This window comes from Ammospiza nelsoni, chromosome 4 (assembly GCF_027579445.1).
Source record: "Ammospiza nelsoni isolate bAmmNel1 chromosome 4, bAmmNel1.pri, whole genome shotgun sequence".
NCBI lineage: Eukaryota > Metazoa > Chordata > Aves > Passeriformes > Passerellidae > Ammospiza > Ammospiza nelsoni.
The window spans coordinates 74,576,515-74,648,603 of record NC_080636.1 but is presented as its reverse complement, the minus strand read 5'-3'; the positions used below and the strand labels follow the sequence as shown (position 1 = coordinate 74,648,603).

Genomic DNA, 72,089 nt, shown 5'->3' with positions numbered 1-72,089 from the left:
CTTTTTCTACATTTGGCAAATAATAAACTTAAAATACTTTCTTGCAGTTTCATCCAATAAATCAAGCATTAACAGAGGTAGATAAAGTTCTTCTGACAACATCAAATTATTTTATTGCCTTATATGGGATGCATAATTTAATAAACTCTCCGAGTATCTGTATCGCCACAAAAACTACTCATAAAGTAGAGGAATGGAAAGACCACTTCAGTTTTCTTGGTAGATTATATGAAATCTTATTTTCAACATAGTTCCAAGAACTTGGAAGATGTTACTTAATAAGAAAATAAGCTGGTTTCTGCATCTGTGAGGAAGACTGGCCAGAGTTACTGTCTTAGTACAAGCCTAGCCAGGTACATTGTAGACATTTTAGGCAACCCACTAACAAGAAAACAAACAGCTTTTTAGCTGTTTTGTTTTTCTTAGGCTTTTTAGTAATGCCTAAGAAAAAAGATACTTTATCACCCAAGCAAATAGAAAACAGCCTTGATTTTTATAGAATTAACCAACACTTGCACATCTCTGCTTTTTTTCTTTCCTGGATTTCTTTGTTCGGCTCTTTTTAAGGATGTTTCTATGTTTCTAATCCATAGGGGCCCCAGGTGACATAATTTTTCAGTAATTAAAGACAATTATTTTCTTAAGATTGCCACCATATCTTTTTTTTACCCTTTTCAGATATGCTATTACCTTATTGTCTGCATTTGTTGTTGGTCACATTATACACAATCCCATCAATAACTAATCTCTGGCTAGTGGCAAGTCTGACCCGAACTCTTTTTCATTTAAAGCAGCCAGCATCTCTTTAGGAGAACAGCACTAATTTTAGGGTGATGTAACTCAGAAGGGTAACTATCTGGAATATAATACTGGCTTTATCTTCAAGCAACAGCAGTTATGCCAAATAAATAAATATGTTATTTCTTTCTGCCTCCTAATTGGCATAATGTTTCCCATTTGTATCTCTTTTTATTGAGCTATTCTTGCTTATTACCCTAGCAAGTCTGTAATAAGCCATAGATGTTAGATTAGTTCCTACATAATAGATGTGAAGAGAGGGCTTTTAGAAAGCAACATGCACAGATGGTTCAAACTCTGTGGCTATCAGTCATGCTTGCATATTGTGAACAAGAATCCCAGGGACTCACAAATTTCAAAGACAAAGGAAATCATCATCAGCTTTATAAGAAAGGCCATGCATTTTCATTACCTCCGAGGAGGATATCCTAGCTTGGTTTTAAGACTTGAAATGATGGAAGACACACCAGCATAATCTGTTGGATTCAAGAGCCCTTCATTTACATGGCATTCTCTCCAGTCATGTCACTTGTATTAATTCAGCTATTTCCCTAAAGCCAAAAGTAAGGGATAAAAAGGATATATTTCGAAAGTTTGGAACTGCACTCCTAATCAATGAGTTTTCAAAAGATTTTCTGTAATCTCCTCAAAATCTACCCTAATCAGGATAAATATATTTCCCTTTAAGACAAGAAGGTTTTGTAAAGTAGATAAAACAGTGAATAGGAAAGACATCAGTGGAAATAGCTTCTGTATTGGCAAATCACTCTTTGCTGCCTGGTGTCAAAAATAAGGAAATCAAATTTTTGCCTTTTATGATTATCATAATATCATAAGCAACATAGACATATGTGTTGAAAGCGAAGGGAGCCAAGCCATCTTTGTTGATCAGCATCGACTCCGATTTATTGATTAAATCAGCCACTTTATATAACAGCGTTAATTAACTTCATGCATATTGCAAAATTCGAGCTCACAATAGGTTACAGAGAAAACTCTAACCCCTCCTTTTGTTTACAATACCTGTGGTTTGTTTATTGAAAACAGGACCAGCATTCTCACTGTGATATGAAAAGTTCTCAAAACCTTCCTATCTGTTCCCAGAGCAGCTATCTGTTCCCAGAGAGCCCAAGGACAGAATGTTTTGCCTGTTATGGGAAGACTGTCTGAGAACCTTATTGTTTATAAAGTGGTGCTTGAGAGAGCCTAATTATTTATAGAATCAAGCCTGGGAACTGCTGCTTTACCTCTAACCTTTTACTTTTCCCTCAGCTGTGTACCTTCATGGCCTCTTTAAACCATGCTAGAACCAGACTCTCCACACATATGATGTCAGGAGCTTTCTTTTTTTAAGGCCATTGGATCTGTCTTGTTTTGAATCCTGGCAATTCAGGTCTTGAGCTACTTTGTAAAAGTGGCTTTCAGGAAACTAATTTGGAGTTCCTTATCTGTACTACCAAAGCCAGGAAGGTGGGATGGGTAAAAAGTTAACGCAATCCCCTCACTGTTTCTAAAAGTAAAACTGGTTTTCAGCGTAGGTAATGTATTTAGGGAGGTGAAGTCCTACTGATTTTTTTTTTTTATATTGGACTCTTGAATGACAAAGTTAGTTTTTAAAACAGAACTAAAATTCCTAAGATCATTACATTGTTTTGATAAATCCCATATAAAAACTTTAATGATGCAAAACTGTAAGGGCAAGAGGAAATCTTTGCCACATTCTTGAAAGTTTCCTTAATGAAATGTTGCAATGCTGTGACACATACACACATTGCATCTGAGGTCTAAAAGAGTGGAAAATATATTTACAAACTGATTAATAGTGTGCACTGTCCTTTCTTTCACTGTTTAAAATAAAATATTGGTGATGTTCAGGACAACTGAAGTCAGAAGGATGACACTGGAGCTAAGTTCAATAGCAGAGGAAGAAAGGAGAGTAGGACAAAGAATGTAAAAAAAAGTCTAGTGACAATAGACAAGTAGAAATTTTCCCCAGAGCCAGACACAAATTGTTGAGACTCCCTCTGTTAGAAATGGTTCTAATACTCATTCATGGTTCTAACCACACTTTCTGATTGTCAAATGGCCTTCTTAGTCAAGGGGCAAAAATATTTTACTTCTCTAAGATTTGTATCAAATTGTATATTAAGGATGATAAAAGCCTGGCTAAAACAGCCATATGTCACTATGTAACTACTGGCACTTTGAAGAACCTAATAGAAAATTTGGCTTACTCTGTTCCCCAGGCTGTAGCAGAATTCTAATAGCTTTGCTAACATCTTTGCCTCCAAACTAGGCATTCAATAGCGGTCACAGCTTGCTTCCAGTAGCAGCTTCACAGACCACAGAAAATACAATATGCTATGATAAATGAGCTACACAAATGTTTTGCTCATGCCAAAAACTGAAAATCACAACAAAGCCTTGCTCTTGCACCTTAACATTACACAGGATTTTGTGCAGGCCAAATACATAAATGGATCTGAAAAAGGTATTAAACACAATGATTTGGAACAGAACCATAAAAGACTTTTGAACACAAAGGTCTGTGGATCTGCGAGGTCCATATGAGGATTTTCTAGACCAATGATTGCCTGAATGGGAAAGGATAACAAGGGATCACTAAATAATTCCCCATTTTTTATGGTCTTGCTTTGGCCATTGACAGAAACATTACTCTGGACTAAAGAAAATTGGTCTTAACTAATACAACAATACAGATGTTTAAGCTAGCTTGTCTCTGATTTAGCAAGGACTGCTCAGCTAAGATATATTACTGTGTAGAAAGTGAGTGACAGCAAGAATTAAAATATAGGGCCAAGCTACAGAGCAATCTGCAATTCATGCATAGGCACTGAGTCAGCTTACTGCTAAGTTTAAGCTTTTCCTAAGGTCACATCTTTTTTCCAGTCTTGTGCTCAGCTCAAGGCAGTGGCCACATTATCCTGCAGAGTCTGTATACAATATCTCATTTCCCCTTGTAACTGCAATTGAATACAGATGTACTGATCATCTGCATTGGAACAACATGTTGGTTATGTACCAAAGAGAAAAAAATCCTGATGGTGTCACCACATGGGCAGAGACTTGTAAAGCGGTTTTACTTGAATTTCCTCCTCCTTACTGAGTAACTCCAAATGAGTCCCTTTAGTCTCTGCATCCCCATGGTAATAATGATAGCTACCTTTGTAAAGGACTTTGATATACAATGATGCTATTGACATTTCCAGGTACTTACATCATCAAATTAATAGCAAAACATGACAAAGAATGCAAATTCATGTGCCATTATCTTTTTCACAGCTGCAAAGAGAATATTATCCATTTCATCTTTTGTGATTCCAAGAGGTAAAAATTCTTTTCTGAATTTCCTAGTATTTGGTGGGGGAAGAGAGTAAAGATCAGAGTATACATCCTGCCTTTAGGAATCTAAACCAGGAGCCCCTGTGTCACTTCCATGCTAGAAGGGTTATCTCTCCAGTCACTCTGAGGGCAGTGGAGAAGGATGTGCATCTGGATCAGGAGGCTGCATTGCTCTGTGTCCCCTAGCTGCACTCAAGGCCCCATCTCTGCCCAGCAAGGAGACAGAGGCCTGGCAGGAGAACCTGCTGAGCCAGGCTCTCACAGTGCCCCAGCCTCCTGTGCTGCACAGTCTGAGCACAGAAACTGTGACAGGTGAGGCTGTGCTAAATAAAGCAGCTGCACACTACATGCTCTCCAACCTGCCACAGTGCCTCTCACACGCTTAAGCAGACCGACTGTGAAGTGGCATCTGCCTTAAAAGCCTTACTGTGGCAGAGCATCAGAGTTGTCACTGAATCACAATGCCTGCCATTTGTACATCCCTGCATAAGCACTTCCTAAAAACATCTCCCACACTGGAGCTACTGCAAGAACTGGTCCTATGTTTTCATTTCAATTCTATTTGAAGCATAGGGCAGGAAATGGGGAAAACCCATCAATATAGTACCCCTTATAACAGTAATTATGAGAAGTTATTAATATTTATAAAGCTTTTTAAACAGGCTTATTTACTAGATGTGGCTCTGGGAATTCATCTACAAAAATGTCAATTTATGAAGGCAACAACGTACATATCTTCATCTGAATTATTCACATTGGTTGATACAATTAATCTTTTCTCTAGCTGAGGTTTAAAATTGGATCAGATGAATTGTATTACTAAGGTTCTTTTTTCCTTCTGTTGCCAATGACTCACTTCAGTACAGAGGACTTTATTTTAGTTATCAAAAGCTTGGTGAGAAGAAGCTCATCTTTTAAAGTTCTTTTCATGACCTTACATTGTTTCATGTCATGCTGGATCTCCTGCTAGAGATGTGTGTTAGTGGCAGCCTAGTGGAAGATTTTAGAAATGCATACATGTTTTTTCTTCATTAATGACAGCAGATAATAGCAGGTTTGGTATTAATTCAAGTCGCTCATTTGTAACTTTATTTTCCCCTTCATGCCTTAAGCACCAATATTTCTGTTAGTGGAAGCTGAGGGCCTGATACATCTGCTGTTTTTGCTCCTGGATAAGCACTGCTCCAAAATAGTGACGAGGAAATAACTCCACAGTGTGCAGGCAGCTGTGGTTCCCAGCAGTCTGAAATATCCTTCTCATTGTACAACTGTACAATGAGAAAGATATACATACAATACAACTGTATTCTAGTCACATTGTTAAGCTCGTACACTCAACCCATCATCTTTGCTCCAAAGGGTACCTTTCTACAGCAGGCCTAAAGAGTTCACTTTTCTACTTAGCTGAGATTTATTAAAAATAAAATTGGGCCTTTGTCACAGACATTTTTCCATAGAAATCCTTTCTTTGGGATTTGTTCATCTTCTGGGAAGCTGAGGCCCCAGAAGAAGAATGTAAACAATTGTTATCGGCTGGTGTGGAATGCAACAGGTGCAGCAGTGATTGGTCTTCTGTGAGTGTTTGGATTTGCTGACTACTCACAGGAGAGTTTGTCCTTGCTTTCTGCTGGACACAGAACTTTGTTATTCATTCTTTTCTATTCTATTATTAGCTTAGCAAGCCTCTGCAACTTCTCTCTTTATTCCTTTTAGTATAGTAATAATGTATTATGTATCAATAAATCTAACCTTCTGATCATGAACCAAGATTCTCGTCCACTTCTCTCGCCCTGAAGACCTCATCAGGTCGCTGCAATAGGCCTTTTCATTTATCCCACCATTTTGATTATCAGCACAGTCCTATGAATGCAGATCTCAGAGAATATCTTGGCCCTTTCATACAGAAGAGTACCAATGTGCTCTCCCATATATTCCAGCTTCACTTTCTTGCACAAGATTAAACAGCAGCAGGGTTACAGTGCTGTCAAAAGCAGAAAATATGGAAACAGTACTTTGCTAGCAAAGAAAAATTTTAAAGGAGAAAAGCTTTTTATGTTAAGTCCTATCAACACTAAGAATATGGTCCACATAGCAGTGTTAGAAGAGCATGAATATGTAGAACCTTGGTGTGTTCAGACAAAAAGAATAAACGGGCTAGAAAGCAATGAGTGGTCTCAAACTAAAGTGTCATTCACCACTCCATTGAAGAAGGGGAAAGATGAAATATTTTAGCAAGTCTCCAGGTGATAATATTTAGGTAGAGCTTAGCCTGTAGAACTGCTGGCCTGCCTCTCAAACTGTAGACAAGATTACTAACTGAGAAAGCAACATTCAAATTATTCAGTAGTCATACTGATGTTTCTTGCTTGGGTACCATTATTCCAACCTTTTCATACATTAAGAGTCTTCCTGAAGCATGTAGGTAGGTGATGCATTGGTATTATACATAAAATTTTAATTTTCCATTGCCAAAACCAGCATAGGTACATAAAAGTCAAAGTAACAATAAACATGGCATAGTGCTACTGAATATGAACTGCCCTGGGTGAACAGATGCATCTGATCATGTTTTTCAGGAGAAGGTGTTTGGATTTTCATTGTATTTTAGGGCCTTATTTCTCCACTCAGTCTTATCAGCAAAATAAGATTTTATTTTCTCCACCAGGTAGTATCAAACCAGGTCTGGATTTCTTTGGTTTGAGGTGGTAATAAGTCAATTGCTGAAACAGCTATGACTTCAGGAAGTCAACTGCTGAAACAGCTATGATGTGTATTTTTTGCCTTTATCATTCACTGAAGTTATGCTCTGATCTACCTCATCCCAGGAGCTTTTCAAGTGAATTTAGAAGCAGCTGCCACCTTTTTTTAATTCTTGTCTTTGTCTGCTTTCTGATGCTGAGCTCTGGTAAGTATCATCTGTTAATATCTAACAGTATGGGTTTATAACCAGCATGCATTTCAGGAGCCAGGTTCAATATTTACAAAATCAGTGGTCCTTTATCAGCACATATCTCTGTTTCCAGCCCAAGGATCACACCACTTTGCTATCTAGTTTATACAGACAGGTGAAGCAGCCAGGAAAAATGATTGAGATAAGAGTGAAGGTAATCATGGAAAGAGAAAACATAATTAAATGCTTTATGGGAAAGGTTCCAAAACATGGAGCAGAACACCAGCATCCACTGCAGTATACCTAAAGCAAAAACACATAGGAAGTTTTTTGCCAATTGATTTGTGAGTGATGGATCAGGTTTATTGAAAACAAAGGAGCAGTCATCCTGTTAACAAGAGAGGAATTATCCTATTGAGAAAGAAAAAGAACAGAACAGTGAGAGCACAGAGCATCCAGGCAATGGGAAGCTTTAGGAATCCCATCAGTGAGAAATAGCCAATGTCATGAAGCCTGAAGTGAGGCCATATGGGATCTATTTCATTAGACTGTTGAAGTGAAAAGATATGCACTCTGTGGGTTGTGAAACCAATAAATACAAATTTAACTTCCAGTTTTAATTCTCCAGAATATTTTCAGAAAATTTAGCAAATGCCTTCATGAACTTAAGGACTGGGCTCATAATAACATAATGAAACTTATTCCAGTTAGAAAGAAACACACAGAATGTCCAGAAAAAGAAGCCAGATTTCTCTACCCTACAAGTGTTGCAGAAATTAAAATTATCCTTTCTTGAAGTTCTTATGGAGAGCTTTTGCCTTGCAGTTCTTGATAAAGGAAGATGGAGAGACCAATTCAGCACATGGTGGGTTTATAAGGCATAATCTAGTTTAAATTGTACCACATCATAAGACTAGAATTTAAAATGCCATGAAAATTCATCTTTTTCCTCCTGTAGAAAATTCTAGACACAAACCCAGTGAAGACAACCTCTGAACACTGAGACAGTAGCTGACACTGCTGAATGCACAACTTTCTCCAGCAAGGTCATGGACATGCTGGAAAATTTTGCTTCTATAAATTTTATTGACTTTCAGTTTCTGATAACGCTAAGTGAAAGCACACTGAACTCTGGCATTGTGCCACAAGAGACTATTTAATTCTGACAGCCAAACCCCACAGTTTGCTGAGTCACAGAAAACTCACAGTAATAAGTCTGTGTAAATGAAAGGCACCTTTTGTGAAAGACAACTTTGTAATGTAACTTTGACCAGACTTCAGTTTATTTTCTGTCCCTCCTACAGGGGAATATAACTTTTAGAGAAAAATGCAGGTTCTGTATTGTTTGAAAACCCTCCAGTTCCCCTGGCTCATAACCATTCCTTAGTTTCCCTAGTGTGTCTATGGGGAAAGGAATAAAACAGCTCCAGGAGTAATACAATTTAATTCCACTTGTTCTTGTTTCATGGTCACAGGTCACACACTGTCAGTATGCTTTGGTGGAATGAAGAAAACGTAGAATATAGTGACTTTATAAATACATTTTTCTTTTTGCTTGCACAACTTTGATTTCCTTATGACAGAGGGTGACCCAAATTGTGTTTCTCAGTAGGAATAGGTAAGTACTTGCTTCTGGTTTTCAGTATTCCTGTCACATGCAATTTTTCTTTCAAAATTAGAAATGTATTTTCATCTGCCCCAGTTAAAACACGCAAACAGTAAAACATATTGAAAGAATCCTTTGCTTTAAATATATTTTGGTAGTTAGAGGTGAATGACCCAGGCTGTCATTCACCACTAGTCAAATCTGAGCTTACAAAGTCCACTTATACTAAATCAAGAATTAACTGTATTCAATTATATATATCATACAAGCATTTAATATTTTGGCTTGGAAGGGACCTTCAAAATCATCTAGTTCCAACGCCCCCTGCCTTGGCAGGGACATTTTCCACTAAACCAAGTTGTTCAGAGCCCCATCCAACCTGGCTAATTTTATTTCTAAATCTAGTCTCTTTCAGTTTGAAGCCTTTCCCCTATGTCCTGTCACTCCATACCCTTGTAAAATGTCCCTCTCCAGCTCTCGCAGGCCCCCTTCAGGTACTGGAAGGCTGCTTAAAGGTCCTCTTGGAGGCTTCTCTCCTCCAGGCTGAACAACGTCAACACTGAGCCTTTCTTCACAGGAGAGGTGCTCCAGCCCTCTGATCAGCTCCTCCCCTTAAAACTCAGTTTCTCTGGAGCTCTGTTCCCACAAAAATTAGCTCAGCACAGTGAAGTTCTTCAACTGACCATTCACAAAGATACAAAGTCAAACTTGCTGTCTCCTAACACTATCCCAGAAAAGCCATCCAGGCTATTTTTGTGCCATCTGGCCAATTTTTAAAAGAATATTAAAAGCCTAAGATGCTCTCTTTTCTCTCCATGAACATTAATAGTAAAGAAGTTGTGTTTAAATTTATTTTTTTTCCAAAATCATCTCTGCTGGACAAGCACAACTTAAAACATACTATCAACTTCCAGAACATGCTCAAGCATTCTGTGCTATACAAATGAGCAAAGAGCCTCAAGTCTTCAATAGTCTTGTTGAAAAATTATATAAAAGCTGGAATCTCATGTGCTGTATAAAGCAAGTGTCCAGGTTTACAGCAAATTTGGGGAAGAATCCCCCAAAGGAGCTCTGGTGGGAAAAGCAGATCCAATCGGCCCCTCCCCCCAACTGGTCCAGGAGGAAAAAAAAATACCTCCTTGGAGAAAGGTGGAAAAAAACTGCTTATTAAACAATAAAACCAAAACAATATCAAACAATGAGACCCCTTGCCACTCTAAAAGAGATGACAAACTGAGAAAACCCCGGATTGAAGCTCAGCTCACTCAGTCTCTGATCTGTCCCTCCGGTGCTGGAATTGTCACAGGCCAGGCCCGGCCCATTGGGCCACAGCTGCAGCTGCCAGTGCTCCCCTGGGTGTTCAGTCCAGAGCACTTTCAGCAGGTCCAAAGAAAAATGAAAAAAACAAACAGTCCAGGGAAGTTCTTTGCCTCAGCTAGCTAACACTAACTAAAAAGCAAAAGGAGAGCTCTGTCCCGCTGTCTGTTCATCCAGAGACAACACAGTCAGGAGCAGAAATGTGGAGGAGTGAGTGCAGTGTCTAAAAACAAACTGCGTGCCTCTTCTCTCCCCCCTTCACTCTCTGGAACACTCTTAAAGGTGCAAAACTTATTATTCAGCATAAACAGAATGAGACGATTGGGGATAAAAGCATCATATAGTCAACCCAGGACAGCAAGCCTCTAATTACACAGTTGAGATCAGTGGAGAAGCAGTATTTCATTGCACAGCTCTGAGAACATCTGCCTTCTGTCCCTGGCACAGTGCTCCTGAGCATTGTGCTCTTTGTGGGGCTTCAAAGAACAGTGGCTGATTCCCACAGTGCTTCTCCTTTACAAATCCTTGGGGAACTAAGCATGGCTCTTTCTCAATTTGCCTATGAGTGACCACAGAATGGCCTCTTACTGATTGTACTTTGAAAAAGCAAATCTTAGACTTCTGAGTTCTTTGGGGCTTGTCCTTGCCAAGCTGGCTTTATATTATTTAGCAAAGGCAAACATTAAACTGACATCCCCTTTCAGTCTTACGCTCCATGTGCATGAAAACTCCTTCTTAACTTCTTCCTTAACTTTCACTTGTAATGATTAATGACAAAGCAAATTAGGGCAGAGCTACTTCACATTATGTGCAGAGTGCACATGATGAAATAGGAGACAATAATTTAACCCACAAAGATCCACTCATCACAAGTGCAGTGACTTATCAACTTCCCAAAACTGTGATGAAATCTAGCTAACAGATTCTAACAAGGCAAAATCACAGCATAATATAAACTGCTGCACATTATACATATTGGTTTTGATGCTTTTTCTTAAAGTCTAAGCACACCATCAGAGCAAAAGTAGGGAAAAGTATCTATCTTCGGGTAAGAAAGTGAACAATCCCATGCCACAGCCCACAAGTTCAGACAGATGCAACATGTTAGTGACCTATCAAAAACATTTAATTCTAACATCCTCTTCAAAAAATTGTATATTTATGTGAAAGTGTAAATATTTTTATTCTGTAGTTTGGAACATTGAGACACAAACATAATGAGCTGTCCAAAGCTCCTGCAGAAGCCTTCAACAAAGATGAAAACCTAGACCTTCTGACTTCCTTCACTGATTCAGCCATGAGACCCAAGTCTACCATGACTTACACTTACAGAGCACATGTTATGTACAACAGAATTTTACATTGCCCTTTATTTAACTTATTTTATTTAGATAACACTGTGAGAAACAGCTATTGCCCAGATGTGTGCAGCTCCATCACCAGATGCAACCAGGCTGTAAAGTTTCTCCAGTGACCAGGTAATAGTTAGCTACACTTGTTCTACTTCTCCTTAAAGCCAGGCATTCAATTAACTCATCAGCTAATCAGCTACCACTAGTCAGCCACCAACTTTGTTCTTTTTTTAAAGCTTTCATGAAAAAAAAAAAAAAAATCAAAGGACATGTGAAAAACATAGTCAGAAGAAGTCCCATCTAGGATAGCACTTAAAATTGATTTCCAATGAAATCATGGCTGGGCATGACAAGGAGGGTGGTAAGGGATTATATCTCTGTGACTGACTCATGTGTTTTGCTGTTCTTTGAAATCAAGAGCATTGATTTTTTTTTTTTTTTATAGTTTTACTTGGGTTTGCTTCCAGCATCCTGCAATTCCCTCAGGTCCAGAAAGATACAATGCTTGACACACAGGGAAGTTGCTGAAAGGTCAGTGTGCTCAGTACACACTGCAGCATCTGTGCTGCTGCTATATTTGCCAAGATTCAAGCAAATTCAAGGAAGAAAATTATATTTGAAGAGCATTTTACCTGAAGTTTTTCATCCTCTTGAAAAATACCCATAATTTATAACCTTTATTTATATATTTGTGCACAGACAGTCCACACAAGTTAAAACAAGCTGGCATCTGAGTTTTTCCACACTTAGTTTAGCAAACTCACTCTCAAGTACAAGCCTAGCTTTTCCCTCTGAATTAGTGAGGCCAGTCAGATCCACATGTACAAACATCACAGGAACACAAACTGGCACTGACACCCAGCACAGTCTGGCCAGCTCTGTGCCACCAGCATTTACTGGCACTAGCAATGTGTACAGAGCTTGTACCCTAACACTGATCTTTTCCCCAGCCTTGCAGTTAAGCCCCAGAGCCAAAGGTGGCTCAGAAAGCAAATGTGGAATAATTTCTAAAGTCAATCTGAAACAAGTCATAGCCAATCTAACCTTCCCCCTCTCATGATGAGATACCCTTATCTGCCACTGACCTGACAGAAGAGCATCTCTGTCTCCCTTGCAGACACTCTCCTTTGCCCTGGAGCTCTGTGAATTCAAGCCCCAGTTCAAGCCCCAGCCTTTGCACCACACTTCATTTGCCCAGAGAGGGTTTTGCCCCATTTTTCTTCCAGGCCAGATAGAAATTAGAAGTAGGTTTGTGGTGGACTTTGGATTACTTTGAAAGTTTGCATAAATCATGGTTTTACTCAATGTAGCTTCTCACCTTCCTCCCAGCCAAAGCTGTTCATAACCTAAAAACTGCTTTAGGATCAGCTTTTAGCCTGAACTCTGAAAAGCTTCCCCAGTAACCTGCAATAAACTCAAGCTTTGCCTTTTTTCTTTTATGTTTAGAGGTCAAACCCTACTTGAGCCACCATGTTACCCAGTGATGCAATGTCCCATTTCAGAGGTTATTTCTCAATGACACTGGCTCACACCAACTCTCAGCTTAGTTTAACAGGCCCTGTTAATTGTTATATGACTTTATAAATTTACACAAACAACCTCTCATTCCTTGCATAACTATTTACTTCCAGAAGGCTGCATAGCCTTAATTTGGAAGCAAATATACAGCCATGAGACCCAGTCTTTCATATCTGCCTACCTTGCTGAAAACTGAGTCTTTTATTAAGGCAGCAGTGCCAAGAGAACTTCAAACACCTTAAGATACTCAGAGCTTGACAAGAATCAGAGATTTTATTGGAATTTCTATGAATATTAACTTATTTTTCTTGCAGTAGGGATACAATGATATTTGAGACATGAGACAATGTCTGCTGTGCATATGTACTGTCTCGTATTACTCTGGATGCCACATTTCCACTTACATTAGAGCCTCAGAAGGCATTATTGACTAACTTAAAAGTAATGATCAGAGAGGTTTTATGTGGCAAGACTATTATGATCTGATGACAAATGGACCTATTTTGTTTTATTTTATTCCTACATTTAACAAGACAATTATATCTAAGAGCAATTGGTAACAGCTAAAAATGTAATCTGTTAGCTGCAGCAGTGAGCCACAATCAAATGAGGGAATGAGGTGAGGCAGCCTCTGCCTGTCTTTGGAAAGACAGTTTGCATATGAACGCTTAGACACACATGGAGCCAAACTGAAAAGGTTCCAATTAGCATGATCATCTCTGGATTTAAATTTATAGGTCACACTCACAGTAACACCTCACCAGGTACCAGAAATCAGCCTGACAGAGAAGCCCCTCTTCACCTAGAGCACAAGGTCCCTCCACAAGAAGAGAAGGACACTACGGAAGGACTACACACTGATGCACTCCAGGACAATTTTCAAACCTTTCTGAACATGACAGTTTGGGAGATTTCAGCAGGGAGCCCACACTGAAAGGGACAGTCTGCTATGCATCTTCAGTAAACTCCTCACATGAAAATGTGGGCTGGTCAGAGGCAAAGAGCAGAGAGCCTCAATCACCCAGGTGGTCACAGATTGTAAGTGATACCTGCAGTTTTACCAGAAGCTCTCAGAGAAGTCTGCAGGCAGGAGCCAGGCATGTAAAATCAGTCTGCAGTGCTCACAAGGCTGGCGACTCATCTGCAGCAGGGACGTCACGGGGATCTGAAGGCAAATCACCCTGGGCTCTGCCAAGGGCTGTCCTGCTGTCTCTTAGCTTAGTGAGGAAGTAAAACACTGCAAACAGCAGGAGCCTCACAGAGAGCAGCAACTGAAAGGACCAAACCTCAGGGTCACTCAGGTGATGGGAAGTGACTGTGCTCTGCTACCTTCACCTCTCTGCAGGTAAGTCCTGGCTTTCAGATAAAGCATAAAGCATGAGCTAATTAGACCTTTCTTTTCTTTCCAAATCCAGATTATGGCTTTTGGCAGAGAAAAACATCAGTAACTCAGAACCCTAGCAGCTCATGCAGTGAAGAAGTTTTGTGCCTGTCCTGCTGCCTTCAGGCCAACATCTGCTTCACTTAAGAGTTGTTCTGTGTGATAAGCAGTATCTCAAGTGCACAGCTAGGGCAACAGCCTGCTGCCTTGCAGACTATGAGCATGCATATAAGTAGTAAAGACTAAACTGTGTTTATTTTCTTTAGGGAAATATTTTTTCACCTGATAAACTGTAGAGGTGGTGACTAACTGTGGAGTAAAAAGGTTATGCAAGGTATTAGCTGCTAAAAATGCTGTACTTTTCTTTTCAAGAACTGCAATAAATATTAAAGCAATTTAGAAAGATTCCTATCTGCATCAAACAACTCTGCAGTTCAGATTTATGTTAACAGCATAATTTTATTCAGAGGTGATTATACAAGACATGCATGTCCCAGGAAGGTTTCTTGCCATACTGTCTGTTTTATTTAAATAATAATTACCAGTCAAAATTGACTTGGGAAGCTGGGCTTTCCACTAAACACTTTAGCTTCTTTGACAATAAGCAGAAAATGGACAAGAATGAGGGAACAGTAAGTATTCAAACAGCTGCATATGCTGATAATGAAAAAATTGATCTGTCAATGAGCCTACAGTCCACCATTTCTGTAAAAGCAGACAATAGCAAATGAAGTTAGCAGGCCCCTGCTGAAAATTGCCAGCTGCAAATAGGCTGTCTGGAAGGATGGGGGATTCAAGAGGGCTTCCACAGTGAAATACAAAGCAAAGTGGTACCATGATTCGCTGCAAAGATAATGACTTAGCAGCAGGCACAGATCGTGTCATGCAATGATGGAAAGAGCCACTGGACCAAGCTGCTGGACTCCGAGTATTTGTCCAGAGGGTCTACACACACTGCCCTGCACACACACACATACTGCAGAGAAAAGGGCCCAATTAGCATGACTAAAACCACTTCAAATGAAATAGCATTGCTGCATTTCTCTGCATTTTCTGCCAGTATACATCTGGTACTAGTAGAGGACAAATATGCTTTTTCAATTATTTTTAGATATTTACTTTAAAACAAACATTGATTAAGTTATACTGAACTGTGTACATCACTGATTTGTAATATCATGGACTGACAAAAGGAAACCCAGCCCAGAGTCCAGAAAAAGAGAATTGCTTGGTCATCTCATAAAACATTAGGGTAAAAAAATTGTGTACTAATACACCCATGGTATTGCAGATGAGATCTTGCCCATCTTGAAGCTACTTTCAGTATGACAGTGTTGGAGACCTGCAGGATCAATAAAATATTGATTTTATATCTTTTCTTTTGCCAGGCTTGGCAGAGAAAAACTGCCCTTCGATTGGAATGGTTTCAAGGATTACAAATAAGGAAACATTCAAAACACCCCAGCTGATCATGAAAGAAGCCACAGAGACAGGGTGAGTAAAACCTGTCCACTCAGGGAAAAAAGTTATTTTTAATGCAGTTTTACCTATATTGTGAATTTCTGATGTTCTGAATATGCTATGAGTCAAGGGATGTTTTCTTTCAGAAGACAACAAAATTTCAAGGGCTGTGAAGGGGAAATCACATGGTTACTATGATGGCTTGGATCTGATCCATTATTTGCATGTAATTTCCCTTGAGGTATATAACATAATAAAATTCCAATAAATGTGATGGACATGGAAGATATCCACAAAGAGAAATGCCTGTCTCCCCAGAATGTATAAACTGCCAGGAAGGGTGAATCTTTGTATCAATCTCTTTCACCTTCAAGATTAGCAAGACTAGGGTGTGAACTTTTAGCAGTTTTAAAGTTTCTACAATAAAATATGTGAAACTCTAGAAGAAGCATGAATATACATTAACAGGACACCATGAACCAGCAAAATCTGAGTAACAACACACATATCCAAAAATGCTGTCTCCAGCACAGTACTTCCACCAGCTTCTTTCAGCCCCAGTGAAACCTGGCCTGTACCTAAGTATGAGAATTGTATTTACCCAAACCATAGAGAATTTCAAGTAGTGTAATCTTGTTGGATTTTGTAACCCACTGTTGTCATCTTATTTGAAAAGTTCCATACCTTCTTGGTGATTTTATCATGTGCAGCTCCACACAGCACTGCCTCCCTCTTCAGCACAGCCAACAAACTCCAGCCCTCCCGTCACCCAGCTACCCCACTCTTTTGTAGCACTCGTCTCCTCATTGGGCACAGCTGTGGCCTGTTAAGGGCAGGGCTGTTCCTAATCTTTGGTGATTGGTACAGCTGCAACTCCTCAGGTGTGAGATTACCTTCTGCACTATCTTTAATTTCTTACACTCTATCCCTCCACAATCCCCAAAATTGATTTACTCATTACCTTTTCTTTATGAATAAATGTGCACAGTATGCAATTTACAACCATTATGGCAAAAAAAAACAAACCCAAAGGAAACTAAGAAAATCTCTTTAGAGTGGAGGAAAAGTGCAAATGTTCTAAAGGCTTGGAATTATTCTGATGATAGTCTTAGTTTTCTTTCCAGCTTTAATTTTTGTTATTATCATTATTATCAGACAATAAACACCCACAGTGGAAGCAACTTAAATTATTTTTCCAGAACAAGACACATTTCCATTCCTACAGTCACTGTGGACCACTTTTCAATTAACAGAAAGGACTTCAGAGAAGTTTTCTAGGTCTGCAGTATATCCTCCTTCACTAGAGTATTGGCAAGAGACATCCATGCAATAACCAAAGCTCTCCTACCTTTTTTCCCATTACTGACCAGGAATCGTTTTCAAGACTGTTCAGGCAGCTGTTCCAGAACACACAGCCTCCTTTCCACTGTCAAAGAAATACTCTGAAAATACCACTCTTCAGCCTGTTGTCAGAAAGTCCATGGAATGTTAGGGTGTGAGAACCAAAGTGGTCAGTGGTAGCCAAGTCAAGGCACTGGAGAAGTCAGCAGTTCCAGCTGTGGTAGCAATGGACCATGGACATTCCCAGGGTCAGTCAGCTCAGGCAGACAAGGGATTTGTCAGCACTGACCAACACCAGCTTGAGTACCAAAAAGCAAGATAACAGCACATGGTTAGATTTCTCTCTGCTTAATGGGCCTGTACAAAAAGCCACACATCTTTAACCCGTGACTAACATACCATTATTTTCATTATCTGTAAGCAGTCAAATTCATTTTTATCCTACTGGTAAATGCATAATTGTTAATGCCTGGAGACTTTGACCTATACAGATTATAATTATAAAGTCCTCTGAGCTGTTTTAGTGCAAGGCATACAGTGCAGGTGAGAAGAGTGGGACAGAATGAGCACTGGGTGTCTGAAGTGCCAAGCTCCTTTGCTCAGAACACACAGATCAAAATCATGCATCTGCCCAAGAGAAGGGGGCAAATGCAACACAACTAGTCAGTGAATTTGTCCTGATATACTTCAGCATTTCCATACACTTTTCTCCAGTTCTGAACAATCTATCTCTCACTCAAATATGATTTGTGTATCTCACCAGACATCTTTCAGAGACACTGTGGTTGGGTTTCCTGAATACAGATATGGGAGACTGTCCCAGGCAAGAAGATGTGCTGCCCATTTCTCCCCCATTCCCATTTAGTTCATTTCAGAGCAGAGTTATTTCTGACACTGACAAGTTGCTGCATTAAAGTAATAATTCTGAACTTAAGACATCATTCTATGTGCCATCCTAAACCAGAGAGCCAAGTCAATTGTGCCTTGAGAGAATGAAGGCTCAAAGTCAAGGAACAGCATGGAGGGGAGCAAGGTGGAATGTTTGCCTGGGGCTTTTAAAATGCAAAATGACTCTACTGCCTGAAGTCCTTACCAGCACAGTATTGCAGCTTGAATTCCTTACCAGCACAGTATTCCAGTAGTCAGTCCTGTAGTGTGTTAGTTGCTGGTATTTGGATTAAATTAACTCTAGCTACTCTTTTAGGACACTTGCTTTATCTGTTTTTTTTTTCCTTTATTTTTGACAGCAGGATTTGAGGGCACTGAGAAACTGTGGGAGAAATTGCATGAAGTGATTAAAACAAAATTCTCTTGAAAACTGGCACTTTTTGGAACTTGCATTTATTGATGCATGGAAATTATGTGTCTAATTTTACACCAAAAAATGTAACAATCTTACCTTCAGTAACTATCAAGAATTGCACAATAACTCATAATACTTTGCACAGCACATACAAACAACAGAACAACCAGCAAAGGTCTCCTGAAATATCCCTGTAACATGTACGAATATACAAACCCTCCTGTTGCAGGTGTGTAAGCTGTATCTCAGAGCAAAGACTTTAGTCAATTTGGTGAGGGATACACCATACCCTCCTGAGAACCCATGAGTTGAGAGCATCCAGCCCTTGGACATTGAACTTAAGACTATTATTGGTTCTTTGTGTGACCAAAGTGCACAATGATTTTTTTTCCTTTTTAATAAGTTTGTTTATGCTCATCAACAAAAGGCCCAAGAAGATACATTGGCTGCTCAACAGTGTCACTTCCTTGTCAGCCATAAGGTTTGTCACACCAAAGAACATGGCTGCATAAACCCAATGGCTTCATATCCTTTCTATATAACTATGAGATCCTGAAACTTTGCAAGTAGACTCAAAATGATGAATTCTATATTCTCCATGTAAAATCTGAAAGCAGCCTGAAGCCATCCAGCAGCACCTCTATATAACTCCACACAGGACCCAAGCAAGTCTGATGCATTAGCCTTACATTCCATAAAGAATTGTTGTCAAAGTTAAATCTCTTTCACAGCACAGAAGGTGCTTCAAAAGAAAATTTCTTCGTAAACTATTTACAAATCAAACAAATAATAGGAAACCCATTCAGATAAACTGACCTTGCTTTATGAGAACGAATAGCATTTGAGTGATAACCATTTCATTTCTATATTTTAAAAGTCTCAGTGGACTTTAAAATCAATAGATTTTTACAGCTAATTCATTTTACCACCAATTTATATTTTACAAATAATGTTTGGTTTCTAATACATCTTCATCTCCTCTCTATATTTTTCTAATAATATAGGTAGTCTATCAAATAATTGTCTCACTTTTTTTTCTTTAATACTGTTTTATTTTATAAGACATGTTGTACACATGTTAAGTTACTCTATAGACTATGATATTTTCAGTAGTTTCATAAATTAGTCTTCTGAAGCGATTAAGCTGTTCTCTGGGCTCCAGAAATAAATTCCTCAAACAAAATGATGTGTTTTTCATCAGCTGATAAACACCCACAGTGGAAGCACTTTATTTCTCCAGAGCTGCAAATATTTTGAGCAACTACTTGTCATCAGTACATGAACTATATATATATATCATGCAAAGAAAAACCAATTACCCACATATCAAGTGCAGTGAAGAGAAAGCCACGTGCCCCTGTTGCTGTTTTAATTGTCTTGAATTACCCATGTCCTTGAAAGGCACAGTTACATCTTCCACCAAATACCTGATGTGGATCTCTTGAATATATTTGCCTGACTGGACCTGTGAGGTAGCTGAACATGTCTCACACCAGCTGGGTTTACCTAAGTGGACTCCTGGCTTCTAAGTGCATGAGGAATGGGAGAAGGAGCATCTCAGGGTGAACTGCCCCTGCCATGGCATTTGTCCCCTCCAAGCTGTCTCTCTAAAAAGTAAGAACTGACAGCATCCTCCTGTTCAGAGTGGAGGGACAACTCATTGCTACTCAGCACAAGTGCTAAAGGTGATGGGTGTTTGGCACCAATGAAAGCAAGTGACAGAATAAAATTCTACAGAACACATAAGAAACACCAAACACACCCTGTTTGTTCTGCCAGCTGCAGTTACTGTGATCACCCTTTTCTCACCACGCTCAATGTATTCACAGCAGCCATTCCCACTTCAGAGCAGGAAAGGTCACTGGTGGAAGACTTGGCAGACAGTTGCTCTGATTTGTTCTTCCAGAATGTTTAGTAAGTCTGTCTATTCTGAAAAGACCATAGACAGCTTTCTGCAAACAAGAATAATCCTATTTAACTCTGCAAAAATTAATATTTTGGCAGTCTATGAGTCTTAGAATTTCTTGCAAATTTATTTACGCTAGTAGATTATACCATTTTCTCCCTTCTAGCCATTCTATCTGTTAAGATTTCTCCTGGAGCGTCTCATTAATGCAGGCTTGGGAAAGTAGGCAGTAAAATCAACCTGTGTTATAGACAAAAAGCAAGTTTAATAAGTCATAAATATCTGAGTCCTGTGAAAGGGAAGAAGCAGTTTTAATGACCTCTTAAAACAGGTTTTAACCTACCAGAAGAAAAAAGGAGGTATGGATGTGAAAAAAATAATGTGTCCTGAATAGAGCAGACAGGAGCTGCTCTTTCAGGATATGAAATGCAGGGTAGGTGGAAGAGACTTTTCCTCTTACTGCCACATAGTCTATGATAATGTGATAGGAGAAGCTAAACCAGAATATTTTTGGTTCCCTGTAGGACTCAGCCATGACTGAAATTGTCCTTCTTTTGTTCAAGAAACACTTCCATTTAATATGCAGAGATATATGGTAGCTGGAGGGAAAAATACAACCCAACCCACACCATTTGGTTAACTGTAAGAGAGAAAAGGTGTTCACAGGAGGGTAGAGCAACATCACAGTAACTTGTCCCACTCCATCACACCCATCTCCTAGCTTAAGGACAAGCAGTTCTAGTTCAGTGCTGGAGCAGAAAATTAGAAGTTATTTCATTGGCAGTCACCCAAAATATCCTTCTTTCTTGTCTTCTGATCATGAACAGCTCAAGCATTTCCTGCACCCTCTGCCTCTAAAACTACCCCTGTTTATGCCTAGTGCAAAGATTTTTCTGCTAAGACCAGAGTCTGACCCGACCATGCCATTTGTGCAGCTCATCCCATTTCAGCCTAGGTAAGTGTTATCCTGTATCTGGGGCTCTAAAACCTTGGCATCTATTATAGTGTAGGAGAAAATCCTCCATAAAACTAAATAACCTAAAATGGTTTTGAGCTTAAATGCAAGTTAATACTGTCATTATTACACATAATGACAGTAAGCCTATGAATGTGCCACATCTCCTCCCTTCTAATATATGATGGGAATAAATTATTTTTTCACTAAGGTAAAACTGAAATATTATTAACATTCAGACAATGTGCTGTTACCAATTACTTTTTTTCTCTTGATATCTAGAAGTAATATGAATCCTATTCAAGGTCTTTCTGTGGGGAGGTGAGCTGTAAAATGGCAATTATAATGGGGAGCAGATAACAATTTTGGTCTTTTCTACTATCAAAGAGAAAGTTACATAATTTCCTCCATAATAGAAAGGTCTTCTAGCAAGGAATATAATTTCTTTAGAAAACTAGTACATGGAGGAAAGAAAGCATTAATGAGACTTTGATTGCATCTCTGCTATTGCTATTATGTGATAATCTTCAAAATTACTCACCTGTTGTATCTTGCTTTTTAATCTATTCTTAAAATGAACACTGAATCACATACTTAATTACTTCATTTGCAAAGCTGTTTCCACTGAAAGCCATTCTGGAGAAACTTCTGCATGCTAAGGGGGAGCTGTCAGAGTTGCTACACTAGCTGTCACTAGGCACAGTGGCACAGCTGGCACACCTAACCTCACTCCTTCTGCAGGGAGCCACATCCACTGCCACAACCCCAGAGATCTGGGAATCAGTCTGAGCAAGCACTGTGTCCTGCTCAGCACAGCTGAAGTTGCTGTTGGATTTATGGGAATGAACCTGTGTTAACATGTGTCATGCAACACATACAGCTGTACCTGAGCTGGTGAAGTTGTCTGTACTGTGTTAAGGGGCACCGACCCCTGTATGCACAGCTTTGGCTGTGAATCAATACAGGGACATAGCTTCCAGTCCTTGAAAACCAATGCCAGATGACTTACTGAATTCCTTCAAATCTTTTATGAAGCAAATTTTGCTACACTGTTTTGCATTCCCTGTCTTTCAGAGGAGACAATGTCTTGTTGAACAACTAAAGCAAACCTCATCCACAAAGAGGGTATAGGAAGGGTATAGGAAGAAAGAATACAGAAAGAGCAAGGAGTGATAATTATAGATTGTGAGAGATATCAGCTCTGATGCCTTTGAGGCAAGAGGCTCCCAGAACCATGTGAACTTAGCACCTCTCAGCTTCACAAATGCACAAGGCAAGAAAAGCAGGAGTTCTGCAAATCAAGAAGACCCTTTGTCTTTTACTAAACCAAATATTTCCAGATGCCAGCAGTCTACCAATAACTTACAGAGAAGAAGACAAAATAGGACCAAGCAGCCCCAGAGCCAATTCCACAGCATAACCTGCAAGCAGGTTGGCAACAGTGGCACACACATACATCCTCTAGCACAGCTGGCCTACTACACTTGGTCTCTCCAAATGCTGCTTCTTTCATCCCTCCAGATGAAAACCTAGTGGTCTTGAGGGTACAGCTGCCTGCTCAACTAGAAATCAGACTCACACACACGAAATCTCTGAGCCATCAAAGAAGCTGTGCACCTCCCGACTGCCCACCCCCAAACTTTCTGATCATGCAGAAAGAACTGTGAGGCCAGCCAACTTCCCTAGTCCTGGGATACCTCCCAAAAAGTAGTGGGAGTGGAAGATGAGAGATCTCATAACTTTTGATGGCAAAAATGTTGGCTGTCTGAGAGTGAAAAGCAATTGTTTACTACATATTTGATCCCTTTCCATGTAAACCCATCCATTTCAGGTGCAAGTTTCCACTGAACAACAGGGACTCAGCCTGTGTGTTTCAAAGTAGAGGTGGCCTTTTCTTGTACATAAAATTTGTAGACCAAACCACCCCAGTTTTAACGACAAAAAACATTACTAAATACTTTCCAGTAGATGGCAGGGTTACGTTGTGATAGTGCTGAAAGTCTGAACTTGAAAGTGCTTCTGGATAAATGTTCAAGTACTGATCAAGCAAATTTAATTTGCAGAATGATCTAATATCTGAAAAGACATAAATACACATTGGATTAACTGATAGAATGTCATGCTGGAAATGCAGAAGTTATATTTTAAGGCAGCAAAAGCTTTAAGCTCAACATGGTATTAAAAATGAACTTTGTTAAAAATGAGCTTCATTGAGATAATTGCTTATACCACAGGACTGACATGACACAAACCACAGTATTTAAAGTGAGAACCCACAGAAGTTACCAGCCATAGAATACAGTCAGGAGAAAAGCAAAAATCCCTTGAAAATATTACTGAAAATAATCAGCAAAAGGGTTTTTCAGGACAAAAAAAAATTCAGCTGGACAGTATAGTGTTTGCTTTTTCTCAGGAACTGTGAAAAAATGAGCACCCCATTAAGGGAATTCAGTACTGCTTTTGTCAATTTGAGAAATCATGACCTCAGCAGGGTAGAGAACAGCTTCACAGGTTGGGGTTCCCCTCAGAAACAGCCAGGAGAAAAGCCTCATGCACCCTGAGGGGGGATCTCAGAAATGGTTTTTTACTTGTCAGGAACCACAAAACTTAGCCCAAGATGACTGGCTGCAAATAGATGAGGTTTCAGTTTCTTAAAACTGTTATCTCAATGTACTTTTCCAGCCAGGGCTGTAAGATGTGCCCCACTGAATTTCGAACACAACGACTCTAGTGAATGATTTCCTTTGCAGGTGTCCCAAGGTTGTATGGTTTTATGCTCCTTGAAGGAGAGATGATTTACATGAGATAGATAGAAATGTGGTCACTCTGTTTGTGTCAACACTGGTCTGAGAACATTTTTGGCAATTGCTTGTGTCAAACCTCTGTACACTGCAGGCAAAATGAAATGGCTGCAGTGAAAAAATACCACCCTACCTTTTATATGCTTTCCTTGGCAGAAAATGTTCAGACATCAGTCACCCAGTACTTTTATTTCTTATTTGGTGTATGCCAGTTTTGACTTGATTCACTGAAATTACTCACGTATTTAATTTCACTATTCTACTGTGGAATTATAAGATTACTTGGAATACTCTATCTATTCCTAAAAAGAAGTTACTTTTGTGAATATCTAATAAGAAAATGGAGGGGCTGATGACATGTGATTTCTGAAAGTAAAAAGGCCCAGTCTGGCACACCATCTCTGTCAGGACATAGTCTGTATTTATTGCACTAGTGCCTTTGTGCAGTGCTACTCATGTAGACCATGCTGAAAAGCAGAATTCTCATTCCTAATGATAACCAGTATCTTCAAAGGCACATTTCCTACTGTTTCCTGTAATAACATACTCAACTTCCTCTGGTAAGTGGATAGCATTTATAAAGAACATAGCTACATCACTGAAAACAGTTTTGAGTTTTGCTTTTATTTTATAAAGTCCTTTGTTGTCTTTTTTTCCCTTTGTTTGCTTTCACATATTAATGCCTGATTATATATTACTCTTTAAAAGCTTCATCTTATATCCACCTTACTGATGATTCACACCTATTGATTCATCTTGTTTCTGACAGCATGTGCTTCATAAGAAATACAAACAAAAAAGAAATAAAAACAGTATTGACTGATGCTCTGAAATCCTATTGTATTTTTGCAGTTGGATAAAACACACAGAGTTTGACACATCCTGAAACTCTGACTCTGGTGAGAGGGTAACACAAATGGTAATATTAACATAATCATCTTGATCTTTCCCCCCAAGAATAACATAGCACTAACTGTTCCAAGATCACATGTCCTTTCTCCCCCTTTCAGCCTCATGAATAATTTGGCTCATCTTTCTCACGGACACAGAGAATCTTGCTGAAGGTCATGCAACATGCCCAGTATCTTTTCATTCAGCTGCAATTCAGCACTGTACCCTGTGCCTTGTATTATTTTACACTCATGACATGCAGTTGTAGATTATTTTCATGGTGGTGCAATGCCTGATAGTCATTTCAAGCAGTGAATGGTAAACACTGACGTTTCAAGAGCTAATTAGTGGTGAAGATTTGTTTTTTATTTCCCTATCTCTGTTTATTCAGCTGGAAAGCCATGGGCCAGGCGAGGTCAGCAAAGGCGATTAGAGAAATGATCTTTGTTTCATACAACACAAAGTTGAATTAAATAAGATTATTTAGTAAGAAAATAATTAAAGAGTCTGATGCATCTGACATTATTAAGGTAACAATTCTTAGGCCTTTGGCTCATCCAGTATCCCCACTAATCCATTTGTCAACCAATATATCTGTCTAAAGACAAAAGCTCTCTCAGGTTTGACAGGGAACTGAAATTCTTCAATGTCTGGCTCAGTGGCTTCATTTCCAGCCTTGAGCTTCATCTCAGCAGTGCTCTCTGAAGCAATACTCTGTCTCCACTTTTCAGTAGCTAGAAGGAAATGTACAGGAAATCATGAGGCAGGGAAGTGGATGCAGAAAAAGAAAGGAACCAAAACTCTTTTATCTGTTAACCCCAGCTTATACATGGAAAGTTTTGTACTGGGGGGAGGGATGGGCATAGAGTGGTTCTCACCAGACCTTCTTTTATTTCTTCATGTCCTAAAAATTTGGTAGCTTTTTAATAGTGGTGCCAAACCCTCTGAATCCAGTTTTCTGTAACATCACTGTGGAATTTTCCCTTCAGATCACAAGAGGTGTGGATTTCACCCTTTCCTCAGCTGCCAATAATTTATGCAGACATATCTGCCCTTGCCTTAGCACATCAGCACAGCTAGACTTTCTGCAGCACACATCACTGAAGGGCCTGAGCAACAACACTGAACACAGCTACAAGTGTGTGGGATCTCAGCACCTCAGGATGGAGGTGCAGAGAGGCCGAGACCACCCTTGGGGGGCTCGGGAATCCTGGAATGTTGCCAGAAGTGTCTGGTGGCTGGATTTTGATCCTACACAGGAGATGAGACCTGTATGAGGGCTGGGAGGAATTCACTGGGTGAATGGTGAAGGGATAAGTTAGTTAAAGTGTGAAACACAGGGTTTAGGATTTTGGTACAGGGGGGTCTAAAGAAGTAAGATGGAGGAATTGGGGCGTGTCCTGTCCTTCTTCTTCTTCTTCTTGGCCTCCATCTTCTGTGGTGGTGGTGGCACTTTGGGATTGGTCATTACTAAAAGTGCACCGGTTAACAAGGGTAGAAGGTATTGGGGAGAAATAATAAATATTGTATACGTAACTTCGAGTATAAAGATAAGTGACCGCCCTGGGGGCTCGCAGTGTGCCCATGGCTGACTTGCTGTGCAGACCTCTGTCGGGCTGAAAGAAAATCTTTTAGATAAACAATTAATAAACACCAAGACCGAGACAAGATCAGAAGTCTCTCCTCGTCCTTTGAAGCGTCGGCTCTCCAAGGCCATCCCTGGGCCTTTCCAGGCCACCAGAACAGCAACACAGAAAACCTTACACAAGTGCATGCAGAAATGGCTCACACACATCCTGTACAACAGGGAGAGAGACCTTTCCATCAAGTGAATATACTGCAAAGCCTCAGAAGGAGAAACTCAAAAAGGAATTCAACCACAGTAAGCTGTTAATTTCAAGAAGAATCATGTACGCATTTACATAAGGTAACATATAGTGGCACATAATCAGTAGGTTTGTTTCATTTACAGACTGTCTATGACACATTTCAGGAAAGAACTTCCTCCAGAAATGAGTGACAAAAGTGGATCACAGCAGAAAATGTAATCTTCAAACAAGCTGAGAATTTTTCCTCCTCTGGAAGGAGCAAAGGAGGGAGTCATAGTAAAGGTATAAAACAAGTTACTTTTGTAATCCCATGTCCTAAAAAAATAAAGCATAAGGAGGAATAAAATGTAATTGGTCATTCTGGTCCACTTGTAGAGGATAAAAAAAGGAACCGCCCCAGGAAAATGACAAATTCAGAAATGCAGAAGAAAAATAGTTAGCACTACATGTTATTATGAGCTACACATAAAAACCACCAAAAGTTCATGAGCTTCATGCCTAATATTTTTTAATTTATTGTGAGTTGTTTCAAAAGGTAGGGAGGAGAAACAAGAACAAAACACAAGCCACAGTGCCCTGGGACACATCAGACTAAGGTATTTCTGAAAGCTAGTTACCAAAAAAGGGTGGCCTTTTTGCAAGAATGTATGCTGGTTAAAATAAATTAATAAATCAAGTGCTTTGAACTAACACCCAAGCTGTCTCATTCAAGGCAGGAATACCTATCCCCTCCTGTGACATCTCCTCCCACACCACTCTGGCATGTTTGGTGCAGGCCAGGAGCTCCCAGGACCACATGATTTCTCCATCTCCATCCCAAGATCTCTTGTAAGCCTTTCAGTTGTCCACATCTTTCCCAAAAAATAGGATGGTACTCAACAAACAATGCAGTGCTGATCTAGCTTGGAATTTCAGTCTTTCACATGGGAATAATGTGATTACAGTTTATAGTGATAAAGTAACAATCTTGGGTAACAGATATAACCAAAACTAAAACGCTGTTAGTATTTCAGAAAACAATTTAAATGAGGCAAACGAGCATGCTGAAGATATGTATCCTAATAAATAAAGTTATTTTTTTCTCATCAGTATTAATGTAAGATCTAATTATACTTGGGGCTAGAGTTTTTTAAAAAGAAGCAAAAGAGTAACATCACCATACTGAAACAAGATATTTCTCATAATCAAAATTTCCTTTTTACTTTATGAGAAATATGGCAAGCTAATTTCTAAATGGAATATCCCCTCATGTATTTATGTTGACTGGCATATTAATACAGCTGGTTTGCTGAATACTATTTTAAAACTTCCTTTTTCTTTAGTTTCTCTGCTGTTACCTTTCATTGTGTGGCACACAAGCTTGTCTCAGCCATTCCAGTATGCCACTCTGCCTAGGGGATGGAGGGACTATAAACACACAAAATGTACAATTTAATCTTATCTTAGATTTTTTAACTGCATGATTACAAGGCTTCCCTGATTAAGCTGTTTAGATAAAACTATTAGCAATACCAAAGTTCTGTTTGCTCTAAGGTAAAAGGCTTCCTTTAATCAAAGGATGTTATAGTTTTATAGGAATAGAATCTGGTCACTGTAGAACTAAGTATGAAATGTCAGGGTTTACCTACAGCAGGTATTAAAAAAAAAAACCAAAAAACATTGCCAATTTTTAAATTAATGCATTTTCATGTATCTAGAATAATATTATATAATTATTATACCTAGGTAAAATAGCAAGCTTTTTATAGCTTAACCAGAGCTAGGGTACATGTCCAGAAGACCTTTTATAGTTCCTGCTCAAATCAGTGGGCCAGTCCTCTGCATGCAGCTGGTGCAAGCACTGTTGGAAGGTGGGATGGAAAAATGCCTCAATAAGTCCACACGCTCACCTGGCAGGTGATAGTGATCTCCCAGGAAAGGGCATGGAGCAAGTAAGGTGGTGGCTGGCTCCAGCCACTGAACAGGCTTATGTTCACTGAAACCTGAGGAGCCTGAAAGGATAGACCAGACCCTTCCAGAAGGAAAGATGTTTGACTTTTCCAAATATAAAAATTCAGCCTTGTAGCACACATAGCTCTGGCAGGCAGAGTAGATCCAGACAGTGGCAGAGTGTTACCTGACTTAAAGGAATTTGTAAGACTGGGCACACAACTATCTGATTAGCTCCAGCATTAATTGATAAATAAATTCTACTCAATTCTGTTCAAACCCAGTACTTAAAGATAGGAAGAAGGAAAACCAAGCTCATAATTAGTGTGGTCAAGCTAGCACAAATGGCAAGTCAGTGCCCAGCAAGGACCCATGACTTAAACAGCTCCTCCCACCAAGGAAGGCTTTGCTGGAAGAGTTAGTAAGAAGCACACTCCTTGGCTGATTCCCTCAGCTGCCAAGTTGGACAACACCAAATGCATCTTTCCCCCCAATTTTCTCCATTCAGGAGACACTGAACACAAGAAGCCCTGGCTGTCAACAGCCTGATCTCACCAGCACCTGCACCACTCCCGAGTACTGGATGCACCCACGTTCAACCCCCGCATTTCCTACATGCAAGGTGATGGGACCCAAAGCCCAGGCCCTTGACACAACCAGCCCAGCTCCCTGGAGTGAGTCTGCCTCCCTATTTCTAAACCCTTTGCTGCTATTCCTCTTCAGTTTCCTCAGGGCTGACTATAGACCTGCTTTGATGCATACCACAGTGTACTTCACATACACCTCCCCCTGCAATGAAATGCAGTCCAGTTTCAGCAAATGCTCTCTCATCTGACTACTCCTCCATGAGCAGAGGAGCTTCAGCTACTGCTCCCTGGAAGCAATCAGAAGAGGATAGTAAGATCAAGGTCCAAGCCTGACTACAAAAGTACTTCAAACATCTGGAAACACAGACCTCCATGGTTTAACCCACTGGTCTTGCCACTCAGCTGAAGGTCACTCTGCATCCTCCTCTTCTGATGCCACAAGGTCAGGGAGGAAACACGGGAGAGTGGCACAGGACAGCGGCTCAGGACAGCATCGGCTCACACCAGATCCCTGCCAGATTCCTGCCCGCAGCAGGCCACCTACATCCTAATCCCTTGTTCGGCAGCTGCACAGCTTGCACAGAGAGCACCAACCAAATTCAAGCACTTTTGCTCAAGCAAAATGACAACTTTACCCTCTGCTGACGGAGCACTTAGACATGTATAGTCAGTGTCAGCTTCCCACAGGCTGGGACCACCTCAGATTGAGTTTAAACTGGAGCTGGGTGCTGCAATCCCGTTAGGAATAAAGCCCTTGGGGGAAAGCACGTGTGCCATTTCTCCGAAGCGCAGCACTTCGGTTCTCAATATTATCTAGGCTTGTTGGGGTATTATCCCTTTCCTGCAGCACTTGCTCCCGCAAGTGTCTCTGAGAAGGGATGCGGTGACCGGCGGGGGCTGCTCCGGACTGCCGGCTCCGCTCGGGCAGAGGGGGCTCGCAGCCCCCGCACCCCCCACAGCGGCCCCGCCACCGCCGCTCGCTTCAGGCCTCCCCGCCTCGCCCGCGGCCGCCGCACGTCCCTGGCCCCGCGTCAACCCCGCGGCCGGGGGTTCTGCCACCCCCGCGCCCCCCGCGGGCCCCGGGGCCGCCCCCCGGCCCGGCTCCGAGCATGCTCAGTGCCGCCCTGACCTACTTTCCCCGCCGGAGCCGGCAGCGGCGGGAGCGCACGGCACGGGCACGGGCACGGGCACGGGCACGGCACGGCACGGCACGGGCACGGCGCGGCACGGCGCGGCACTGCGGCAGCGCCACGCTCCGCCCGCCCCGGCCCCGGCCGCGGCCGCGGGCCCGGCCCCGGCATGGTGCTGTGCGGGGCGCGCTGAGGGGCGCGGCGGCGGCGGGCGCTGCCGCGGGGCGGCGGCAGCAGAGGCGGCAGCGCAGCGACACCGGCAGCGGCACGAGTGAGCGAGCGAGCGAGCGGGAGCCGCGGGCGGGCAGGTGAGCGGCGCGGGGGGCGCAGGCCGCGGTTCCCCGGCGGGCGGGCGAGCGGGCGGCGGTCCCGGAGGCGCTCCCCGCCGCCTCCACCATCGCCCCGCTGCCGGCACCTGCCGCGGCTGCCGCTGACCTGCGAGCCGGCCCCGCTGCCGCGGTGGCTGCGGAACTCTGCGGTGAGCCCCGGGCGCGCTGTCCCGCCGGCGGCCCGGGGGAGCCTGGAGGGCCGGAGCAGGGTCCGTTGGCCGTGCCGGCGGAGCGCTGCAGCTCGGCCAGGCGGGCACGGCGCCTCTACCGGGGCGGCTGTCGCTCGCTCGCGGCCAGCCCGGCGTGGAGCGCGGAATCTCCCCGCGCAACGGGAGCGCACTAATGCTGTGTTCAGCATGAAAGTTCAGGAGATTATTTCAAATCAGCACCGAGTCTTGAAGGAAAGTGGGTTTCGTTAGGCAAAAAAAAAAAAAAAAAAAAAAAAAAGCTAACGAGCCCGAGGCTTTACTGAAGCTTTCCAGCTCCTGCACGCAGGATGCTCGCTGCTGTCCCGCTCTGAGAAGGGGAATGGGAGGTGACACCCCAGTGCAGAGACCTCTTCGATGAACCTGACTTCAAAAAGAGGTGAAGTTGTGCTGCCTTAAATTTAAAATAAAGAATGCCCCCTGATATTTTGCTTCAATTACCCTTTTACTTCACAGGCTAGCCTCATAAGATACTCAATTTTATATGTGAACTAAGAGAACTGGAATCTAACACTTCAGAGTTCTTGTACAGAGTGGTCCTGAAATAATCTTTTGAATCCTGTTTCTTAACAGGGCCAATTCCAGCAGTATTGGAGAAGGGAGCTTAAGAGAACACAGAGCGCTACTGAGCAGGCACTTTTCTAGTGCATTTGTCTGGAGAGTCTTGTAAGAGACTACACTTCCTAACAGCCCTCTTTCATTTGTTAAATTGAAGCATCTCAAATGGAGCTACCCTGATAAACCCGCTTGGGGAAATAAAAATACCAACTGTGACAAAATCCTAAATGCAACCTCATTTGGTACGTTTGTCTGAAGGACTGTAAAATTATTTAAAAAGAAGGAACACAAAGGATTTAAGGAGAGGAGAAATGTAGCATTTTCATTCTTTAAGACATTATATTGTAAAAGAGTTCCTCTTTTCACTGCAGTAAGACAAATTACAGCAGATTTTTTTTTCAGTGGAGATGATGTTTTGCATGGCAGGAATCCTTTGTCTGGCTTAGTGTGTACAGTAGCAACAGCACCATGGATATACAGCAACCTTGTAGCTGCTGTACTAGAAATCCTTTATTATTAGAAATCTGTCTCATTCGGATTGCAGCGTATCAACATCAGACATTTAACACATGGTGAGAGTGTGGTAGTGAATTCTGAAGTGACCTATATTGTACAGCTCCAGTTGCCCTCCTGCCCTGTCCTGTCCCCTTTGCCTCTCTGCAGTTGGACAGGTCCTGCATGAATTTGGAGGAGGAGGATGGAGTTGGCACAGAACCTGGCTAAAGCACTTTATTCATTGCTTTAACCAGGGGAACAAAACCCAAACCCAGCCAACAGAGGGTCACATTTGTGACACAATGGCAGGGGCTTCTGGGGAATGATTTAAATGGGGGAAAAAACCAATCTCCATTCCAGTTTTTGTCTACAGAGTTTGGAATGGGGAGCTGGCATTTCTTTTATAGTTTATGATTCTTGCCCAGTGTAAGGCACCAGTGAGATGTGAATGCAATTTACAACAGGGAGAGTGAGCTTGCCAGCAGCTAAAACAACCCGTACCAAGCTCTGCTAGCAAGGTCTTCTTTCTCTCCCAGCAAATTGCACCTTTACTAGAAGTCTTTGCAGGCACAAATGCCTCTGATCCTACTTTGAGATGTCCTGGATTGTAGTAATTTGTCACCAGAAGACTGATGTAAGACCAAGGTCTTAGATACTTTCTTAAATTTTTCATTCCTTCAATTCTGAGCTGCCATCCATTCATGCAAACTTGTGAGCTTTTGCTAATATCTCTCTGTATCCTTAATTTTGTTATTTAGTTTTGACAATTGGCATTTGACCGTGTCATTTTCTGCCCATATACAGATCAACCGTAGAAACATCATTTCCAAGACAATGGAGAGGTTATCACTTTTTACCAGTTACTGTGATTAAAATCATCCATAGCAGCATTTTAGAGCATTTATCAGAAATAACAACCTCTATACAGATGTGTATAACTAACTTTGTTTTGGAAAAGGGCCACTATATGTGGAGGAATTTCTTATTGCATTAAGAATAACCTACGTAGCCCAGACCTAATATTTGATTGACATGTGTCTGCCACACTGAGAGTTTTATGCCAAGAAAAGATTCTTGCTGATATTTTTAAGTCAAGCAGGGGCCAGGGTACTGCAGCTGCATGTGTGTGTGTATGGTTCTCAGTCCTAGGTGTGTGTGTGCGGTACACACACAGTACTGGATGCTGAGAAAGTGATGTGCCTTTACTGTTACACTGTTCAATGTGGCATAGACATAACTGGCTCACACATCTGAAATTATAGAGGTTCTTTAGTCAGCTCTTGAGGACCTTCAGCTAAATTATTGCATGCACATGACAATATACAGTCATGCTTGGAGAGGGCTGAATTGGTCACGTTTGGGTACAAGCAAGACTTGAGCTGCTGCGTGGTGCAGGGCAAACTTGTTTGAATCCATCTTCTGTCCCCTTTGTTACTTGTGGAAGAAAGAGGCGCAGACACCTTTAACCTGAAATAATCATTTTCAATTGCAATCAGTCATGAGCACTTAGATTCCTTTAAATTCCGCCTCTGACAAGGTTAATCCTGTCCTAATCATGGCATCTATGTGTAACCTCTTTGCCCTGTATCCCAGCAACCAATAAACATGAAAGCCAGCCATCAAAAATTATATCCATCTTACAGTGCTATAGGGATAGGGAAGAATAGTCATACTCAAATCTGTTTTGTCCTATTCTTTTTTCTCTTATGTTCCAAATAATGTGGGAGTCTTTTGTTAAGATAGCATAATATAAGCTATATCAGTGCATTGAAAACATTCAGTTTAAATTTTAGTTTAAACAGATTTTTTAGCCTGAAAAGTCCTTCATATCTTAGTTTAAGCAAAACTTAGTTTTGTATTTAAATGTCCTACATCTGGAGTCTTCCTTCTTCCTTTGGACAAAGAAAACCACTAGATGTACTTAAGGGATGGTTAGCTTTGACAAGCACAGCTCAGAGGAGAAAGTGGAAGGAAGTGAGCTGGGCCACATTCTGCATTGCTATGTTCTTAGCAGAGTCTCATAAGCCTTGCCAAGAGCATATGAGATCTGTTGCATTTGCTGACTTTGGTTATTTAAACTTTTGGCAGAATAATGCTTACAGAGTGCAGGAATAAATAAAAGATACAAGGTGTGTAAAGAACATGAAAGATATGTAGAACTTGGTGAGGCCAGGCAGAGCTCAGATGTGTGCTGCACACATGGAAGTGTGGGAGGGATTCTCTGTGCTGCTTTATTGTTCCTCCTTTCTCAGCAGAGGGAACTCCTAAGCATTGATGCATCTGCATTTACTGCAACAGCAAACCAGCAGCAATGCTGCAAGTTTGCCAGGAGTTAAGCAAGGGACTCTTAAAGCCATACAGTTTCTGGAATAAGAGCTTTGTGTACAAATATATTGAAATGTAATTGTACAGCCTCCATATAAATACAAACACAGAGGAAATCTAGATAATCTATGTAAACAAAGTTTTTATCTCTAAGAATAAAATTCTTCAAAGCATTTATGTTCTAATAACACATAAGGTGAGCCTTGAAAAATCTTCACTATCAATGGTGTTGAATTTGTTTTATGATCTGGGTAACCTACAACTCAGTAGAACATTTTCATGACAGTACCTGCCTTGATGAAAAACAGCAAGCTTCTCCACTAAATATAGAGCATTGCTTTTGCTGCAGTCATTACAATACCACATGGAAAGAAAACTCAGATTTCTCAGTGCATATAAGAGAGCACATCTGAATTACAACTTTTTAATGAGAAGTTAACCATCCAAGTTGTCTGAGTACTTTTGTTGCTTCAGTGTATTTTGTGAAAAGCTGATTTGATACAGCAGAGATGCTAGAATTACAGGAGCTGTGGCATCAAAAGGGGATTTTCCAGAGGTTTGGCGTTCTTAAGGTACTTTTAAATAACCTCTCCAATAATTACCCGACACCAACAGCCTTCATTCTTCTTTGGGTTAATGGATTAACATCTCTTGAGTGTTCATGGACATCAGGGGAGTGCACATCAAACCATTCAAAGACATGGTTAAATCAATGGGTCCATTCCAATATTTAAAGTGAAGCTCTAGGATGCCATGTGCTTGCTAGTTTTGCAATATTGAGACATGAAGTAGGATAAAGAGAATAGAGACATGAAGTAGATAAAGAGAAACAGAGGAGAAATTGACAGTAAAAAAATTCTAAAACATTTACACACAGATAAAGGCAACATGAAAACTCTTCCATTTTACAGCTGCTTGAATAGAAAGGCTTATGCTTCTTTCCCTAAATGGAAAGTCTGGATATAAAATTAATTTTCAATTACACTTTATTGCTTGCTGCTGTCTTGCTGCAGTGTCTTGTTACACTATGGAACCCTGAAAGTAAGACAATTCTATCTTTATGATGCTTCTTTCCTTTGTTACCCCCTACAGTGTTGAGAGTGTTCAGACCAAAATAATTTTAGAAGACAAAAACTGATAATGACTAAGTCTTGATCAGGTTCTGCCATTAATGGCAGAATAAGCTACAGCTCTTGATTTTTCCTTTTTTTTTTTTTTTTTGTTGTTACAAAACAGATTGACAAATGTTTGTCTGTAAGAACCTACCAATGCCTTCAAAATATACAATTAATTTATAGACTTCTTTGATATAATTTTTTTTAAGACAGGTGTGCTAATAAAGGTCTCCAGGTTGCCATACTGACAGCCCTTCCTATTCACTGCCCAGGGTCATACACTCAGAGCATAATGCATATACAGAAGTCAAGTCCCCACATTGATCATAGGCTGTCATAATTTATGAATCTGTTCTTGTAAATGATATACAGTCTCTCTTGAATCTTCATAGATTCCCAGCCCTTATTTTATCCTGTGTCAAGAAATTGAGACAACCACCTTGAGGGAGATGACTGTCCCTCTCTCCTCTATCCTTGTGAGACCCCACCTGGAGTACTGCATCCAGGTCTGGGGTCCTCAGCACAAGAAAGACGTGGACAGGGTGAAGGAAGTCCAGCGGAGGGTAACAAAGATGCTTAGAGTTCCCTTGGCTGGAAATAAGTCTTCTCTGTATGGCAAAGAGGAGAGGTACTGTTCTTATCAGGTAAATGGAATTCAGAAGGCCAAATACCTTTTTTTTTCAGGCTGTAGTCAGCACTCTCAGCCTGTCTTATCATTCCAAAGTGCTGCTACTCAAAAAATTATACAGGAGCTCATGAAGACGATTTCCCAGCATCCCATATAGCAATTTTTAAGATCAGACATATTTTTCCCATTGTTTTCCCCAAGGCAGTTCTTGTATTTGTGTTTCTGGAGTATTTGAGTTTCTTTAGGTTGGGGGGCTGCCTCTGGGGGCCATCTGATTCAACAGCCTTTTCAAAGTAGGGCCAGTGTATACCAGCTCAGTCAAGTTTTGAATTTCTCAAAGGATGGGGATTCCATGACCCATCTGGGCAACCTATTGCAGGGCTTGACTGGCCTCCTGCATAAATATATTTTTTCATATTCATAATTTCTGTTGTTGCAGCATGTGTCCTGTGTTTCGTGTCCTTTCATGGCACATCTCTCAGAGGAGCCCATGTCTGTGTTCTCTGTACCCTCCCATGAGGTGGCTGAAGGCAGCAAGTGTGACATGAGGTTACTGAGCAGACATGGCCAGGGCTCAGCCTTGTTGAAAGGTTTCCTAAAGTTCCCAGGCAGCTGAAGAGACTAAATAAGCATATAGCTGGGGGCTGCTGCCCAGCTGGGAATCTAGATGTGCAGAAGGAACTCTTCATTACAAACACCACCAGCAGGTCACCTATTCAACATAGCCAGGGAAACAGAAAGCCATGAAACTACAAAAGACTGAAATCCCCCACTCCAGGAGAATGAAAAGCAGCTCTTCTGGAGCCAAGCATTAATATTTTATCAACTGACAAATGAATAGAAAAAGAAGTCAAAATTTTTCTGCTAGTTGTAAATGAGTGACATTTCTTTTCCTCTGCATGTCTGGATCCTAGTAATTAGACCTTTTCAGTAGGTGGTTCTCACTCATAAGCCTATGAACTGGCAGTGAGCTTCTCACCTGTGTGGCATAAGTTCTTTCATTTGCATTCCTGTTTCACTAACACTTGTTAACTTTTACTTTTGCCCACTCTTTAAAAGACATAGCCTATGAAAACTAGGAAAAGTGGCAAGTAGTTTTTAAATAATAAAAAAACTAGCCTTTATTTTGTTTTGCAGCATCAGCCTTTATACTTCTTTTAGATAAGGGAGAGGTAGAATGAAAATAATTTATTTTTCTTGGTTACTTACAAGCCAAGGAAGATAGCATTGGGATGTTGAAGCTATAGGAGTACCATTTTTGCATTATGCAGTAAGCTGGCTTCTTGTGCTTCACTTGTGAATTGAATGACCTCACAGTTAATAGGATTACACATTATTCCAAGAGTAAGAACAGGCCAGTCTTACAGATGTGAGCAAGCCAGGAAAAGGTATGCATCACTGCCCTCCTTTTCTATTCTTTTGTGCTCTGTCATCATGTTGTTCTGCACAAATGCAGCACTTAGAGCCATGACCCCATAGTCATTTTCTGTGGTGGCAATAGTATGGGAAGCAAGCACATCTATGACATGAAAAAATAACTGGCCAGTCAGAACATGTCTCTGATTAATGTTCTTAGATGTGTCTGTCAGTCCTAGATGTGTCTTCCATTTAGACTGATGCCTGATCTTGGACAGAGAAGTTGTAACTGCAGCTTTTGTCCACATTTTCACATTAATTAGGAGTAAAACTATCATGCTGCAGCTCTGCAGTTTCTGGAGCCCGTTCCAGGGGACTTCTCTGGATATATGTGCATAGAGAGCCTGCTAGAGTAGGCTGCTATGTAACTTAAAAGGAAAGCTTGTCATGTGTTCTCATTTGGCTCAAGTCTTTCCTCTCACAAGCAGTAAATCTGTTACTTTAGTATTTTCAATTTATACCATTTGAGTTAGGGAATTGAAAAACAGAACTATTTAATATATTGATCACTGACAAGCATTGTTGAGTAGTAAATGTTGCTCCAAATACAATACAGCAGGAGAGGTTCCTATATACATGTTCTAGGTGCTGGAGGAGAGTGTGGGGATTCCTTTCATTCCATCTTTGGAGGAAAGCCTGAATAGCTCAAAATAGCCAATCTTTTTCCATTTCATGCACCACAAATTTAAAAGTAAAAAAAAAAAAGTATATGTAACCACATTTATATTATATTATATTATATTATATTATATTATATTATATTATATTATATTATATTATATTATATTATATAGTTTTATTCTTTGTAAGTGGTAGCTCACATGCTTTGGTGATTACACTTTTTCCGTGAAATTAGCTCTTTGTTTTTAGTGACCTTTTCATGTCAAAAATGCTCCAAGACTCAATCTGTTCCTACAAAGCAAGTCTCAGGATTGCAATGTCCTCCTTCTTTAGAATACTGTCTTACTCAGTCTAAAGGAGTTATTACAGGAATCTTTGTTTTAGTTTAGTCAATCCAGCTTTCTCTGACTTAGGTCAGATCAAAAGGTTACAGTTTTGGCTGCCTTCATCAGGTTTATCATGGGTCACAGCTAATTGCTGCCTCTCGTGGCCCAGATCCTGGGCGACACTGTACCCACTTCTCCAATACTCTGGATTCTCTTGCTGCTTTGCCAAATATCACTAGCAGTCCTATTTTGGTCTCAGTCTTCTCCCCATTTAGTTGTGTGATTAAACCAGAACTCGTTACATCATTTACTTTTAGCAAAGCAGCTGGCTCCCAGATCTGTGTTCCCTGATATACTCTGGCTGCTCTTGCGTCTGTGGCAAAGCAGGAGGACAGGAACTCTCAGCAAATCTTCCTTTGCATCAGCGTTTGGTGTGAGCACATTTTCTACCCTTTGAGTTCTCTCTCTGCTTCTTCCTGCTTTCCTAATCTGACTCTAGCATTTTTGGTCATGCCCAGCAGGTTTGCAGAGGGTCCTGGACATTCAGGTCCCAGCATGGCACCCTGTAACTTTTTTGTGTCATTTGAGGCTAAGAAAACCTTTTTTGCTTTCTTCCATCTCTTTTTGTTTCCTGATAACATTGGAGAGGATGCACACCAAAGGAAATACTGTCTCCTCAAACATACTCAGGCACTTCCCTGGATGGCATATGAAAGCAGCAGCCTTCATTTCCAAACATTCTGCTTTAAACCTACTGCCTGATTATTTCTCATATTAGCCACCAAAATGTAGTTATTTCAAATAGAAATGTATCTACAAAAGTATTTAGTATTTTTTTAATATTCTGCATTCCAGGAACATACATGAGAGAGTGCATTCTCAGGAGTAAGAAGAAGGAGTAGGTAAGGATCTTACACAGTAGATATAAATTATTTATCTCTGTTTCCTAAGATTTACTGCAGCTATTTATGGTTCAATTCTGGGCCAGAATGAGGGAGTCACCGTTACCTTCAGACAAGGGATCACCCCTTTGGCCATACTGTGGGCCAGTCACACTTGCCATCACTACACAAAGGTACCATTTCTGCTTCCCTATGCTCTGCGTTCAAAACAAGTAAACGTACGCAATAGGCAACGCCTTACTGCCCTCACACCTTCCAAACCTCTGCCCACATCCCTGTGCTGTGTGGAATCAGTGGGCCATCAGCTACCTTGATCATCTTCCTAATACACTGCTGGTCCCTTCCTTACAGATTTTCTGTTCATCCACTGTGGAGATGCTATTTGATTTCCTTCTGGAATGCAAATTGCTCTCCACAATAAACACCTTTTTTGACTGCTACTGATTTTTCTGCTGTAAAAATATATGATAGATCCAAATACAGTAATAACAAGGCCCAGACAGCAATTGGAACACACAGCTTAATCACTTTATATTATCTTTTGCCCTTCCCATTGTCCTAATCCAGCCAGTCTCTGTTCCTGCTCCTTTGCCAGGAAGTAAAATTTTTGTTTTTCTGTATGGCGCAATGCAGATCTGTGACACTGTACAGAAACATTTTATAGACTGAATATGTGTAATCATGAAGAATGTCAGTCTCCAAGGTTAATGGAGTAGTAGAAATGAGATGTAAATAGTTACTGAAGTGAACAGGCAGAACTGAAGGTTTTTTCCCAAACTGCTAACTCAGACAGAGTGTACCTTCAAAAGCACAGACTCTACATGCTTTGCATAATTTGAAGTAGATTTCTGAAGTCATTGTTTATATAGCTTTATATGACAAATGAGATTTGCATATTAATTTAAAGTTAAAAATTATTCTGTCTCTTCAAGAGAAATACTTCCACATTCAGTAATTATAAAAGCAGAAAAAAAACCAAGGACAGGCTTGAACCTGGGACAGACCTCTACATCATGCCAGCAGTTTATTGAAACAAACATAGGTTTTCATTTCTAGTAATGATTCATCCTGTAAAATAGAATAATTCATTTGCTTTTTCAATAACACTGTATCTATTTGTATGAAAGCAAGTTCATTGCTTTACAAAGAAGAGAGGATGCATAACAAAATGACCTAAATCAAGTACTACCAGTGCAAGATGGTAATGTGGCTTTCTTTCCTTTTTGAATACAAAAGAAAATAAGGATGGGGATTTTTTTACTTGTTCCTTTTTATTTTAGTGTTTTGTTTATATATAGAACTGCTCTCGGAAACTGATATTGTCAGCAGTTACTATGTGTGCTAAGGCAAATGAGTTACTATGAGTCAAATGTATATTTAAGAAAATACAAACTCTTTTGAAATGGAATTGTTCATTTGGGGAAAGTTCATTAGATAGTTTCCTATATTCAGATTCCAGATAGATTCCTCTGTCTAATAAATTTCCCTAAGTTTCAGTTATTTACCTTAGAGACACATCAGTAAAACCAGTATAGTTGGATACTCTGTGATTTTAGCATGATTTGTGGCCTTTAGACTCTTAAGTGAAATTTTCCAAGGTGCTCATTTTGAGGCCAACACTGTGCCTTCAGTCAGTACTGAATGCCAATTGTGTTCACTGGGAGCATAATGAGGCCAATAGAGAGCACTTTTGTAACCCCCCCTCCCCGCCTCTGTCCAGAAACTGAAATCACTGCTTCAGAAAGGCCTCATTGTGGGTGATTAGTTGAAGGAAAATACTGAGGGAGAATGTGCAAAAAGTACACAGGCAAAGTGCTTAATATCATATAAGGAATGGAAAAGTCCTAACTTAATTTGAATCTCAAAGGAACATTAACCATAATTATGTTACTAGCATGTACTCCTATTTACGAATCTGCTCTAAAAATAACAACACTGAAATTACTTGATCAAGCATTAAATACCCTCTTTTAAGAATAATCTTCCATGCTATGTTTTAGCTCAGAGAGCAGTAGCTTAAGAAAAGTGAATGGTCTGAGATGTTTTGCTGTATGTGCTGCTGTGTTTGGGGAAAAATTGTGTATATCAAAGATTCCAGCACTAGATCCAAAAACCCTTCCTGGAATTGTTCTTTCTTACACCATGTTTCACAGTTCATCTAAGACCATGCATGTGATAGAGTTGCAGCACCAAACTGGTAGTGACCGCTTTTAATGTGCTGCGCCTCAGTTTTTCCTGTTGATTTTGCAAATGATTAAAAAAAAAAAAAAAAAGGAAAAAATCTGTTGAACTTTGGCATAAAACTGTAGCTGCTACTGTAGCTAAACTGCTGCTAAGTGTCTAGGTGATAAAAGCTTCCTCCTACGCCTGTCACTCTGAACAACACCATTGTCAGGAAAATGTATGCATCTTTTTCCAGTAAGGATAAGGACTGTGATAACATTAGCATTTAGACAAGACACTGTGCTGATGATTGAAATGCATTAATGGATGTGTCACTATTTTAAAAGAGCATATCTAATGGACTGTTTATATATGCCGTCTCACTGTACTTATTTATTTTATAGGATATTTTAAGCATAAAATTGCACAGAGCAAAGTGGAACTCTCCTGTGACCTGCTCACCTCAAGGACTCAAGAGAATCAGTTCCCAGCCAGTCGTGTACACCACTGAAGGAAAATGGACATACTGAACAGCCGCCACTCTTTGTACTTTCTGCCCACCACACGCCTTGTCATCTTATTAGCAGCTTTGAGCACTGCAGAGGATGTGAGTAACAGCACTTTGAACCGCACCGACACACACCCCGGGGCCGCGCCGCTGGTCACCTCCCGCATCGACCACATCATCGTCAGGGAGGGCAGCAGTGCCTTGATCGACTGCAATGTCCAGGGCACTCCCAGCCCACGCTACAGATGGTACAATTCCAATGGCCGCCTGCTCCAAGAGGAGGAGAATAAAGGTAGGATCTTAGGAATAGCACTGATGGAGCCTGTCCAGAGACACTTCTGATTTCAGCAAGTCGACAAATAACCTGGATTTAATGGCCTGGCTGTGGTATTTTCCTGTGTGAAAATAAATGAAAGCTTGGTGGCAGTTATACATTTTTTATGCACACCTTGGAAGAAAACAGTAACTTTTTATGTGTTATTTATAGCAACACATAGCAAGAAGCTGAAGCGATTAACAGAAGTTGTAGACAGGCCTCTTTTCATTGGAAGACTTCATGTTTGTTTTGTTTCTCATTCTGTCCTCCTTTGTTCTTCTCTGGCACCAAAAAAAGATTCAAAAGCTGTTTCCCAACTCAAAGGAGGATTCTCATGACATATTAGTTTGTTGGCGTGAACTCAACACAGCTAACTCCCTGGTATGCCTGCTGTCTTTTATGTGCAGTGCCATGGTAGTGTGAGAAACAGGAGATGCCCTGAACAACCAACTGCAAAACTTATATAGGGCAGCAGTCAGAAGGATGGGCCAAATTTGAGCCTTCCTGGCTTTAGTAAAGACTCTTCAGTGGCATTTGCTAGAGACCATAATTACACACAAGCTTATTTTCCTTAAATGGAAGGTTTGGGTGATAATCCTAGTTATACTTCTAGTTATGCTTCTAGTGTTTGAGGGGAGTGTGGGTATATAAAAGGTGTTTTTCTCATGTAATCCTTCCATAGTGACTGCTTTGTTCACAGCATGATGAAATAAATTCTTAGTTGTTAAGATAGAGTGCCTAACTAATGGCTGACCTGCCAGCGAACTCTGCTGTGACAGGAGTAACAATCGACCCAGCTTGATGTGAAAGAGCAGTGTGTATCTGTAAGAGCTTACTGCATAACTGGTTATGTTTTACAGTGCAGCGTGTTATCCTTTTCTGAGTTAAGCGAGAGAAAGGAACTACTTGAGCTACTAAGCAGACTTTTGAACATGATTTGTGTGGTTGTGGCAACATACAGTGATTAGTGTGCTGAAGTGTTTTGCTAAGGTTCACTAATAGAAAATTTCCCCTTTAGTAAGGCATCTAAATTTAGGTCTTTGTGTAGTCAGCTGAGAGAGGTAGCTAAACCAAACATTTAGGCAGATGAGCAAAAACTTCGAACAAATCAGTAAAAAGTACAGATGTAGTATTAAGACAACTTCACTTTAACTTAGAATTTCAACAGTGCAATACCTCCTTTAAGAGACTGTCTTTCTGTAAGAAATGTTTCCTAGCTTGAGAGCTTTCTTTGTGGTGTTAAGCATGGCATTGAATTGTTATCAAAACCCAGCAATGATACCTTTTTGAATCATTGTTTTCTTGTGTGGGTCAATATGTCTGTCAGGATCCACTGGCATAGACCCAGTCACTGAGTTCAATGCCATTATGTCATTTATAACAGCTGGAGCCAGGATACATCACAAGGCATCTTGTTATTTCACAATTAATTGAAATCTAATTTGCAAAAAAGGACCAGCATTCAAATTCAAAGAAATACTGAGCAGCAAATACTCTGCATTTTTTGTTGTACTGGAGGTGGAGGAAGAAGTGTCATCTGTTACAGATTCTAATATTTCCTCTGTAAAGGAGTATTCCTCTGAATTTGCCTAAATTTAGCAGACTGGGGTATTTTTTTATGTGAAGGTCTGATTTAGACCAAGCTTTTATTTAGTCTTCATTTTTAAATTTCAGGCAAAATGATTCAGCTCTTTTCAAGAAATATGCTAGGGTAAAAAAAAAAAATATTGTTTCATTTAAGTTAAAACTTCTAAGAGGATAAAAAGACGTAATTAAGAGCTGTCTGTACACATGAACGGAGGCAGGGATCTTTTGGGATTACTTTATACGTAGGCTTCTACTGGAGATAATGTGAAACAATTTGGGTAAGCCATGTTTAACTAGAAATCTTTGAGGAACTAAAAATCTTAATTCATTACCAATTAATTAAGTGGCAAATACAGTAACTGGGTTAATCTTGAATCACTTTAGCAGTGACAGGAGCGATGAGTTATTTGAAACAGGTTGTTTCAAATGCAGTTTCATACCTAAACTGTTCTGCTGTGCCAGGTTCAAAGAATATCAAGTGTGCATGTAGGTGAAATGTATATTTCCATGCAGCAGACCAAGTTATCAATTATATTACACTGATAGAAATTACTTTTAAAGGTAAAAGAAGTTCTGTTGTGGTGTACCAACAAGGCATTCCCTGTCACCGCTCTTCTCCTTTCCATCTATTTTACTCCTCCTATCCTACTTCCACCTCTTTAAAATTATACTTAAAAATCAGTTTCTCAACACCTCAGAGGGTAGGCAGTGTAGTGTATGATGTCTAACATCTTAGGGGTTTTAAAGTTTACATTAACAGAATTATATGAGGTACTGTAACAAAACACCAAAAAAACCCCAATTGTAAGCAAATGCATTGTCAGGAAACAAAACAAGGAGGGTTTAAGTAGGTTTTTCTGCCTCACAATCCCGTTGATCCTTGTTGAAGGATTCAACTCCTTCAATTCACTTATTTGAGGAAGTGTGACTTGTGTTTGGGAGGCTCTCTGGAGTAGTCCTATCTTTGTAGCCTAACTGACCACAAGATTGAGAGAGATGCATATTAGCATTTTCTGAGACCCTTTTAGGGCATGCTCTGACTATCCAAAGTTGATGTCAGGGATTTGACAGTAGTAGTAATGCAGCTAAGATTGCAGGCCTTTATGAAGGTAAATTATTTGTCTTCCTGTGAACATAATTTCCTTCTTCCAAAACCTGAAGCGAGTTTGATAAAGCTGATATTTAAGACTATGCTGATCATATGACAAAATACTTCTAAGTTACTCTGTTTCCTCTCCAACAGGAAAATGGTGGTTTCTTGACAACGGGCTACTAAACATTACCCGCGTGTCATTTGAAGACAGAGGTAAATACACGTGTGTGGCATCTAACACGTATGGCAGCGTTAACAACACTGTGACACTGAGGGTTGTTTTTACCTCTGGAGATATGGGAATCTATTACATGATTGTCTGCCTTGTCGCTTTTACCATTGTTATGATACTGAACATTACTCGGTTATGTATGATGAGCAGTCATCTGAAGAAAACCGAGAAAGCAATCAATGAATTCTTCCGAACAGAAGGGGCAGAGAAACTTCAGAAGGCCTTTGAGATTGCAAAGCGTATCCCAATTATCACATCAGCCAAAACGCTTGAGCTTGCCAAAGTAACCCAGTTCAAGACCATGGAGTTTGCCCGCTATATTGAAGAGCTTGCTCGGAGTGTACCTTTGCCACCTCTCATCATGAACTGCAGGACTATAATGGAAGAAATTATGGAGGTTGTCGGTCTGGAGGAGCAAGGACAGAATTTTGTACGGCAGGCGGCAGAAGGCCAGGAGACCACTGAAACAGACGAGCTTTACATGATCCCAAATGCTTTGGCGCGCAGTGAATCTCCCACAGGTGACTCGGACGCATCGTCACTGCATGAGCCACCTCAACAGATTGCAATAAAAGTGTCAGTTCACCCATTGTCCAAAAAGGACTGCATGGATGGTCAGTCACAGGAAAGCATGCAGTTGGACACCAAGGAAGAAGACACTCCTCAAACACCAGCACTTCCTGCGGAGCCCCCTCCTGAGCCTTCTGCTGAACTCAGTTCTGATGACACAGCATTGGCAAATGACAAAAATACATGTGTTATATATGAAAGCCATGTATGATAGTTACTCCTGAATCTATGCATAGCAGGAAAATCAGGTGGAGCTCTTTTAAAAATACATATTGTACTTGCCGCTAAGCCTTACCTGGAGACTATCATAGCAAAAGCATGTATGTGGATTATTTGGCACTTTCTTCTCAGTTTGAGTTTAGTTTACCATGATGTATGGCAGAGTAATTGCTATTACATTAATATTAATTGCTCTTTTTGATTAGGAGTATTTCCAAGAAACATTTACCTCAGCATTTTCTAGGTTGGAGTCACCTGTAGTGGCTCCTGGAAGTCACTGGTAGTCTTTGGAGTAGGACACTTGAACATACTAAACATAAAACTGGTTTCCATTTCCCTCCTTCACTCTTGTTATTTCCATCTATTCCATTTTTTGCAAATATTAACTTGTGAATTTGAAATATTGCCCAAGAGGCAGCACTCCAGTAGCCAAATAAAATCCTAATAGATCCCATTTACAAAGCCTGTTTGCTCAGCTGCATTGTGATTTAGAGGGCTATTAAAGAAAATTTAAATGTTTCCATTTCATTTGAGACCACACTGCTTAGCCACATGGGAAATAGTTTTCCCTTTTTCATGGAATGGAGATGCCAACAATCATTTGTTTTGCATGAAGAAACAACTTTGAGGTGTATATTACAGATTGGAAAGCCATCAGAAAGTTGCAGTTCAACAGCTCTGCAGGGGTTTTTTGCATACATTTGAGCATTTTCTATGTTGCCAGAAGTCTATATGGCAAACAACTGCAAATATGTAAGATGTCTTGTTTTGAAGTAATGTGGAAGCAGTAACTATGTACTACCTTACCAGAAGATATGCAGGTTCCATAACAGTCCTGCAAATGCCAGTAATCAGTTGATAACAAGGCTGAAATGGCAAATTACCCTTTTATTTGGCTTCTTAATTTTGGTATTCTGAAGATCAATCCTAAATTCATATATAAGCATCAATTTGAGAGTTTCATCCAAACTGAAAAAAAAATAATCAAGTGTCCTATAAAATTGCAAAGACCATCATGCAAACTGTTAAATGTGATATAATTGCATTGAGATTTCGGGAACCTCCTACATGTAGGATGTTCACTTCTTGAGTGACTCTACCCCAGTAAAGCTTTAATGATCATAGCAATTGTGGCATTAAAAAGGATCAACATCTCTGCCAGGCAATGCCAGGAGTGGAAGGGAAGTAATCATTTCTCTTGCAGAAAGACAATAAAAAGTACCTTCTCTGAAGTGAGTCTGGAAAGAAATCACTTACAAGGAGTTTGTGTAGGGTTAATAGCATATTACTTAATTACCTGACACATTTAGTTTGACACTAATGAACAAACTATCACCTTATAGTGTTTAAGAAGGATTGTAGTAGAAATATACTTAAAATAAATCTGGACTCAGGTATACTGTAGAAAAAGAAGTCTCTTAGGTCTGTGGGGAGATGATGCATGGATGGCTTTCTGGACATTTTAACAAAGCAGCCTCATCTCCATAAGGTGTCTGTTGGAGGCAATCAGTTATATTAACTGCAGAGGTAATCAAGATCAGACAAAGTCAGTGTAGCAGGTAGATAAAAGAACCCTTTATAATGAACTGAGGTCTTGTGTCAACTTCCTTATGTTAAAGTGCAGAGCCTCACCAGCAGTGCAATACAGGAATACCCCATGACTTACATAGGTGATGCAGAGATGGCTCCATATTTATCTTTCTGTGGTTACTTAAAAAAATACATGTTTAATAATGGACTTCAGATTTTACAACCAATTTTTGAGAAATGGCAGCATTCAAATGTCTCATTTTTTTGTGCTTACCACAGTGGCAGGTTTCTACACAAAATGTATTTGCACATGCCCAAAAGGAAACATGCAAGGGCAAAGCCCCATTAGGAATGTGACTTGAAATATTTGAGTTCCAGCAAAGCAATATAAATGTAAGACAGAAGTTAGTTTAAAAGAATACCATAAAGAACCTCACTTCTGACCAGTGTGATTGACAGTAGTATGATGCAAACTCTTAACTTCTTGTCTGAATCCAAAGGACATTTCTGTTTAGTGTTCACATCAGTTTTTCAAGTTACTTGATTTGCTTCTGATATGAAAAAGGACAAGGGCAGAAACAAAAGCAAGAACTTGCACTAAACTCCTTCAATTCACCTTAACATCCTGAGAAGAGGTACTTTGATGTTTCTGCCTGTCCAGCATTTACAAACGATGCCCATGGATTCTTCAATTACCTATCTGGTGCCCAACTAAGATTGCACAGATAAGCAAGGATATTCTCCTTGAAAGCATAAAAATAACTTTTAAATTACACTTTTTTTAAGTTTTAAAAATATTTATTACAGTACTTTAATTTTAATCTTTTTAGATTATGAAATTTTTACTGTAGAGATCAGACCCCTTCATGTATTTCTATAGTGTTCTGACCCTGACTAGTACTCTCAGGCTGTCCTCCAGCCTCTTTTATTATTTATTTATTGAGAAACATTTGAGAGCAAACAATCCCCGTGGATTTCTTCAGTATCACTGTGTAAACTTCCTTGAAGATACAAATGATGTTTTTCCCTAGAGGCTGCCCACAAAGGGCAAGTTTGAAGTACACACAAACGCACATTGCAAACCACATAGAAGCACCAGTACTTGGATTAGATCCATGCAATACACAGAGGGCTGGATTCCTGCTGTTGCAAGGTCACAGGGAACCCTAAATTTTCTAGAGCTGGAGTCACTCAGAGATAACAGTTCATAGGTAGGACTGCTCCAACCAATCTGGACATTTAGCTTTGTGTTATTATCAGAATAAGAACTAAAAAGCACTGTAGCTGAAGAAAATACAGATTTTATACAGAACCGATGGTTCTGGTTTCTGTGGTTTTTTGGTGGTTTTGTGTCTGCTGCTCAGTGTCTTATGCACCCATTATATGACACATCTAAGCCTAAAGCTTTTTATACACTTTCAGGAACTTCCTTTGTGGAAGACAGATGGGAAGCAAGACCCAAACCTGTCTTTCCTGTTCCAAACTTTCCAGCTGTGCTATTATAAAGTATGCAATTGTGTCTTGCAGTATTTCTTAGCAAATGGCTATTTTATGGTCCAAAAACACAATTACCAAACATAAAATTAATAATGACTCTAAGAAAAAATTAGTGTTTGCATTCTTCTATATTTTCATGCACCTTAAGCACTTCAGGGGCATTAATCTGTTCCCATCATTGGACTATGCACACTTTTCGTTACATTTTTCTATTTATTGTACCACCAAACAGTAATGGTTCTTAAAACACTCAGAATCTGGAAAATCCAGTCCAACTGAAATTGCATTCTAAAAGCAAAGGAACACCAAGCCAGGCTTAATAAGGAAAAGAGATTTGCACAATTATATTTACACCATTTTCAAACAATTTTGCCAAACTTCATGAAAGATGGCTAGATTTCTGCAGCAGAAGAAATCAATTGGATTTGAATTTCATACTTACTATTCTTTTTTCAGTAAATGTAAGACTATACTAATCAGTCCACTTAAACATAGTATTCACTATCTATTTTCTCAACATTTTCTTTTTGAGCAGCATTTTTTTCCTGCTGATTCTTTTTTTGTTCTCTGATTCGAGCATGTTTCTGATGAAACCTATCCTTCAGGGTTTTTTTTTGTCTGTCATATAAAAAATTTAAGAGAACCCATAGACCAGCATTTTCTGCAGGTTTGTTGGTACTTGGTAAGGCACAGAAGTACACTCCTGTGCTTAAAAATTACTGTATAATCATAAGACTTGCAAAATGGCATATACAGGCAGATGTTGATTTTTTTTTAATCAGTGCCTGTTTTATTCTAATGTAGATACTATGTCAGTTCCTTGATTTGCAGTTACCTTTTGACAAAAGTACTGTAACATATAACCAGGGCTTTCTGACTTTCAGTTTGGTCAGATTAACTAATTCTAGAAAGTGTTAACAGTGTCAGATTTTCAAAGTTCTCATGGGATATCTTGGCAGCATGCTATTTTAAGAATTGGCCTCTTAAGTATGCCATATTTAGTGGGACAACTGAAAGCTTCTTAGATGCAAAGGAAATGCTTGCACTAAAGTCTCGTAAGTTATATTTCATTTATTATGAAATCCTTTTTGATTTTACAAGAAATGTAAGACAAACATGAATGTGTTCTTTTGAGAAGCAGTTGCTGTATTTTGATTTAAATAACTGTTATGATTTTATAGCTCACAGCCGTAAACCACAAAGAGAAAAGTTCATGCTGAAGTGGCAAAATGAAATGTGATGTAGCTTGTACATTGATCGTTGTTTCAATAAAGAATTTGCACAGAGCCTGCTGAGTTTGTACACATTCAACAAGATATTTACAGTGCCACAACACCACTTTCCCACAGAAATGGATACTTAATAGCATACATCCTGCACTAATTTTTGGAATAACCAGCTCAAACCTTTTCTATGTCCATTTTTTTCTCTCCCTGTCTTACTTTCCTATACTTTCTTCTGTCCCCAGCAGCTCTGCTGTGACACTTCTCAAATAGGAACAGAATGAAGTTAGTTGTCAGGACAAGTATTTCTCCACCCCAGGCACCTCTGTTCCAAACTGACCTTTTATAAGTCCCCAAATGGATTTTTTTCCCCCAGCTGTACCAGGCTCTAATGCTGGGTATTATATTTAGCTCTCTGGCTCCCAGGCCCAAACTGAGTCATTTTACTCTTCCAGTAAAGGCTGACTTGTGAGTCTGTGGTATCATATGTAAGTCTGTAAATTGGGCAAAGACAATAATGTAAACTGAAGCTAAGTTACCAATTTCTTTTTCAAAAGAAAAAAAATCATAGTGTGTGGCAGCAAATTATAAATGTGGCAGACTTAGGACACTCAAGTTATGTTATGAGAAGCTATTTCATACCACAAGAGAAGGCAAAAATGAGAAAAGAAAATCCAGCCTTGCATAGCATAAAGAATACATGTAAAACCTTGCTTATGATTGAGTAGAAATTCAGCACCACTCTCAACTCATTTTGCCATTCTATAGCCAGTTTCTGTTTTGAGAACAGATTCCTGTTACATCTACTCTTAACCACTACCTTTCCTATGTGGCTAAGGACCTTAAGCATGACAATAGTAGCAAAGTTATCTAAAAAAAGAGCCTTCTCTCCCTTATCTGCCATTTTAAAAATTATTTTCAGGACTATTTAGTTATGTGTCAAATGCCACTCACAGACTACCACCCTGTCCTGTTGTGGAGCCACAGAGCTTGAGATCTCATGTTGAAGATGCAGAAGCTGGACCTTCTGAAACATATTTGCCTTCTTTTGTACAAGTTTTGATTTTACCACACAATTAACCATTTGTATTTATTAACAATTTATTAAGGTCCAGTCATTCTCCATTGGTAAATACAGAGAAGTTAAATAAATGCCAGAAAGACTTCCCTCTTTCTGAAGCCTCTTATTGTTTCTGCCTCAAGATTAGCCCATTAGCTCTGACTGACACACAGCTCCTGAGTTGTTTGGGTATTGTTTAACTCCTTCCTGCTGGTGAACACTCCTTAGTCAGAAAACAGAATTAAAAAAAAATACCACCCAGAAAAAGAAGCTCCCTTCTAAGGAGACACACAGAGATCTTGCCTATTTAAAATGCTTTGTTATCCTTCTCTCTAATATGTGCAGAGTAAGCAGCCTCAGGAAAAGGCAGTAAAAAATAGAGAGAAATTTAAGAAGATTAAGATGGAAATTTTTTTTGCTCTGAAAACATCCAGAGGTGATTTACTTTACTGATTTACACATCCAGAAGTGATTTATCTTCAAAGTATATTAAATTCTGACTTGTTTTACCATAAACATACTCAAGTGAAGAAAAAGAAGATTCCTAAAAACAATGATATTTTCACTCCCAATATCAAAATAAATTATCACAGAACTATGAAACATATTTCCCAGTCCTTTTCTTAGAATGCTTTTTATCAGGGCCAGTATTTTCAGTGCTTTTTTGGTTCTGCCTAGGTGACTGCAGCTTCTTTATGGCTTTAGTGGAATAGTGCATTTTTTTCTGCTGTCTTCGTGGTTAAATATTCTCTACCCTGTGTGATCTCCTTTTGTGAGATCAAAAAAGAAATAAATATTCCATTGAAGATTTATCTTCTTGTTTCATTTTCCCAGTCAAAAACCTTACTTTATGTTTTGTTTTACTCCTTGGATTTAGTTTTGTTTGCCCTAAAATTCTTCACATTTTAAAATAAATCAGAGGATTCTAGTGGTGTTTTTCAGTTGCCTGTTTTGGGGCAGGATCTCTCACACCTATCTGTATAATTCAATTTGAATTATGCAGACTACAATTAATTACTCCCAAGTTGATGCAGGATAAACTAATCAATAGACTGCCGCAGATTTTTTGCCAAACAGCATCAAGAGAACAGGTAAATCCATAATTCCCAAGCCACAAGTGGAATAAATGTAATCATTCATTTGTGAGTCTATGGGCATGTTTTGTTCTTTTGTGAGCTCATTTGAAAAAAGTCATATATGATACGCCTCTGCCTTAACACATTTCTTTTCCCATCATGGATGAATAGCATGTTTTGACCATCCATACATCAGTTATCCACTACCTTCATTGGTTTGTCTTACTCATTGGATAGCTGGCCAAGTGCAAGGGCCTCTCTAAATCTGGTATTTCTGAAGAAAGTACAGACAGCTTCAGGACACTGTGTAAATTATATAAATTTCAAATGAGTTGATAAATGCTTTTCCACTTTTTTTAAACTGAAATGCTCTATTTCTACATAGGCTAATATTTACACACTAATGAAGTCTGGGTTTAGCTAGAAACTCCAGTTTTCATAAGCATGCAGTAAAATGACAGTAATCTGCTGCTGAATAATACTGCTTTTTGCAGCTACCATTTCTACATTTCATAATCCCTGTGTAATCTCTCTTAAGCACGGAGTTCATTCTTTAATATATATGCCCCAAATGAGGTGAAAGGATCCAAATCTCTGTTATTCCTGTAGACTGCATCAGACTACTAATTATTTCATTAGAACATATAATAGACCTAGCCAGCCCAGCCCTGTAACTCCTGTTGCAGTTACCAGAAATAGCCCCAGAGCATTAGCCAAATGTTATATGATACACTGAGAACTACGTTCCTACTCTACTCCAATTCTGGAATAAAAATTTCAGAAAAAATCCATCTCAGCAGGGAAGCATGGAATGAGAGCCTCTGAGGGACTAAATATGTCACATGTTTTCCAGTGGGAATAAAAATCCAACCAAAACTGTTGGTAATTATTGGGGACTTTGTAAAATTTATGCAGGAGATAAAATATCACCCAAGAGAGGAGGTCACTGCAGCATAGAAGTTGTCACACAGTAGCTACAGACAATTCTTAGGGTAGTTAATTCATGATATTGTAAGATGGCAAATGTTGTTAAGATCGTATGAATTGGCAGCATCCAGGAGACTATGGACAGTGTTGCCAGATGCAATTCCCAGACTGCTCAGGTGATTGTGCTGCATCTGAGACTCAAGCCCTTTTCTTGACTAGAGATGGGCACTGGGAGAATCACTGAACACTCTGTGCTGTGATGGTGGAGTCAGACTCTTGCACGAGAACCTTATTCTTTCCTTCTGGCTCGATGTTGTGACCAAAGTACGCACACCTTTTTTATTTGCTGTAGAACAACATTATAGTTGTTTTTCAAGGGGGATTAAACATGGGCTCTTCAGTCCAGCAACGGCTGAAGACCCTGTGAATGCATGTGGAAAGAGCTGTCCTGGCAGGTGTGAGCTTACCTTTGTACTGCACCAGATAAAGACTCTCCCAGAGGCCTACCAGCATCCAAGTGGAGAAGGGCTGTGGTGCTGTGCATCTGGACAGCACACCTGGTGCAGACAAGAACAAGTGGGTGGGAGTGAGCTGGAGGCAGCCTAGGACAGTTCAACAGACATGGAGTTAAGATGACCATCCCACGCTTATTACTGGAAAACACCTCCAGCAAAATCAACTCCCTGTCCCTATCCTCTGTACTCTAAAGAAGTATGTCACACTTTGGCAGCTCAGCAACAGCTCCTTGTCCTAACTATTCTAGCTCTGACCAACAAGTTTTCACTTCTTATTGAGCAGCTGCAAGGTTGTCTAATCCTAATAGATGTTTGCTGTGGTTCGTCTTGCCCTGTTTCTCACTATTATTAATTTACAAGAAAGCATGAGATTCACTTGGCAGCACACATGTAAAAAGCTGGTGCTCAGAGACCTAACAGACTGACTATTCTGTTCCAAAGGAGGATGTGCAAAAGCTAGGCACATAAAGATGGATTAATAGATTTAAAGCCTCTGTCTGGCTAAGACCTGTGTGTTTATTCATCTTCTCATTCTGTAATGGAAGAATGCTGGCCAGATTTACAAAGTTACAACATGACCTATTGCTGTGTTTTAACAGTGTTCTATATTTTTCTTTTAACCTGCAAAAATTGAGTACTTGAAAGGTTAAGAGAACAAAGATCCCAAACTTAATCACAACATTTTCTTCTCACCATGGCATAAACTCTATTCTGTATCTATTCACTATTTGCAGAACAAAGACAGGATATCCTAGAAAAATCAATATTTTCTCAGTGATGCTGGTTGTCCTCAGCTTGCCTCCAGGTAACACAATGAAAGGCTGTAAGAAGCTGTCAGTTAGCAGAATTGATAGCAAATGCTTTTGATCAGGTACCTTGTTTGGAAAGTGACTACAGTAAGGACTCCCATTTTGTAAATGGGTCTGTTGACTTTATATTGAGTTACCATATAATGGATTGCAAAAAGCCACTTTTACTGGAGCAAAATTACACAATCTTTCACAAGCCTGGCCTGCTGATGCACATTTTTTCTTTTCTTGTAACAGTCTGCTATAAGATATAATATGTACTACAAAATTTTATTGTTCTACCCATGCAATTAGAGAAATTTTATTGAAACACAGAATCACAAAAGAGAAGTCTCCCCTCATATTTTTTCTTTCAAAAGCTATCATCAATAACCTGTAGTTTGTGTCACATTGTAGGCACAAGAAAGTGAGACAGAGGCTGGTAACTTTTCTGCCCATTTCAGCCTAGGCCATGCCACTTCATAAGTGTTGACAATTCCCTGGCTTTGGAAAGGCCAAAGCATGCATTCTCAAAGGGCTGAAAGGAATATGTTCCACAAATGCCAAGCTGGAACTTGGCACCGTGGTCATTTGGCAGATGAACAGCACTGTACATAAACAAGTAGAGAGAGGGAGCTTAAATTCTAAATACCCTCTTGAGAAAAGATAAAAACTAGTTCCTAGGAACAGTGAACAGAAGCTGTCAGAAAAACTAAGATCATTGATTTTTGTCGTGAATGACTTATGATTATGGCTGTGTGGTTGGGATGGGAATGGAAGATTATGCAGGACAAAGTACCATGTTCTCCAATCTCATGAGAGATTCCACTTACACTCATCAGATAAGGCACCATGTCACATCTGTTAGATCTTAGGGCTTAAATTCTGTATTTTACTCATTAATCCAATTATCTTTGTGTATCACCACATCTTAAATGACATTAATGTATCATCATCAATTAATACAAACTTTTGCTATTTCTGTGCATATCTGTGCAGAGGGAAATACACAGGCTGTAGAATAGCCACTGATTTTCCACCCAAATGATCTGCTTCAAAATGAAGCTGACCAAGCTGCAGTTTTATTTCCATACCTCTCATACTTTTATATGCAACACACAAAAACTAAAAATAAGAATATATATGGTTCAGAGTTTAGACTGCCACCTGGCTATCTGACAAAAGAGCAGATTAAGCAAGGTAGCAGGATCTCTGATCCAGCAGATGAACCGGCTGTATTCTGCCTTCTGCATATTAACACTGTTCCGATCTGAAGGGGATCTGCTGTCACCCATGTGCACTTCAGCTCTGCACTGCACAGCACTCAGGACATTCAGTAATCTGTTACCTCACCTCACACCCTTGGTATCTTTCACAGTCACGATCCAATACCAATTCAGGGTTTCATAATAAGCACTCTGACAAAAGCTTTCAAAACCTTACTCTGCACTGAAACAGTAGGCATCCTTCTCAGAGACTAAAGTACAGCCTTGCTCTTTACCTCAGAAGGACTTTAGTCCACACCCAGTCCTCTTAAAATATAACCAAAGATTAACAGAAGGTGGGAAACAAACCTTCAAACTCCCCAAATAAGCATATTCAGTTTTAAATACTAACACAAAATTACTACTGCGCAATGTGGCATTCTGCTCTCTTCTTTTTCCCATGTCTTTTGCAGCTTTCCTTTATAGTCCATGACTTTCTCTTTGTGGGCCTGAACTACACCCTCCACCAAAAAAAAAAAAAATCTATGCTTGTATTCTACTTTTTCCTGCACTTGCCTGTGGTTTGAAAGAAATCCAGTTGTGCAGTTAGGCCCAGATCCAGAAAAACACACGAGCACGTGATTTGTACATATAATAGTACCATTGTGCAGGATGCAGGCGCTTTCCCAGTATTTGCCATCAGTCTTTTTCCTGCTATTGCCTCTTTGTTCCCCATTACTGCATGTGGCCTTTCTGTTTTTTCCAAGATTTTCTTGTAAATTCAAAAGCAGGTACAGTCTATGTATATGATCATGCTCAGAATGGAGGGGAGTAGAGTCTCAGATGAACTGAGACATGAAATGCACATGCAACTGTGTTTAAAATGAGGTGTCAGACAGTTCTCCACACTGCTTTCCATCTCAACCAATTAACATGTACCAAAAAAAACCTGTTGGATATCCTGCTTGTTCAACTTGAACTTTGGGAAGCTCCTTCTGGTAGCTCATTCAGTTAGGGAAATACCATTAGAGAAGAAGTGAAGGTTTATGAGTTACAATAAATAGCTGTGACATTAAGCACTAAATATTCTAAAATAAAACTACTTAAAACTAAATAGTGTGGATTCTGTGATACTGTGAACATTTTCATATTCTTTCACCTATGAGCAGTAGTGTGTATTTTGAGGTGTTTCAAACATACGTTTCAAACAGTCCCATAAGAAACATTTACAGTTAGGTATTAACTGATACTGATCACTAACAATAATTCTCCTGGAAATAATGTCATATATTCAAGTTATTTCAGTTATCATGCTTTTGGCTTAGGAATACTTCTTGGAGATTGACACATGTTGAACCAGGCATTTATAAGAGCTGCTGCAATATTTACTCTAGAATACCAGATGTGAACTCTTTGCAGATGTGCCCAACATGGTGGAAGTTCACACTGGGTGATTTCAGTGTGAAGTTGCACCATGGCCTGCTCTACTTCTTATAGTATAAGTATAGCAGAAATGCCAGTGCTGGTCAAACACTTTCATAAACCCTAATGGGAGTTAAGAGCATAACTCAGGGAGGTGTTCACAACCTTGCAGAGTCAAAGCGCTGGTATCACATAGCAGATTTCTCACTTTTCTGAAATTAAAATCAGGAAAGAAATTTGAAAGTTGAAAGATCAATTTTAAAAAAATAATTCTACTGCATTAGTGACTTGTAACACATCCAACATCATCTGTCTGGTTCTCAGAGAAAGGGATAATGGTTTTGGTGAGAGATTTTGGTTCAGCAAGGCATACAAGGTCAAGAACAAGAAGTTGATATTACTGTAAAAGTACATTCGATGCTGTTATCTTGATAAAATTAATTTCTAGTTGCTCAAAAAGCCCTTTAATTTGGTATTGATGGGATATTTTGAAAATACAGATGATAAGCTTTTGCGTTAGAGCTCATTCGAGTTGAATCTTAAGTCAGCTAATGCTTTGGCACCAACAGCTTACTAAATGTTTCCAGGCAACAGAAAGAAAGTAGCAAAAGGTAAACAATTCAAATATGCTAAAGAGGAACAAATTGATACAAAAATAAAATCTTCTTCTGTATAAACTCCTCACTTCTAAGCAATGTTTACTCCTTCTCTGTTTCATGCATTAAGAGGAAGTACAGAATCCCACAATTTAAGGGTCAGTGTTTTTCACAGTTTTTTCACTGTATTTCCTCAAAAAATATTGATTATTTTCTGCACTTAATACTTAATACTGATTATTTTCAGCACTTCAGCAGAAAATTGCTTCAACCCATGAAAACCACTACAGAGTCTCCAAAGGCTCAATAAAGTCACTGAGGTTGACTGAATGTCTCCCCATGCTTTATATGCCTCTGTTGTGCGTGTTGGGGGTTAAATGTTTCCCTACAGCCACTCTTGTGAGGCCTGCGTGCTGGGGTGTGGAGTCAGTATTTTGTGCCTTGTGATACTTATAATTTTTTACAGCTCTGGCAAACCAGAGGTGCTGAAATTGCAATTTGTGCCAGCTGACAGCAGTTGCTGACTGTAGAGAACTCCCCTTGGGCCAGCAAGGGTCCAAAAGTGCTCTCCAGTATTTTTCTGATTGTCAGTGAGTTCTGCCATCAACTCTAACCCATCACCAGAAAACCTTTCTTCTCTAGACATCGTAACCCAAGCTCTCACCCTGCTGCCCTTTGGACACATTGCGAAACACACAGGCACTTGCTCCAACATCTCTGATGCCCTGGCCTGTGGGTGTGATGGCTTTAGAGGCACCACAGTTCTGGGTGTGGAATGTCTTCGTATTACACAGCTACTTCACAATCCCTCTTAGCACAAAGCAAGTTTAAGATGCACATAAAATCAGCTTTCTACCTACACCTCTTTTTTCATTGTACAGTTGGATAGTTTGCAGATTTTTCTTGCAAATGGTTCCCTCATTTAGAGACACAGACATCTTGGGTAATAATCATTAAGAAGTGTCTTATCATGCTGGAGAATGATAGCTTCTATAAGCCACCTCCCATATAAAATCCAGCCAGTGGTCATAAGTCATAATTTTTTTCCACTTTATCAGTCAACCATTTCCTCTTTGTTAAAATAAGCACTGTTTGACTCCCTTGGAGTGGAAAAATACCTGTTTGCTAGACAAGGTATCATGTTCTATGCTTGACAGTATGTATTGGGTTACACGGCAAGATTTTGATAGCAGGTTGGCCACAGGGATGGCTTTCTGCAAGAAACTGCTGGAAACATCTCCTGTGTCCCATAGAGCTGAGGCCAGCCAACTCCAAGATGGACCCACTGCTGGCCAGGGTCAGGTCCATTGGTGATGGCAGTAGTGCCTCTGACACAACAAATTTAAGGGAGAAAGTTACTGTGCAATTTTAGCCAGAGAGGGGACAGAGAATATGTGAGAGCAAGAGCCCGTGCTCCAGGTGCCAGAGCAGAGATTCTCTTGCAGGCCATGGTGCAGCCCATGGTGAGGCAGCTCCCTCCATGGAGGACCCCATGCTGGAGCAGGTGGATGCCCAAAAGAGGCTGTGATACCACGGAGAGACTGTTGGCTCCTGGCAGGAGTAGCAGAGACAACGTGTAATAAACTGATCACAGTCCCCACTCCATCTGCGCTGCTGGTAGGGTGGAGGTAGAGAAAACTGGAAGTGAAGCTGAGCCTTGCAAGCAAGGATGAGTGACAGCAAGGTTTTTGAAGATTTGGGTTTATTTCTTGTTACTCTATTATAAAGTAAATTAATTTCCCCCATCTGAGTCTGCTTTGACCCAGATGGTAATTGCTGACATGTCTCCCTTTCCTTATCTTTACCCAAGAGACTTTCATTATATTTTCTGTTCCCTGTCCAGCTGAGGAGGGGAGTGACAGAGCCATTTTGATGGGCACCTGGCATCCAGGTAGGGTCAACCCACTATACAGCCCCTTCTATCAGCAAGGGGTAGAATTCTTCCCTTTCCCGGTTGATGACTCACTGCATGGTTCAGTTTAAAGCATTTCTCAACTGAACTTTATGGTCCATGCTGCATATTTGTAGATTTTTGTCATAAAAAATAACTACGTAGTTCATTACTAGCTCAACAGGGCAACCACGATAATGTCATTACTTTGGGCTCACAGTGGGCTTGGTATGATTTTTTCCCATCTTCAAGCACCCTGTAAACTCACTACACTAAAACAGGAGGGCATTTTTCAGGAGGCTGGTTTTACATTTCAGTTCCTATACCAAACAGATATGTTCTTGCTCAACTTAATGCACTTTGAAAAGGAGTTAAGCCAAAAATGAGAGTCATGCTAATTATGGAACAAGGATACCTACATATGGAGTTACTCAGAAATAGCCATTCTTGAACAGCATTGTATAACCAAGAATGGGACATATTTTTAAGTTTTTCTTGATAATCATGGTAAATAGAGCTTTAGGAATCTAGGGGTTTTTTTACTTTGTATCCTTTTCCAAATTTTTTTTTAATTGGGTCAGCATAGCCTAGTTTTTAGTAATGGGGGGTTGAGGACAGACACAGAGGTTGCTTCTGTGAGAACCTGCTGGTAGCTTCCACCATGTAGCCAGTCCTTCATGGTTCCAAAGACAGACATGCCTCTGGCCAAAACAGGGTCAACTGGAAATGGTGGTAATGTCCCTGTGATAGCATATTTAAGAATAAATCAAAACAAAGGTTTTGTTGCAGCTGTAATTCTCCAGACAGAGAAGAGCAGAGTGAGAATATGTGAGAACAACTCTGCAAACACCAAGGTTAGTGAAGAAGAAGGGGGTGGAGGTGCTCCAGGTGCCTGAGCTGAGATTCCTCTGTAGCCCACGGTGAAGACCATGGTGAAGCAAACAAAATCAAAAAGAAAGAAACCTCTGGAACCTGTGGCAAAAAATTTGCTTCAGTTAAATTGTTGAAAAAGAACAGGAGTATTTTTATCTCCAAGTTCTTGTATAACCAAAATTTGTATCTCAAGTATTTGTATATCCAAAATGTTAGGAAAATAGACCCATTACCATGCAACTAGGAACTCAAAGTCTTACCAAAAAATTAGGTCTACAAAAATTTTCCACATTCCTAATAACAGAAAAAGTGATAAAAATTTCATTATATTAGGGCATATTAATTCAGTATGCAATGGGAAAAATTTTCTGGCCTCTTGTGTTAGCTTGGTGACTCAGGCACCATGGCAGGATTTCCTTGCCTATAAAAATTCTTTAATTGGAGTGGATGATGAGGCATCTGTTGCCACTCCTTTGGACCCAGTACAGCTGTCTATGGAAAGACACGACTGTTTTTGTAAACGGACAACGGAAAAAATCTTTTTGACAAAGTACAAAAGGCCAACAAGCAGTGGAGCCAAATCCATTCCTGAGATCCCTGAAGAATATCAGTGCCATCATGGCAGAGTTTATTATAGCCTACAGGCTGGATGCTCTGCAGCAAATGGAAAGCACTGGAATAAGCTCACAAACCTGATCCACAGGAACAGCTCGCTGTTGGGACATCTGGTTGTGGGTAAATGTTCTGCTTTTTCTAGCTAATGTTGCTAACTTTTTTCTTAGGAACACAATTGACTGTTTTGCCTTGTTCCTTTCCCTGGCCCTTCAGAAAAAATCTAGGTGCATGTCTAAGGAACAGGATTATATTGCTGCAGCGATATTGCAATATAGTTATTGTTTCTGGCAAAAATAGGAAGTATTTTTAAAGAAAGATAAGTGCAATTGCATAACTTTTGTCCCTCTGTATATGCAGAGAGTAGCATAGGAGAGAGAGCAGGACAGGCATCTTTGGAAGCACTAAGGAGCACAGAAACAATTTGACCATATGTTTAATGGCTACTTATTAGGAATTTTTATTAAAGCCTTTTAACTTCCACACATTCATAGTCCAGTGATGGCTAACTGAAACTAAGGAGGAAAATCTCCCCATGCAAGTGCATGCACACACCTCTGCCCCCATGTACAAGCACAGAAGAGAGGAATAGTTCTAAGGGAGGAGGAGACACAGTCACTGTAAGAGCTGCCTTCCATTACCTACAACACACTGCAGTGCTGACCTTGCCAGGAACTGCTGCAACAGCCAATTTACCAGCTCAGGAATCACTGAAGTGTTATTTTGCCAAGGACTCTGAAGCATTTTAAGGAGAGGTTCGAATTCTTCTCTTCTCTTGTGTTCAAAAGAGTCAAGAATTCACACACACAAACATTATGAGGCCACCCGACAGCGACTATGAAATCATCTCCCTGAGATGATCAAAGGTGTCTGTGTTAAAGACACCTTGTATTTTTTTGTACTAAAATATGGAAGTGTATGTATTCTTGTGAAATCTTGCATGGAAACTGGCAATAAAAAAGGAAGGTGGGAGTGTTGTAAGACTGACACATTTACAGACTGATTTGCTCTACATTAGCTTTTTTCTGAACATAACAGTGCTGTTTGGAAACTGTATTAAAATTATTTTGGTAAAAATTTATTCTTGAACATTTATTAGGAAATTTTATAATCACAAAGTGCAGGAGAAATATACATAATATTCAGGATCCTGAAGTCATAATCCTAAGGATAAATAATTTTGAAAATTCCTGCAAAACCTAATTTTAGCCAATGTTTCAATAAAAAGAGATCAACAGAGAGCAAAGTAGAAGACAAAAAACCAGATCCATGCATAGTTCTCCATCGCTACTGTTGTAAGTACACTGAGGGATTAGACTGCATGGGATTTCAAGCAGGAGACGATCTCTACAATATTATTCTCTACAAGCCCTATTAGGAATTAACGATGCTTCAAGTAGGATTAGCTCTTACAAATTTTGTCCTACTGCTGCTGCTACACAACTATGGCAACATCATGTCTTCTGCCCAGGCTGTGCTCTTAAGGGAAGAGATCTGCAGCAGAAACAGAGAGGCACCAATTCCTTGGGGAGATCTTACTGCTCTGCACATCACTCAACTCCATTAACCACATAACTGGGATTCCCAGGCTTTAATGTTCCCACAGAGCTCTCCATCATCCCTAAAGCTCTGAGAGGACAGCAAATGTCATCTGAACCTCATGAAAACTCCTGCTTTGTTTCCCTTCCTGTGGGATATTGCTTTTGGGGTACAACGAGAAATATGCATTTGCATACATCTTTAACTGAGCCTATATTCATCCTGTCAGCAAAATATTGGGCTTATCAGAATAAACGAGTGGGAAAACACTGCAGAATTAATGGAAGCACTCAACCTTTTCTAATTATACACTGCATTAAACTTTTATGAGAGAAACTGTATAAAGATGCTTTGCTATGAGTGTAGTCTCAGACTAGCTGATTTAGTTTGGTCAGTTGAACTGATCAGGCAAACAAAATTTTCACCCAAAAAAGTAAAAATATTCATTCAAGGGTGGAATCCCTCATTAATCTCTGAACAGTACAGAAACCAAGCTGAAAACTAATTGCCCACTTCAAAAGGTAATAAAGAAATGGTTCCGTATCACAAAAAAACCCCCAAGTCTACAGCAAAAGGTTGATCTAAGGCACTGTTTCCAAGCACACTTGTTTGTCTTTTGTTCATTTTATTTATCTGCCTTTGATGCATCAGCTGATGCTGGATTTTATTTATATTACGTTATTTATTTCTTCAGCTCCAACTCAGATGCATGTCCCTGCTGTGCATACAAATATTCACATAATAAAACATCATCTTTGTTTCAGGAAGCAATGAACTTAAGGGCTAAACAGACAAGATGAGAAAATTGGCAGGGAAAAGGAAAACTCAGCACACCCATTTCACATGGTGCAGTTGATGGCTATGATGTTACCCTGGCAAATGGCAGCTACGTTTTGTTTTTGGCACACATTGGGATAGGGTTACATTTGACATGTACCCAGGGAGACAGGGAACACACATGGCAGAAGGGAGGACTGAGGCCCAGCCTGCTGCACGCCGTTCAGAGGGGCTGACATTCTTTCTTTTACTCTTTACCAACACAAAATACTTTTCATAGAATTGTGGACTCACAGAATGGTTTCAGCTGAAAGGGTCCTTAAAGATCCTCTAGTTCCACTCTTCCTGCCATGAGAAGGGACACCTTGCACTAGACCAAGTTGCTCAAAGCCCTGTCCAACCCGGCCTTAAACCTTGCCAAGGATGGGACTGCCACAAGTTCTCTGGGCAACCTGTTCAGAGAGAAGTGCCTCACCTCCCTTACAGTAAAGAATTTCTTCCTAATATCTAGTCTAAACCTACCCTCTATCAGTTTAAAGATATTTTCCCTTGTCCTATCACTATATATCCACTATATACAGCTCTGCTGTAGGTCCCCTTTAGGTACTGGAAGGCTGCCTCTCTTCTCCAGGCTGAACAACCCTGGCTCTCACCTCTCCTCCAGTCTTCACAAGAGAGGTGCTCCAGCCCTCTAATCATCTTAATGGACTTTTTCTGGACTCACTCCAAGAGGTCCACATTCTTCTTTTGTTGGGGACCTCTGGACTCCACACTGCAGGTAGGGTCTCACAAGAGCAGAGCAGCAGGGCAGAATCCCCTCCCTCACCCTGCTGGCAGCACTGCTTTGGATGCAGCCCAGGATACAGCTGGCTTTTTGGGCTGTAAGAGCACATTTGCTGGCTGATGTCCAGCCTCTCATCCACCAACACCCTCAAGTCCTTCTTCTCAGGACTGCTCTAAATCCATTCTCCATCCAGCCTGTACCTGTGCTTGGGATTGCCCCACCCCAAGTGCAGTACTTTGCATTTGGCCTCATTGAAGTTCCTGAGGTTTGCATGGATCTGTTTCTCAAGCCTGTCAAGGTTCCTCTGGATAGCATCCCTTCCCTCCAGCCTGTCAGCTATAGCACACAGCTTGGTGGCATCAGCAAACTTGCTGAGGCTGTGCTCAGTCTCACAGTCCGTGTCACCAACAAGGATGTTGAACAGTGCCAGTCCCAGTACTGACCCCTGAGGGAGCCTGCTCAGGCTTTCATTTTTCCTAACCTTATCCCTGGCTCCTCAATCGCCCTTGTTCATCCCAGGCTGCCTGTTTTTGCTTTCCTGCTCTGCAGGGTTTCTTTTTGTGTTTGAGAATCAGGTGCTCTTGCCTGATTTCCTCTGTTTTGGGATGCATATACCTTTGTACACTCATTACATGCACACTCTACACACAGTATGGAAGAAAACACTATTTATGACAGTGTAGATATAATTTATACAGTACAATACACATTATAATTACCTCAAAAAATTAGCCCAACAACCTCAGAGCAGTTTGATGCCTGCTTGGTATTTATTAAAAAAATAGTCTGTGGCTTTGCCTAGTAATTTGTAGGTGTTAATACCTGCTGGTTGCCTTTTGAGAAAGAGATAATTTCATGTTGCTGATTTATGACAGACACTAACAGGTTGGTGGGTGGACAGCCACACCTCCAGGTCTTTGAGAAATAGGAGGTGTGCGCACTAGGAGAGAATATGGGCTAAGCTGACCTGACCTCCATAGCCAAATCTGGCACACAGGGAAGTGGCTTTGGGGTCAAGGGGTGTCCTGCTTTACCAGCATGTGTTGCCATGCTGGGCAGATCCTTTCCAAAGTTACCTTGCTCGGCAGCTATTGGAAGAAGACAGCAATTGCAAGTAAAGACTTCACCTGGATGGAAAACAGAACTCTGCCTAACAAAATATGGTGATATTTCAAGTTGGGAAGAAGCCCTTCAACATTTTCAAAATTCTACACAGGACAATTTTATTTAAAGAGAATAACTCCCACATTTCTGCTTCAGCATTTTTGCTCTTGGGTTTTTTTAATAGAAGGTAAGAAATAAATTGAAATAGATATATGATTCCAAACAACAACACAAAAATCCAACAAAATTTATTATTCTAAATGTGTCAAAACTCTTTTTTTCAAAATTAACATAGACAAAACCAGCCTTTTAAAGATTTCCAAAGTAAATATTATCTCTGATGTCTTGCCAATCAGCTCTAATAAAAATAACTATTGTTGTATAATTCTCTGAGAATCACAAATAAGAGGCAGTATATACACACAATTAATAATAATAATAGCCTTTGTAGATAGATATAGATTTAATACTTTTTTATTTTTGAGCTAAGCTATAAATTCATAACAATAAAACAAGAACTCAAAATAAAGCTGACCTCTGTTTTGGGATGTGATTGACAGAATAAAAGAGTTACACTAAATACTATGTTAAATGCTGCTAGTCTGAATCAAGACCTTTCACAACATGTTGCATGGAGTTTTCTCTGATTCCTACTGATTTTTTCTGGGGAAAATACTCATTTGTTGATAGCTTCACTGTATGTACTACAGCAATAATTTTAAGGGATGTATACTGAAACATCCAATCATATTTTGGAAGAACGTATTCAGGCTTACATCCCTAGAAATCCCAGATCAACATCTGATACATTTCTAAAGAGATACATTTCTAAAGAGAAATGGGGCAGTCAGTGCAGAAACTATGTAAAGAAGATCTTCAGCTATAGCATGTAGAACCTCAGTATTGATGACCGTGTTCTTTCTTTATTTATATTCTATCTTTTACTCAGATATCATGACGGAAACTGCTTAAAATGAAAACAGCTGTTTCCTTATTGCAAACTTTGTGGTATTAGGCACAGTCTGAATTTTGTTTTGCAACAGCATGTGTCATTCTGCTGAGGGCAAGCAATGATTAGCAATTCTTTGCTGCAAACTTTATCAACTAACTTTAGAAATTTCTCAGTGTGGTTTAAAGCGGGTGGCCATGCAAAACCTAAGAAAACAATTTTTTTCCACGTTCTGTGCCCCACAGAAATGTCTGATTTGCCTGAGTGTTCAAGCTCTATGGCACATAGTGCTTCATGCTTCAGATTCAGTGGCTGTGATCACAGACATATGCTAACCTTGCTCAGGAACGAAGGCAGCACTTTACCAGCTGATAAAGTGTAAACTTCTACTTCACGACCAATTCAGACTTTTCCAGTGCTACCTGAAAGCACAAGCACTCAGCTTGAATCCAACAGCTCTAGCAGAGTGGAATACAAAGCACTGAATTGGTATTTAGAAAACCTGAGCCTTGCAACTGCTCTGGTGAGTAGACTAAAATCCCCTATTTTTGGAGCCATCATCCACAAAAAAAGGGAAAATATGATCTATCCATGAAAAGTGTCATGGAAAGCCAGTTACAACATACTACTAACATGATAATGTAATTCTTCTATGAACTGGAGTTAGGTCCAAGCAATGAAGTGTGGATCCTAATGCTCCATTTGCAAGTCAAAATTTACCTGCCTTATGTCTAAAAATATCCCCAGCACAAGCTTTATGTGGGAAAGGTAACAAAAATACCATTCCTTTTCTTCCAAGGCTTGTAACATTTTCTCTTAGAATTAAAACAACAGCTATTGCTTTAGTTTTTTGGGGTCTTTTGTTGTTGTTGAATTTGCTCACTAGAAAGCACTCACAAGTTTAGAGTAAGGGTAGGGGTACACCACATCAAAGGAAAAATTTCTGAGCAGTTATGAGTTACTAAACTAAAAACACAGAAAAAGGAGAGCCTGGTTTGTTGTATTCCTTTGCTAGTCAAATAGCCATAGAAAACCACAGAAGGTACATAGTGATCTATGTGACCTGACATTATGTATATAATTCAGTGCCTTTATCTGCTAGATTTTCTTCTATAGCTGAGGCACTCATTTTCCAGGGACAAACAAATGTCATTTTGTCACACAGAAAGCACCCCAGATATTAAAATATGTTCTGCCTGCATCAAGACAGCAAAAGTTTATCCCAATTTCACATGATGATATAATTAGAATGGAAAAATTTTGAAAAAAAGATTAATACATCAAATTAGAGAGTTTTCATTAAGTTCTGATGGCATAATACCATTAACATTGCGCTCCTCTGGCTTAATCATAGGTAAAAATGTGATTTTCCTCCATATCCAAGTTTACAGCTTTAATTGAGTCAGTAAAACCTATTTTTATATACATAAAAGAATTCTATAAGTACGTGTTATTTAAATGTTATTTAAGTTACTTAAACCTGTACACTTTTAACACTTCTGTGACTCCAGTCCAGCCTTTAAGAACTTGCCATTGCCAGGAATTGGAGTTTACAAGAGAACAAAATGTACTTTATAGAGAAATTAGTATTAAAAGCAGATGAACTTGTTCTTAAGAAGGTTTCAGTATGTGCCCTTTGAAAAATACATGCCCTACCACTTACAGCTACAGTGAGTCAGAGAGGAGAACTGGGCAAGGCCACCTCCTCAGAGAAAAGAATGACTCACCAAAATGTGTTTAGACTGAGCACCCTGGTCCTGACTTCTTATAATAAAAAACAACACTATGGAAGACATGGAGGTGGTGAGATGAAGAAACATTTGTTCCAGTGGGATCACTTTTTCCTAGCCCTTAACTATCTGTCTTAATTGATAACTTCATATATAGAGCTGTAAGATGAGGAATTCTGACCTCACTGAAAAAGCAGGCACTTTTAGACGAGGATAGAAATTATTCGAATGCGAGTAAATAAAACACAGATAAAATTAAGGATAAAGTCCCTTGAAAAAAATTAACTATTACTTGATGGTCTTAGAGATGGTCTAACTTAGAAAGAACAGAGCTTCATATGTGGCCACTTTTGTAATTACCAATCTTTTACTCTGTATGTGATCCTTTTTTCTCAGACAGACTAGAAGCTCTCACTGTGCTGCAATCAGAAATGGCCAAGGCTGGCACTACATTTCTGTCCCCAGCTCAGCAGAGACACGCTCGTGGCAAAGAGCCCTTCAAAGCCTGAATTATCAAAGCACTCAAACATATAAAAGGAGTCCTTGGGGACTTAGCAGTATCACAGAGTAGGACTGACAGTGAAATAAAATGAAGAGATAATTCTAATACCCTACTCTGTGGAGCCATGTACACTTATCTCTGTAAAATGAATACCCAAAAACCTCTGCCCTAGAAAGAGCTCTGGCACTGTAGGGTGGGGAGCTTGATGGAGGGACTGATGCCCGGGGGGCCTTTGGCTAAATACTGTATTGCACAGAGCTGAGCTGTCTGTGGCACGGCACAGCTTTCTGAGGCAGCACAGGGGCTGTGGAGGAGAGCAGAAAAAAAAGGTTCACTCCTTCCCAGGACATCCCACCAGGGCAAACATGACCATCCTCAATGTAAGTGGATTTAAACAGTCTCTAGGAATAAAAAATGATCCAAGAATTTTTGTTCACACTTTTTATAAGCTTTCTGTCCCATTCTCTGTCTATAATGATCCAACTGTTGGATTTAATTAATTTTAAACAGTACATGGTAAGAGAGTATCTCACAATTGCCTATGACTCTTTGTTCACACTAATTTTTTTTAATACTTTAGTCTTGGTGAAATCCCATTCATTCCAAATACTTCCCCCAAATATTTCTTTCTCGGGACTTTACCTGTGGGACTATGCTTCTTCTTGATAGAAATGATTTGACAGTAACCAGATACAATTCTTTCATTGTATAGAAGGGAATAAAAGTAAAGTTACCATTCAATTTAGTAGCAGAATATTAGTGAGAGGCTTCTATAAGCTCCTGAAACCATGTTCTGCAATAAAATTCAATCAAATTTGATATGATCCTGGTCATCTTGAGAAATGCTGCATATTTCAAGCTGCCAGTCAGCCCCAGCTAAAACCCAAAACTGGCCTTTCAATGCACTTGGGTTTTATATTTACAATTTTTTGGGGGTGGTCTGAGGTTTCTGTGGCGCTTTCTTTTTTTCCTGAAGCAGTCAAGATTATTTAATTGTTGCTTTCAGGGTTGGCAGGCAGTTTATTTCATTATTAGCATTGACCATAGTTCTTGAATTTCCTATCATTTAACAGTAACCTAAGTTATTACAAGAGAAGAAAAGAGAACACTGAGTGCCTCTGCAGGAGACTGTGAAACTAATGACACATATCTGCTGAATTTCAATACTTTTCTAAAGAGGTTAACACAGTGCCTGAAGAAAGCAGAGGTCTGAAATGAAAGGTGTTTCTAAGCTTTTTGCCTAGTTAATCCCCTTGTTCAGAGATCACTTTGTTCAGGTCACCTGTGATACTTTTTAAAGTCACAATTCAAAATTTTGTAACATCTCAGTAAATATTTGAGTAGAAACTGAGCCAACTACAAAACTAAAAATCCAATTAAAATATTATTTTAAAAAAACTATCCTCCAGAAATATGACTTTACAATCTATGTGTATGTATCGCAATTAAAATGTGCTTTGATGCAGGATATGAATGCTAATTGAACCTTTAGAAATCCTTGTGATTCTTGATCCACTTTTTCCCTGCCCTCTGTAGGATAAATAGTGGGCATAAATCTATGAAACTAACTGCACCATATAATCTACTGTCTTGGAAGATAAGAATTAAAAGAAAACATCAGCCTGTTTATTCAAGTTTTCTGTAGAGAAACCAATAAGGAAGTTCTGCCACCTTGGAAATGCTCTTCTTCCTTACTGCTAGGTGTAAATATGGTTTGATAAAAAATGTTCTGAAATGGAAATCTCAAAAATTAAAAAAAGAAAAATCAACTGTTTATCTCTGGGGTTCCAAGTTGAGAGGTGGAGGTGAGAAGTCTAGGAGAGCAAAGTATGCTGTAGTATTACAGAACAAAAGGAAATGGTCTCAAGTTGTGCCATGGGAGGTTTAGATTGGATACTAGGAAAAAAATCTTCACTGGAAGGGCTGGCAAGCACTGGCACAGGCTGGCCAGGGAAGTCATGGAATCCCTGTCCATGGGAGGAATGAAAAACCATCTAGTTGTGGCACTTAGGGACATGCTTCAGTGGTGAAGGTGACAGTGCTAAGAATAGTTGGACTGGATGATTTTAGAGGTCTTTTCCATCTTTAACAATTCGATGATTCTATACATTCTATTGAAGCTGGGTATTGTTTATTTTTAAAACAAAACATGTAAAAGATTCATATGGGGAAAGGCAAAAAGGGAAAAATGCTTTGTTCCCTTCATAAAAAAAGGAGTTCATAGAATAAACTTGAGGTTTTTAATTACAAAACTGTTTTATTTAAAAGGCAAGTATTTTTTGACATTCAAGTGCAGTCTGCTTTTTAAAAAGGTTTGTGTTTCAATTTGTGGGCTCAGCATTTTTGCCACCCTCAGAAGAGGATGAGGAGTTGATTGTAGACCTGTTTTTGAAGCTGAGTGCTGTGAGGCACACAACGTGACACATAAGGTGGCTTTATCACTGTTAGATTTAATGCCAGTGACTCACACCAGGAAGCTGAGCAGGGAAGCAAAGGCTTAAAGGCCAAGCTACAGTCATCATTTCCATGTATGCAGAACAAGAAGAGCTTCAACCAGAGAAAGCAGTTTTGTACCATTTGAGACTCTCCTGAAATAGCACTAGGAAAAGCTCCAGGGGTGCCAACAAAATTACACAAGGGGCTCATCTATTTGACAAGCATGATCTCTGCAATCTTTACCACAGCAAACAGAAAGACACCCTTAATAAAAGTAAAAATATATTTCCAAACAGAACTGTAGAAAATATTACCAGTCCATCAAAAAAAGATCATGCAACCTCAAACTTAGCAGATTTTTGGTAGTTTTTTAAATGCTCATCTGCTGTCAGGGCATTTACAATCACAAGCTTTCAAGCTTTTCTTCACAAGGGAAGATTCTTTCTTCACAGTTCCTATGGCCAGGAGCTTGCCTTAATTAAAAATAAACACTCCCAGGCCGTATATAAACCAAGTGGACCTTACAGACTGAAACCTCAGCAGTCACCCTGGCGGTGCTTGCCTAATCCACACAGCTGGGTTCACTTCCACTGAAAACTGACACAGAGAGGAGGGAGTGTGCAATAAAGTCTCATCCCAGCATGGAGCTGGGGTTCCTGCACAGCTCCCAGAATTAGGAAGTGCTTCCTAATAGAAGAACTATTACATCTGGTAACAAATCAGTTCAAATCTCAGTCTCCAATGTGACAATTTAAGGAAAATGTGCCAAATTAGATAAGATGGTGATTTAAGATACAAACTGACAGCACTCAAAATTACTATTTCTTTGCAACATTTTTATGGACTGTGCTATATAGCTGTAATGGGGAGTCACTGTCTGGGAAAGTGACAGCCTTCCATCAAATTTGGGCAAGTAATTCCAACTCAGCTCCCATTATAAACATCAGGATTAGAGTAATTGACTAGACACCACTAACAAAACTGAAAACCGAGGGTGAACAAAAAAGGAACTAATAAATCATTATGCTGTATCAATTAATTTCCATGCTCTTTTCTATACTTAGACAAAACTCCAGTCAGCTCCAG

At 39.9% G+C, this 72,089-nt stretch overlaps 1 protein-coding gene across 6 annotated transcripts; it reads left to right on the top strand.

The window, feature by feature from the left end:
• The first annotated feature begins 30,609 nt into the window (after window positions 1-30,609).
• Window positions 30,610-50,280, top strand: MFAP3L (microfibril associated protein 3 like). 6 transcript variants are annotated; one of them, XM_059469991.1, is made up of 4 exons: window positions 30,610-30,666; window positions 31,467-31,693; window positions 41,847-42,242; window positions 45,097-50,280. In XM_059469991.1, exons 3-4 carry the CDS (start codon window positions 41,960-41,962, stop codon window positions 45,957-45,959), a joined length of 1,146 nt encoding a protein of 381 aa, XP_059325974.1. In that variant the 5' UTR covers window positions 30,610-30,666; window positions 31,467-31,693; window positions 41,847-41,959; the 3' UTR covers window positions 45,960-50,280. The 6 variants fall into 6 exon arrangements, with proteins under 6 accessions (XP_059325974.1, XP_059325971.1, XP_059325969.1 ...); XM_059469988.1 differs by lacking the exon at window positions 31,467-31,693 and adding an exon at window positions 39,233-39,279 and having other exon boundaries at window positions 30,611-30,666; XM_059469986.1 differs by lacking the exons at window positions 30,610-30,666; window positions 31,467-31,693 and adding exons at window positions 30,816-31,272; window positions 39,233-39,279.
• Window positions 50,281-72,089: the final 21,809 nt, after the last annotated feature.

Excerpts from the sequence above, each read along its gene's own strand:
- MFAP3L (XM_059469991.1), top strand. The coding sequence starts at position 41,960 with ATGGACATACTGAACAGCCGCCACTCTTTGTACTTTCTGCCCACCACA. Across the intron at positions 42,243-45,096 it reads CCAAGAGGAGGAGAATAAAG|GAAAATGGTGGTTTCTTGAC; the intron begins GTAGGATCTTAG and ends CCTCTCCAACAG.